At 45.3% G+C, this 63,969-nt stretch overlaps 2 protein-coding genes across 6 annotated transcripts; both read left to right on the top strand.

Annotated features, from left to right (window-relative positions):
* Positions 1 to 29,980: 29,980 nt before the first annotated feature.
* Zdhhc4 (zinc finger DHHC-type palmitoyltransferase 4) lies at positions 29,981 to 41,482 on the top strand. 5 transcript variants are annotated; one of them, XM_047532728.1, is made up of 8 exons: positions 29,981 to 30,052; positions 30,614 to 30,783; positions 31,427 to 31,551; positions 32,263 to 32,336; positions 32,925 to 33,103; positions 34,945 to 35,070; positions 37,079 to 37,323; positions 41,117 to 41,482. In XM_047532728.1, exons 3-8 carry the CDS (start codon positions 31,435 to 31,437, stop codon positions 41,405 to 41,407), a joined length of 1,032 nt encoding a protein of 343 aa, XP_047388684.1. In that variant the 5' UTR covers positions 29,981 to 30,052; positions 30,614 to 30,783; positions 31,427 to 31,434; the 3' UTR covers positions 41,408 to 41,482. The 5 variants fall into 5 exon arrangements, with proteins under 5 accessions (XP_047388684.1, XP_047388683.1, XP_047388686.1 ...); XM_047532727.1 differs by having other exon boundaries at positions 30,614 to 30,813; XM_047532730.1 differs by lacking the exons at positions 29,981 to 30,052; positions 30,614 to 30,783 and adding an exon at positions 30,824 to 30,910.
* A 1,147-nt stretch (positions 41,483 to 42,629) lies between these two features.
* On the top strand, positions 42,630 to 55,340 carry Ints15 (integrator complex subunit 15). The gene is made up of 6 exons (XM_047534291.1): positions 42,630 to 43,157; positions 43,598 to 43,819; positions 45,683 to 45,848; positions 49,574 to 50,101; positions 50,974 to 51,013; positions 54,544 to 55,340. Exons 1-6 carry the CDS (start codon positions 42,966 to 42,968, stop codon positions 54,743 to 54,745), a joined length of 1,350 nt encoding a protein of 449 aa, XP_047390247.1. The 5' UTR covers positions 42,630 to 42,965; the 3' UTR covers positions 54,746 to 55,340.
* Positions 55,341 to 63,969: the final 8,629 nt, after the last annotated feature.

The following is a 63,969-nucleotide window of genomic DNA, read 5'->3' as shown; positions in this document are numbered from 1 at the left end:
ATATTATAAAGGAAGCCTCCTTTCACTTACATTGCAGCTACAGACCTGTCTTGCACCTCTTCATACTGCTTTTCAAAGGAGCCTGGATGTGTTCTCTTGTCAGCACTGTCCCTGTAGTCACTAGCCATACGTGGCTATCAGGTGTCTGAAATGTGGCTAGTGAGACTAAGCTGAACTTTAAATTATATTGAATATTACTGAAAATTTAAATAACCCCATGTGGCTAGTAGCTACTGTGCCAGATGACCCAGGCTATGGTTTCAATGCTCCTTCCTCCTGCTCCCCAAACTTTGTTTTAGCTTTGATTTGAGTTCTAGCTTCCATGTGGAGCTTTGGCATGTACACACACATATTTCTTCACCCATCACCCTGTGGCAGCTCAACCTGTTATTTAAGCCTTGTCTCTCCTTGATGTGGGTTCTCTTGCCAGACCAGAGTCTCCCTGTGTCCCACCCCCCATTCTATGCTGGGTGGCTCATAGCTGGCACAGTTGATTTCCAAGAGCCACTGTGACACCTCCCTCATCCTGGTCCTTAAAAAAATCTCCTTGGGGACTCTCTTCCCATCTTCACAGGACACACCACCAGACCCCCCAAGTCACTGTCTGAGCCCAGCACTGACACCTGCTACCAATGGAAAGGAGCCTGCCCTGATTTCCCATGGCCGAGCTGGTACTCAGGTCTCAGAATCACAGCTAGTTGTGGCTGGACTCTCCTGCCTGCTCTGAGCTCTCCCAGGAAGGAAGTGCACTGCCATCTCCACCAAAAGCCCAGAACCCACCTTAGAGCCCAGTAAAAGGTGAGGCTGGTGGCAACTGGCCAGACCTGGGGATGGGGTGTTCGGAAGCCCTAGTGGAGAAGTGGAGTGGGGTGGGGTGGGGTGGGGTGGGGTGGCTGAAGCCCTAATGACAGGGTAACGCTCTCCCTACCGAGCCCAGCTGGGTGCCACCCGCTCCTCCAGCAGCCTCCCCAATTTTCCTGTCTCATTTGACACCCGGTGACAATACAGGCTGCTGTTTCATCCTCCCCAGGAGCCCCCAGGATGCTACCGGCACGGGGCATCCCCAGGAGTCCTGGGTTCCCGCTTCCCAGGATTTAAGTAGAGCCACTGTTCCCCACCCCCGCGCCGCCTTCCTGACCTGCTGCCTGGCCGCGGGTCACTGGGGGACGAAGAGCAACCCGGAAAGACAGGGGCGGGGGCTGTCCGGGGAGAGGCGGCAGGGACCTAAGCCGAGCAGCACCGAGGGAAATCGAGAGGGCCTCCCGCTGAGTCCTGCCACCGGCAGCCTGGGGACAAGCGTGCCAACTTCCCTAGGGACAGCGGCGCCGCCTGAGCCCTCCCGTGTCAGCCCAACTCTGGTGGGGCGGGGAGGGGGGCTGCCCACTGTCACCTCCCCAGGGAGCCCTCGGTGCCCGTGCATCATCTCCGTGGCAAATTCAGCTCTAGAAATAACTTTTTTTTTTTTTTTTTTTTGCCTCTCCGGATTTTCCCAGCAAGGGGCAGGACCCTTACTCACCCCAGGCAGCTCATGGTGGCCTCTTTCGGGTGGCCTCCTATGCTCTGCTGCAGAGCCGAGACGCTGCGCCCGGGCTGGTGGGGGCGGGGGGGTGGCCAGCCCGGTCCCTGACATTGGCCAGGCCCACAGGGAGGGGCAGGCTGCGGGGTGAATGGCAGCGAGGGGATGGGGCGGGCTGAGCCCTGGAACCCAAGGGCTGGGGCAGTCGCAGGCCCTGAGGCGAAGGGGGGGGTGGGTGGGCGATAAAAAGGAAGTTGAAGGGAAGGCCCCACAGGATCCGGATGGAGAAAGCCCCAGGGGAAGTCTGATCCAATCTGGGCAGGCAGTGAGTCCCTCAAGGAAAGAGATGGGATCCCTAGATTCCTAGGTCACTTGGGTCACTTCAGGTGAGGACCCATAAGAATTTTATTTTATTTTATTTTATTTTATTGACAAACTTAGAGGGTGAGTCCAAGCCTGAACAGAATAGCAGAAAATGCACAGCTGAGTAGCTTTAGGGTCCTTGGACTGCCACTATTTTGCTGCGTTGTTTTAGGCCAGTCTCTGAACCTCTCTGAGCCTCAGTTTGCCTCTGTGAAATGGGGTTAATAATAGCACCAGGGGAATTCAGCAAAAGGGTGTTCCTCAAAAGCCTGGTGAGGTCCTTGGAACACACCACCACCACCATCATCATCATTAAAAGGCATTGTCTGCAGTTGGGAGTGGGTGTCCAGGTCCACACCACACTGTCCAAAGCTTCCTGCCCTCCCACTGTGCTTCTGCTCAGGCTCAGTAAAGAACTGGGAGTATCTCGGTGTCTGCTGGAGACTTCCACCATCTAGGGTTGGTATGGAGCAACTGTGTCTTTATATCAGGAGGTGGGCCCTCAGAGAGGCCTGTAGCAGAATAGTAGCTGGCAGCCCCTGCATCTCACACAAGCCAACAGCAGCTTCTCTGTTTGCCTTTCAGGATAATTAGTCTATCCTTGTCTGGGCTGCAGGTGTGTTGGGGGCCAGTTCAAGAGCCACTTGTGCTGGTGGGGTGCTCAGGGTGGTGGTGGGAAAGAGGACAATTCTGAGTGAAATTCACCCTCCTTGCCCACCCCGCCCCTGACTGAGTCACCTGAGGTTCTCCAGGAGTGGCCCACGGGCTTCCCAGGGCAGCGCCAGGGTGAGCGCCCACACCAGGTCATCCACCAGTGGCTCAGCTGCAAATTGCTTCAGTGCAGTGAACACCTGCTCCTTGGCAGTCAGCTGGTCCCCCAAGATTTCATCCACCTGCAAGGAGGGATCCATGGTAGAGCCAGGGAGAATCACTCACCTCTGTCTTCTCTCTTTGCTTCCACAGACTAGCTGACATGGAGAGGGTTTTGCCTATATCACATCATTTCAAACCTCACAGCTTTCTCTAGATTTTCATTATATATCTAAACAAAAAAAAAAAAAAAAAAAAAGCAGATTGATAGAGGTGAAGTGACTTCAGGAAAGGAATTTGTGGGCAAAACAGGTCATAGAATCAACGTGGGTTGCAAGGTTATGGGATCAGGATTCAACCCCAGGGACAACTATTCTAATGAATATCCTAAGGATCAAAGGAATTAATACAAGAGCTGAAAAATGTGCCAGGCACTCACTAATTGCTAGTTACTATTATTATAATACTATGTTCTCTTCCACTGCGCTGTTTGCTGAGAGATCCCACAGAGAACATTCTGACTTCATAAAAACGTAGCGGAGTGTACTGCTAACCCTGAATTTTGACTCCCTCAGTTCTCCCTCCGGACTTTTGTTTTCTTCCCCTTGGTGTTCAAATCAGCTCACACCAACCAAGGCATGTCTATTCAGAGGAGCGTGCAGCCATGGAAAATGGCCCTGCAAATGCACACAATGTTTCTGGAAGGTAGCGTATTAAATGTGTCGAAGGTCCATTCTTTTATCCAATGACCTGATGTCTAGGAATTTATCCTAGTTATGTCCTGACAAATGCAGGATGATATATGAGGGAGGAGGTCTACCTCCTCATTGTTACAATACTTAGATGTTGGAAGCCATATAAATATCTGACAATATGGCCTAAATAACTGCAGCACATCCATGGGGGGGGGTATTTGTAGTTTTTTTTTTTTTTTTTTTTTGGTACCAGGATTGACCCCAGGGGTGCTTAACCACTGAGTCACATCCCCAGCCCTTTTTTATATTTTGTTTAGAGACGGGGTCTCACTGAATTGCTTAGGACTTCGCTAAGTTGCTGAGGCTGGCTTTGAACTCTTGATCCTCCTGCCTCAGCCTCCTGAGCTGCTGGGATTACAGGTATGTGCCACTGGCCTTCTTTGTAGTTTCTTGATTATCCCACCATGAAGAGAGGAAACCCCAACCTAAGTGGGAGACAATATCCTAGTTGTTATGTTGCAGCTTTGGCCATTCAGAGGCTCTTTGGCTTGTTGGTGGCCAGGACTTCGGCTCTTGAAGGAGTGATGTCAAAATGTAAAGATTGTTCAGGGAAGTAACGGAGCCCCAGAGTGCACCCTGAGCAGATTCTCCTGAAGGGTGCTTTAGGACAGCTGTGTTCCTGGTTGGAAATCCTTTCTTGATTCTAAGCTTGTCTCAGCGCTGATTCTGTGAACTACCACTCCCACAAATTTCTTTCCTGCTTATTAATAGAGTCAACTTCCATTATTTTGTAGTCAAGTACCCTCCATACTATCAACATGTGTATCACTGATTCTAGGGTGAGAATTTTTCATACTTGAACATCTCTGAAATCAGGATGTATCTTATTGCTAGTTATTATTCTTGTGCATGTGTGAATAAGTTGCAGGTGTTCCTATTTTTACTAGCACTAAGTTATGTGCTTGTTGGCACCAAATGTCTAAATAAATCTAACAGACCTCTTTCAGTAACTACTAAATTAAGTGATAAGGTCATAAGGAAGCGTGTGTCATATTAATTAGCAAGATTTTTGTTTCTTAGTATTAAATGAAATAATAACAGTGCATCACATTTTAGATTTGCCTCTTTTTTTTCAGTGCTAAGATTGAACCCAGGGTCTCATGCATACTAGGGAGCACTCTACCACTGAGCTACATCCCCAGCCCAAAATCTTAGATTGGATACAATGTGGTACTATCTGGCTAGTGATGATGATGAACTGATGTTATCAATCTTTGTTTAAAACTATGACAGGTGGAGTTATGGCTAAGAGATGCCAAGTTTTTTATGGGGGGGGGGCGGAGATCAAAAGTGTTCTAAATTTGATTGTTATGACGATTACATTGAATTGGACACATACCATAAAATTTACCCATTGAAAGTGCATGCTCCATGTAATGGTTAATTTGAATTGTCAACTTGACTGATGAAGAGATGCCAATGATTAAGAGGATTCTGGGTGTGTCCATGAGGGCAGATCTAGGAATGGTTGGAATGTGAAAGTAGTGAACTGAAGTGGGGCCCCTCCCTAAGCATGGCAGCACTGATGGAATATAAGCTGGAAGAACAAGGAAGCAGATGCAGATGGAAGCTTGGCTCTTCTTGAACAGGTTCCTGATTGTTGCTTGGATCATCTGAGGATATCGCACTCTGGCTTCTTCACTCCTCCAAAGTGGATTCTGCCCGTGATTCTCCAGGTAGTTTCCAGAAGCCTTGGTCTCCAACTAGGGTAACACTATTGGTCTTTCTTGTTCTGGGGCTTCTGTGTCTTAGACTGCGCGGCTCTCCAGCTGCAGTCGGCCATTTTGGACTATTCAGCTTCTGATCGTGTAAGCCAATCTAATAAATCCCTTTTTATAATCTTACTTCCTGTTGATTCTATTCCTCTAGAGAACCCTGACTAATACACTCCATGAGAACCCTCTCTTTTTAGTGGAAAGTCTGGTATGTCTCTGGGTCACTGACATCCTGAGCTGATCTTAAAGCAGGAAGGGAGGCTGGGTGGCTGAGCAAGCCATGCGTTTCTCTCTCAGGGGCTCATGGGTGCAATCTTAGCCTGAATGGGGGTTGTCAGGTACCACCTCCCTGTATCCACCTCCAAACTTCCCAACAGACCCAGCGTTTTTGCCTCGAATCCTCCAGAATGAGATTAAGAATTTCCTTCTTAGGCTGGGGTTGTGGCTCAATGGTAGAGTGTTTACTGAGCATGTGTGAGGCCCTGGGTTCAATCCTCAGCACCACATATTAATTAATTAATTAATTAATTAATTAATTAAAGAGCCATTGACGGTTAAAAAATATTTTTTTTTAAAAAAAGAATTTCCTTCTTGACAAAAGTCAACCCACCAGGTCATTGACACCCCACTGCCCCTATATTCCCACCCTCACTTTCTATGAGCTGCTTGTCATTCATCTTCTAACTCAAAGGTCATCCTCTCCATGAGCCTTTCCTGACCGCCCTATCAAAGTGACTTCAATCGCCCTCTTTCCTCACTTCATTTTCATTATCTGGAATCACTTGTTTATTTATTTGTTCAATTGCTTATTGTGTCTTCCTTGCAGAAATGTTAGTTTAGGAGACCAAGCTCCTTGTCTGTCTGGTTGATGGCTGCTTCCCCTGCCCTGCACAACTTTGAGTCAATCACTGCTCAATGCATTGTTCCAGAATCTCTACTGCCTCCTTCCCCACAGCTTATATAAATGTTCAAGTCTGTCCAAAACTATGAATGAATGAATGAATGAATGCCCCCTTGATCCCACAACTCAATCATTCTCTTCCTTTTTCTAGCCCAGAGCTGTCTATGTGTTCTATTTCCATACGACCACCTGTAACCACCATAGTCTGCCCTTGACTTGCAGCAATCCATGACTCTGCTCTGGTCAAGCACCCCAGATGGTGACTGAGATCTTGATCTTCCACGTAGAGCTTGCTCCTGAACTTGTACATCTGACTGCTTCCTAGGTGGTTCCACCAGGGGAGTAGGACAGGCTTTCCAAAGAGTGACACTAGAGAGAATGAGTAGGCATTGGCAATGGTCTTTGAGGGATCCAGGCAGAAGCTACTTTCTGTGTGTGTTTGAATCTAGCACATTCTCACCATGAATCTGTGCATATCACTGTCTGTCTCCCCACCAAATATGATAACCCTCTGTCTGACTTTTATGCAGCCCTGCAAGCACAGGGCCCGGCACAGAGAAGGCACTAGTGCATGTTCATGGAACTAAACCAGAGAGCAGCCTTGCATTGCAATTCCTGCAGCCCCTTAGCTGACCTGTGGGTAGGGCACCTGCAGCACCAGGCACCCCCTTCTCATGCACTGGGAGGTTGCTGGTTTAAAATCAAAGTCAGCAGCAGCTTCAATTCAAAGGAGAACATGGCTAGCTGCAAAGATATTTTATGTAAGAAAGAGGAAAAAATAACTCCCCCCTCCTGGGGCCTGTGCCACAGTGCGGTTTTGGTGTCAGTTATTACCCAGACGTTCTCAACCTACATCTAAGCATGAGACACCATCACGGGACACTAATGGATTTTCTATTAAATATCAGCTACTTCAAGGAGGAAAAACTGGGGCAGGCAGAGTGCTAAAGAGTACCCAGGGGGCTGGTTATGAGAACTGGCTGAGGCTCTGCAGAGGCCCTTCATCTTCAGGAAAGTCTTTTTTTTTGGGGGGGAGGGGGTTTCACTTGACTTTTGAGGGTTTTGGGAGAGCCCTAACTAGAATCTACCACTCTCCACTCTTTCTTGCCAGAAAACCCACCTCAGCTGGCCCAGCTGGCAGCATGGTAGATTCCACCCTAGCCAGCCCTACTTCCTGGCCAGATCTGCATATCCACTCTACCCAGCTGGGGCTCTGAGTGTGCCCACTTCCAACCCTGGAGGAATTAAGTGGTGTTTGGGACAGGCCTTTGGTTCTCTGACAGGTCATCTGGGATTGCAGCAGATATTACTAATTTTTATCAATTTTTATAGATCTTCCCCCTCTTCCTGAACACACAAAAGACTACATTTCCCAGCATTCTTGAGGAACAGCAGTGTGACCAATTCTGGCCAAAGAGTATTGATGGACTCTGCCATTCTAAGAGCCAAGGCACCCTTTTCCATGCATGTTTCCTCTTCCACAAAGAAACTTCAAACTTCACACTGACATGGTGGAGTCTGAAATGCTGAACCCTCATGTGGATATCAGCTACTCTGGAAAGTCGCCCGAACCCTTGGAGGACTTCGTTTGGGTAAACTGTAGTGCAAAGGTACCAAGATGTTAATTTTGTTTGTTATAGCCACAGAATTTATTCTGGGTATGGAAAGAAAATCACAACTTAAACAAAAATTTTTTGTGGTGCTTGGGATGAAACCCAGAGTCTCCGCATGCTAAGTTCATGCTTTATCATTGAACTACACCACCAGCCCAGAGAGTCACGATGGTTGAGGAGCTGGACACTGGAGATTCAGGGACCCCACAGCTGACTACTACACAGGAGTGTGTGTACCTTGTTACAGAGGCTGAAGGGCCCAGGCAGGGGGCATGCCAGGGTACACGATGGAGAAGAGATTCCTGGGGATGGGGGTCAATTTAGAAGTAGGGAAGATTGGACCAAGCTTGAAGGTTGGAGAAGGCTGCAGTGGCTGGGGATCTGATACATGGGGAGTGGGACTGGGAGCCATTTCTGCAATAGTCAAACTTCAACAGGGTTTCCAGGTTTCCTGAGACCACTAATTCCATAGCCAGGCCTTGCCAAGGACAGGACTGAGCAATTCCTCTTCTGTGGAGAATAAGTCCATGAACTCAGATGTTCCAGTAAGTAAGCAGATACCACTTAGTTCCTAGGCTTGGCGTCCAGGTGGGACCTAAGCTTCAGGCAGGGGTGGTAGTGGAATGTCCCAACTCCAGGTTATTTCCTGTCACACTTAGGTTCACTCTTTATTCTGCTGGAGCCTTAGTTAAATGAGGACCACTACTGAAAGTCCTGGAGAGCAGCCATGTGAGGGTGGATGACCTGAAGGTATTGCTGTACTGAGACCTTACCAATCTGTCTTCCAGTCTTCCTTCTCAGTCCTGGATCCCTGAGACATGCCTCCATCTCTCTTTTAGGCCACTTCCTTGCTTCTGCAAGTGATTCACAACTTGGGCTCCTCTTATGGCCTTGGTCATTCCAGGTTCCCAACTCAGTCTTCAGAGTCACTCAGACTTTCCACGTGTGACCTGTCAGAGCCTATTTTTGCCAAAGTCTGGCAGGAAATGCCTTTGGAAAGTTGGGATGGGGGAGTCCTGCAGCCAACCAGCCATCCTGCTTGCTGTGCAGGGTGAGGGGGCGCTATTTTTTAAAAATACCAACAATAAAAGGATCTGCTGCCACACACAAAGTGAACAAAAATCACAGATACAATGTTGAGCAACAGAAACCCCGCACTGAACAGTACATACTGAATAATTCTGTTATATGAAGTTCACAAACAGCCAAAATGGTAATGATGGACGTCAGAATAGCAGTAACTCCGAGGAGGAGGATAGCCTGGGAAAGGGACAGGTGGGAGCCTTCTGTGTTGAAGGAATTATTCTATAGCCTACATTCCATTATCTGTATTGAATTTTTGTACATTTTGATGATGGAGGTTACAAGGGTGTGTGTGTGTGTGTGTGTGTGTGTGTGTGTGTGTGTGTACTGTACTTTACGCCTATAGCACCTCAATTAAAAAAAAAAAAAAGAAAATTCCCATATCAAGTGAACAAAATTACAAAATTAGATACAGAGCCCTGCCTCTGGACGTTTACTCTGCAACAGCCCATGGGAGTTTAGCGCCCCGCCCCGCCCCCATTTATAGCCCCGCCCCCGCGCCCTACCTTGCGGCTGAACTCCTGGGCCTTGCGCCTGCGCTCTCTGTGCACTGCGTCTGGGCGCTTGCGGCCAGCCAGACGAAGCAGCTCGCGGCCCAGCGCAAGGCCGCGGCCACAACGTGGCGCCCGCAAGGCTGCGACTGGGGCTACCGGGCCACCTTCGGGGCCCGGGAGCACACCAAGGCTGGGTGGCACACGAGGGCAGCGCCGCGCCAGGCGCACCAGGCGTTCTCGGCTCAGACCGCCCACGGCCAGCCCCTCCACCTCCAGGATCTGGTCCCCAGGCCGCAGTCCCCCGGCGTGCGCACTACTTCCTTCAGCCACCTCCAGGACGAAGCATGGGCCAGAGCCACCTAGCCGGAATCCGAAGTCCTCGGGCCAGCCCTGGTTGGTGGCTGGCATGGCAGCCGTGATGGTGTAGCTGAAGAGGCGACAGACAGCATAGGGATTTTTTGTGGCCCTGTCCCTTGAGGCCCAGGGATACTCCAGTCTGGGCCTCCCCTTTTCTTTGTCTCCTCTCTGTCTCAGTTTTGCTTTCCATCTGTCTGCATGTTTGCCCTCCTCCATTCATTAGTCTTTCTGGGCCAGAGCCCTTCTACCTATCTGAGGCCAAGAAAATGGAGCCCAAGAGGAGCTTGACTAGAGGAGGGAGGTAAAAAGGGCAATGGGAATGTCTGATGGACACAGACCAGGTCTCCAACCCCACAGAGGCAGTGTGATGGGATGGCCGTTGGAGGGGCATTGACTGGGATGCATGGTCTTTAGGAAGAGGGGCAGAGAAGAGCTGTCCCAGGGTCCTCCGAGACACCAGGAGCCAAGGTGGAGGTCTTTGAAGACATCCACTCATTTCTTTACATTGTCCTTACCTCTGGACTTTATAAGTCAAAACCTTTCCCCCTCTGGATGTAAAAGACAAATGGCCCTTCCTTAATGCCTTCATTTGAGTTCCTTGATGTTTTGGCCAAGGCCACAACCTTTTCCAGGGGGCTGTCTAGCTTCCATGGTACATCCAGTTTCCATGCCCCCTTTTCTCAGCATTCCTTCCACCTCCATCCCTCTTATCCCTTCTCTACCTGCCAGATCCCCTTTCAGAGTCCTGTATGAATCATACCCTTTCAGAAGGTTGGAGCTAGAAGCCCCCCAGGGGCCATTCATATCCCTGCCCCCTGCCAGAGGGTGGTGCCTTATAAACCTCCCCAGACCCAGAAAGTGGAGGGACCATACCTTGAGACAGGATAGTCCTAACTCAAGGTCACCCCTCTGGGGAATGGCAGAACCAACTTGCCTCCCAGCCTCTCACTAGATCTTTCCTGTCTCTGTATGTGAGCTCCTGCCTATCTTGAGAATGTCCTCACGGGCCTCCCACCACTATTGCAGTAGGATGCCCAGTAATTTGACTACCAACAAGCCCTCCCTCTCTCCTCAGCCAGGGCTTCTGAGGGAAGGAGTAGTTATGTACTCGCCCTGGTAGCAGGGGCTGGCATTGACCAAGCCTGTTCAGTCATTGTATCCCAGCCATGGTCCCCCAAGGAGAGAGAGCTCTTTACAGCCCTTTCAGATGTGACATGTTGGCCTCGGGAGACAGATATTCTTTCTCTGGGACCATTAGCTGCAAGGCTTGGGCTTGTTGGCCACATATTGCCACCTTATGGAGGATTGGTTCTTAAAATATTTGTGAACTCCTGGGTCCATTTGTCTGAAATTTGCTCAACTTCCATTTGACAAAAGGACTTACTAGTGTCTTGGGCTCACAAATTTCTGCTTCCCCCCACCCCTTTCTTTTGACTGTTGGGTTTCTGTCACTTGCAACTGATAAGATAATGAGTAATAGAAATTTCTAAGAAAGAGAAATGAATAGGTTTTATATGGAAGTGCTGTCCCCTTCCCTCATAACTTTTGGTGGTGCTGGTGCGGATTTGTCTCTTGAGTTGTGAGACTCCTTTTTCTCCCCAGGGCTGGGGTTTGAATCCAGATAGCATGTGATTTGAATGCTAGGTGACATGTGTGGGAAGGCCACTTTATTTGCCATTTTTAGTTTTTATTTTGAGACAGGATCTTGCTAAGTTCTGAGGCTGGCCTGGAACTTGCTCTCCTCGTGCCTCAGTCTCCTGAGTAGCTGGGATTACAGGCATGTGCCATAGGAGCTGATTTGGGATCTCTGGGCTCTTGACTCTAGATAGGCTCAGGGGAGGAGGTATCCTCTAAAACATTGTGTGAGTTGGTAAGGTGTCCTGGGAACATAGACACAGCCTGAGGAGGCAAGGAAGGACTGTTCTGGATGCAGTAGTTTGTCTGTTGAAGTCAGGGATTCCTTACAGGATTCCATGGAGGGCCTCCATCATTTTAGGCAGTATGTGGGGTAAGGACTTATTATTCTGGTCATTGTCCAAGGGCTCCCTGATGCTGGCTTAGAGGGACCTCTGAGGGCTGTTTCAAAGGATCTGGAGATCTGGGGGAACTTCTGGGAAGCTGGGGCGGAGAGAATGGAAGCCCAGGTTTCCAAAAGCATGATTAACTGGGAGGAAACGTCCCTCAGTCACATACAGAGAGAGCCTGTGCCACCTAGCCATCAGTGGGCATGATGTAAGAACTCCTCACACTGGGGTGGCATCCTGAGGCTGGCAGGATGAGTCCTAAACTGCCAAGATTTGGTCCCGGCCACTAGACATGGAGCCTTGGGGAAACTTCCTCTATCAATGGTTGTCAAAGCACTAGACTCCTGGGGACCCCTAGGCACAGAAGGAATGGAGGCATCACCACATCTTGGAGGGGCCTGAGGTCAGTTATTTTACCATGAGAGAAGCAGAGTCCTGCAGGAATCATACCCTTCGAGAAACCAGAATGATGGAGTAGGAAGAGGACCCAAGACCACACCGATCCTGGGGGAGAGGGGTTTATAAGCCTCCCAGAAAGTGGAGTATCTGTACCTTGAGATAGGAGGGTCCTAACCCAAGGTCACCCCTCTGGGGAATGGCAGAGCTAGTCCCTTCCTCCAGGGTTCTTGCTACAATGCCCCCTCCCTTCTCAGGCAGTTTCAAACCTTTCCAGAGGGTTCAGTAAAGAGGGGCTGGCTGGAAACTGAATTTGGGGCCAGGGTCCACACTCCCCACCACTCTACATGCACACCTATTCTGACCAGCACAGCCATGCTGGGTGGCAGAGCTGCTTGACAGTCCAGAGCAGGAAACTCCTAACACCTCTGCACCCAATCCGAGGAGCCCACCAGGCCAAGGAGGCTGCCAGCACTCAGACCCCCAGGGCTTCTGAACCAGGTCAAGCCCTCCAATGCATTCACAGCCCTGCAGACTGACCTACGTCTTCTCTCCCACCTACCCACCCAGAGTCCCCAGTCTGGTTCACTGTCTCCTCCTGTATCCGCCCTGGATGCAGGAATCCAGGCTCCTTATCAGGCTGACTGGGCTGACTTGGGGCATGAGTGGGCAGCATCTTGGAGGACCCCATCCCAGATTACTGGGTGCCACACCCGCTTCCCACGTGTGCTCACCTTCCACGCTGATGACTGCAGCAGTCACGGAGGACAAAGCACAGTGCTCACAGAACACCCAGGGACACTCTTGCTGCCGGCCCTCTGCTGCTCAGGGCTTTGGCATCTGTTACTGATGCACCCGAGGGGACAGCTGGAGTTTCTAAGGCAAAGTGATCCTCTGAGTAACCTGAGAAGGCCCCTGTTACCAGGTAGACCAGCAGGACGGCTGGACAGCTTGGCCAGGACCCAGGTTGGCCAGCCCCTGCCACATGGTCCTGGGGGACGAGCAGCATTCCTCAGGCAGAAGGGGAGACTTGCTGGGGTAGTCGGGGGCTTTGTAGGCAGATCAGGAGGATTTGACTGGGTTGTTTTGAGGAGGGCGATATCATTTGGTTCAGAAGGACCAGTGATGGTAGAGGGGACTGGTGAGACCCTATAGGAAATGGAATCCAGTCCTCCATAGAGAATGTCACAGTGGGAGCTACACAGACTGGGTTTACTGGCAGGAGGAAAGACCCAGGTCAGAAAAAATAGTTTGGACTCGGGGGAAAAGTGTGGATTTAAGTAATTTTGGAAATGAGTGGAATCCATAAACCTAAAGGTGAAAAGAACTGCACATAGCACTCTAGTCGGTATGGTTCTTTTCCATGGCAGTACAGGTTCATGGTTCTGAAAACACACCACACATGCAGACTGGAACTGAACAATGCAGTAATGGTGGGTGCTGGGTTCCCCTGTCCAAGTGGAAGGTTACAGACCAGCAAAGTGGGGAAAGGTGAAATGATCCATGTGGGACTGGATGAGAGTTGGGGGCATTAGTGCTAACTCAGGTTTAATTCAAGGACAAAATAAATACCCTCAAGGCACATGCCTCAGTTGACCTTCCTTCTCCAGTCGACCCTACCTGCTTATAGTTACCACCCAGTTAATCCATATCATGGGATTAAGCCATTGATTAGGTTACACCTCCCATAACCAAATCATTTCACCTCTGAACTTTCTTGCATTGTCTCACACATGAGCTTTTTGGGGGATACCATATATCAAAATCATAACAGCAAGAAATTGTCATAGATTGAAGGAGAATAGGAGACGTTGTTACTATCTATGGGTATTAATTTATTGTCTCTGCTCAGCAAAGAATTGAAGAACAGAACACAGAGATAGCAAGCAGCAAGTTAATTGCAAAAGTGACAGTGACAGACTTCTCCAAAGAGAAAGGGCCCTGGAATCAGGAATCCAATGGGGACGTTTTGGCTTGTTCTTTTTATATCCCTGGAATTTCCTCCTTTCCTTATCTCCGTCCCTGTCCACACTCTCCTCACTATTATTCATTGGTGGCTCCTGTGTCCTTGCATCTGTTTTAGTTTTTTCACTGGTTCCCAGGCTCAGTAGTTCAGGAGTGTCTGATTGGGTCCCCGCCTGGGTCCACAAGCACTCACATCAATGGGGAGGTTGACCTCGTTGAAAGACCTTCTCCGTGCTCCTTTGGTCTGGTCCTACCCTGACTTCCTCACTCGCCATCTTACCCTGGGTGCCTGCACCCTTCTAGATCTCCCTCAACGGTCTCCTGGATGGGACCCTGGGACAGAGAAAGGGCATTAGGGAATAATTGAGGAACTCTGAGCTAGTTAATAGTAACAGCTCAATTTTGGTTCACTGGTCATGACAAATATAACATGAGATGACATCCACAAGGGAAGTGGAGGGCAGATACAGTGGAACTCCATCCCATCTGAACCATTTTTCTGTGAATCTAGAACTACTCTAAAATTAAAATTGGATTTTTATAAAGCCCTTTCAGAGGGGTGCTATGGCATGCACCTGTAATCCCAGCTATTCGGAAGGCTGAGGCAGGAGGATCACTTGAGCCCAGGTTCTAAGTCAGTCTCGGTGACAGAGGGAGACCCCACCTCAAAAAATATATATATGTAAAAAATGCTTTTCTTCAGGTGTGGGGGAGGAGTAACAGACAGTAATAGACCACAAACTACTGTAACAGGCTTCCTATTTTCCACACTTGTTTTAGCCAGCGGTGCTCTCCAAAGATTACACACCAAGGTTCTTCTTTCTGTGTGTGTGTTTGTGTGCACATGTGTGAGTGAGAAAGAGAAAGAAATGGAGAGAGAGATTTGTCCACAAGTGTTCTTACGTCTCACATACATTATAACCTCTTTGCTGGGGAGTGTACAGTATATCTTCATGGGAAAAAAGTGAAAGTAAACACAAGTGAACAAAAGTGATCTCTGAGCAGGATCGAAGTGTCTGATATTGTAATAGAATACATGGTCGAGCACATCTCCAAATCTTAACCGGCTGCATAATTGTTGTGCTGCACAGTAATTAGACTCAGGCAGTGGCCGTCACGTGGGTGACTCGGCAGGCTCTTTTGTCTTCATGCAATAACAGGATTCTTCTGCAGTAATGCAAAAAATAGTCACCTGACACCCTGGTGGCAATGTGAAATGGTGCAACCATTATGGAAAACTGGAAGTTTCTTAAAAAGTTAAATACATGCCCCCTCCACTCCTGTCTCAATCTCTTTGGTCTGCTGTAACAAACACACCACAGACTGAGTCGTCTATAAGTAATGGAAATTAACTGCTCACAGTTTTGGAAGCTGGGAAGTTCAAGATCAAGGTACCAGAAGTTCTGGCCCCTGGGGAGGGCCCATTCCTCACAAATGGCATCTTCTATGTGACCTCACATGGCAGAAGAGACAAGCCTATTTTATAATAGTACTAATCCCACTTATAAGGGTGGAACCCTCATGACCTGATCACCTCCCAAAGTCCCCCTGCCTTAAGAAAGTCACGCTGGGAATTAAGTTTCAATTTATGAATTTGGGGGGCGGGGCACAAACATGCAGAACAGAGCACCACTCATTCCATCTGTCTTTGCTTCGCCTGCCATAACAAAATACGACAGACTGGGTGGCTTGAATGTCAGATGTTTATCTGATTATGATTCTGGAGACTAGAAGATCATGATTAAAGAGCTAGCCAAAAAGTTCCTGGTGAGGGTTCTCTTCCTGGTCTGAAGACCACCACCTTCTCAGTCCTTTGACACAAAGAATGACTTCTTTGTGTACCTTCAGAGAATGGAAGATACCTTTGGTATCTCTTCTTTTTTTATTTTAATTTTTTTTAGTTGTCGATGGACTTTTATTTATTTTTATGCAGTGCTGAGGATCCAACCCAGTGCCTCACACATGCTAGGCAAGCACTCTAATGCTGAACCACAATCCCACCCCTGGTGTCTCTTCTTATAAGGGCACTAATTCTATCAGATTAAGGCCCCACCTTTATAACCTCAGTTAACTTGAATTACTTGCTTAGAGGTCCTATCTCCAAACACCAACACATTGGGGGTAAGGCTTTAGTAAACGAATTTGACTGGGACACATGCAGTCAGTCCAGAACACTCCTTCTAGTTGTTTACCCAAGAGAAATGAAGACCTATGTCTACACAGAGACTTGGACATGAGCGCTTAGAACAGCACTATTCACAGCTGCCAGAAAAATGGAAACAATCTAAATGTCTACCTGCTTGTGAATGGTTAAACAAATTATGGTACATCTATATAATGGACTTTTGTGTTACTCAGGTAACACAAAGGCATGAATGGGTACACACAACAACATGGTTGAGCCTCAAAAATATGAAGAGTGAGAGAAGCCAGAAACAAAAGGCTCTTGGATTCCACTTATATAAAATTCTACCACCCATTGGTTGTGGTACACTCCTGTAATCCCAGTGACTCTGGAGGCTGAGGCAGGAGGATCACCAAATTTGAGGCCAGCCCCAGCAACTTAATGAGAACCTGTCTCAAAATTAAAAAAAAAAAAAAAAAAAAGGACTGGGTATGTAGCTCAGTGGTAAAGTTCAATCCCCAATACCAAAATAAAATAAAATTCTACTGAATGCATACCTATTTATATTGTCAGAAGGCAGATCAGAAGACTGGGGGGATTGGCTTAATAGTAGAGCTCTTGATGCTTGAGGCCCTGAATTTATATTTGATCCCTAGCATTAAACTGAAGGAAGAAGAGGAGGAGGAGGAGAAGGAAAAGAAAAAAGAAGGTGGCTAGTCAGTGATCGCTGGGATTGGGATGGAGGGAGGGGTGATTGCCAAAGGATGTGAGGCAACTTGGGGATGATGAATAAAATATCCTGGGTTTTCACTAGTAATTCATTGATAACAGAAAACTTTGAGGGACCCTTTCTTTTCTGGAGGATGCTTATCCCAGAACTGGAACTGTCAGAACTGGAAGGCCTGGGTCTGTCAGATACACCCACCTACAAGATCAAGGACAGCAGCATTGGCAAAATGAGGGGGCAAGCAACAGGAGGGGTGCAAGAGAAAACCCCAGAAAATGGGCTAGGGCTGTGGCTCAGTGGTAACGTGCTCGCCTAACACATGTGAGGCACTGGGTTTGATCCTCAGCACCACATAAAAATAAATAAATAAAACAAAGGTATTGTGTCCATCTACAACTAAAAAAAAAAAAAAAAAAAAAAAAAACAGAAGGTGATAGCCTCCTAGAGTACAGCACCTTCAGCTTCTGGAAAGCTCCCACAGCCAGCAAGCACCCACTCTTTCAACCTGCTTTAAGGTCAAGACTTATCCCTCCCACCACCTTGCCTTTATTGACTTCTCTTTCAAGCCCCTTCCTTCTCATTCCTTTCCCAAATTAATATTGTTCTCTTCCCTCTATTATGTTGATGGTGCTGATGAATCTGCCAGTTGAGTTTATCTATCTACCTATCTACTCCATTTCTCTCAAAAGTCCTCAAACCAAAGTAAAGGGTTCAAGTGATGGAGTACTGTGTAATACAAAGCTGCTCTCCCCGCCCTTTCCGGTGCAGCCATTTTCCCCGCCTCCCAACCACTTGTCAATCTGTCAACATCCTAGCTAGCTATTGGTTCATCAGTCAGCTTGCAAGTATCCTTCTCCATTATTGGTCCCCTGTTAGCCTGGTAGAATTCAACTGCCTCAGGGTAGCTACACTGCCATCTTTTTTCTCTTGTTTTTCTCTCCCCCTGACTCACTTTCTTTCTCCTCCTCACTTTTCCACTCTCTCTAGCGTGGGCCCTTTCTCTTTTCCTTTCTTTTCCTCTCATTTTCTCTCTTACCCTGCAGGGAGGCACTCTGTTTGCTCAATAAACTCCTTTATGTGATTTCCTGTGTCCAGCGTGGTTTTCGTGAGATTACATACTGGACCACAGAAATCCCACCCCAACCCTCAGGATTATTAACCCCAGAAAATAGGCTTTGTGGAGGCCTCAGGGAGTAGCAGAGTCATGCAAAATGGAAGACAGTTTGGATTCCATTCTTAACCAGTTTCAAAGACTGCTCAAATCAGAGGGTAGTGCCCTTGCGTGGCAGGTGCAAGAACTTGGGTTTCATCCCTGGCACCACAAGACAGAAAAAGATTGCTCAAACCTTTGTAGTTTCCTGTAGTACCAGTAAACTTAAGTATTTTTTCCAGGGCTAGTGAAAACCTCCTAGTTTTTAATTCAAGATGACTTGCCACAACAGAATGATTTCCAAAATGCTAAGGTGATAATCTTTTTTAATCCTGGTCCTTCCTATAATACATTCTTATCCCCCAGAGAAATTGAAGGTTAAGGTATAAAACAAGAGGAAATAATATATATATTATGGAGAATGAAAATATGGAAAGCACTGAATCATTTCAGGATAACTGAAACTCTTTCCTTTCTTTCTTTGTTTTCTGCATTACTGGGGATCCAACCCAGGGGGGCTTCTACCCACTGAACTGCATCCCTAGCCCATTTTACTTTTTTTTATTTTGAGATGGGGTCTAAGTTGTATTGGCATCAGATCCGCCATTTTAGGTTGGAAGCCATTTTACCTATGGGCTCCTAAATTTCAATCCTGAGGCAATGCCCCTTAGCTTCTCTTAAAACATAGAGGTCAGCCCCACCCCAGCCCATGATGCAACCCCTAAGCATGCATAAAAATTCCTATTGAAGGCTATAAAACTGCTCTGTGAGAACGGACACACTGCTGCTGCTCTCCCTGGGGGTACATCCTTGTCAGTTGGCCGTTTGCTACTGACAATAAATCAATAAATGTGAGATTCCGGTGTGTGGCATGGTGCTTGGGCTCTGGACTTTGCGTGTGTCCTTTCAAGTTGCCCATGCTGGCCTTGAACTTACGATCCTTTCGTGAGTCTCCCTAGTTCAAAAGGGTGTTCTTCAGCCTGCTCACTTACAACTTTACTTCTGTGGGTTGAAAATTCTAGCTGGGGAAAACCAGATTTCAAATCTTAAGAAGAAACCTTGCTATTAGGATAATTCGTAAGGTTCTGATTCAGTCTTCTAAAAAGCACAGGGGTTTGGTCTTGAGTATTTAGTCTTGCCCCTTCCTCATTTGCAATATTTGATACTACTAATCAGTGGGCCTCAGGCACAGTTCTAAAGCTGTGTTTGTGCCTGGCTCCAGAGTTCATGGACTACCCAGAACTCCCTGCCACTGTGAAAAAATGAGAACTACATAAGGTGGTTCCTGGCTCCCAAAGACCTTTGTAATTACCTGAGCAATAGGAGCATCTGAGAAAGAGCCCCTAAATCCCTTGGAATTTCCTGTGTGATAGAAGCATCTTTTGTTCTAATGAGATGACTCCTGGTGGGCTCCTTGATAGCTTCAGAATGGGGGCTGGTTGCCAGGGGAACCAGCCAGTTGATTAGAGGGTTGGAACCTTTAGTCCCAACCCCCAACCTCCTGGCAGAGGAGAAGAGCTGACAAGTGACTTCATCACTGATGGCCAAAGATGCCGTCTAACCATGCCGACAGGATGGGGCCTCCATAAACAACCCAAAGGAAGGCTTCAGAGAGTTTATGGGTTGGTGGTGGACAAAAACACATCTTCATGCTGAGAGGGTGGTACACCCTGGTTCTGTGGGGACAGAAACCGTCCTGCTTGGAACACTTCCAAACCTCACTCTGCATCTCCTTGCTTGGCTGTTCACTTGTACCCCCCTCCTTTTTTTTCTAATACGTGTGTGTGTGTGTGTGTGTGTGTGTGTGTGTGTGTGAATTACAAAAAAATGTAATAGTTGTGGTGGATGACACATAATAATTGCACAAAATTATGGGTATTTGTCTCCTTCAAAATATGCTTTGTAATAAATTGGCAATGATAAATGTTCCCCCAAGTTCTGGGAGCTGCTCTTGTAAATTAATTGAACTCTGGGAAGGGGTTGTGGGCACCTCTAGTTCACAGTCAGTTGGTCAGAAGAATAGGTGCTGACCTGGCCCTTGCAATTGGACTCTGAGGTGGGGCTGTCATGTGGGACTGAGCTGTTGACCTGTGGGATCTGACTTTAACTCCAAGCAGTGTTCAAGTTGAACTGGATCAGGGGACACCCAGCGGGTGTCTGCCGGAGAACTACTTGGTGTGGGAAAACCCTGGCCAGCTTGGCGTCAGTGGTCTATGTTGAGTATTGAACTGAGTTGTCCCACCTCACAGCCCTTGGCGGACTCTGAGTCAGGTAGGTAGTCTTCTCTTGACCACAGAAGAAAGCACACGCTGCACTCCCGTCAGGCATTCTTCTCATCCTCCATGTTCTGCCATCTTGCCAGCAGGTGGAGGGAGGGAGGCCGAGCCAGTAGGGTTATCTGCAAGTGTGGAAGAAGGAACCCCTGGCTCTCCAGGGGGGTACTGTGGAGACAGGTTGGCGCCTCAGACTCAACATCAGCAAATCCTAGAGACTCAACCCCCTACTTTCAAATTATAACCAGAAAACACCCACCTCTCTGCTGTCACCACTGTGGTACCAACTGCCACCATCTCTGTCAAGGACTGGTTCCTTGACTTCCTCACTGGTCTTCCCTTGCCCCCTGCAGTCTATTGTCAACACAGCAGCCAGAATGAGCCTTTAAAGGAAAAATCAGAACCTGTCTGCTCAGTTTAAGACCCTCCCCATTCCTTCGGTCCTCATGTGACCCACCGGTCCCCACCCAGTCAGGCCCTTTTACGTCTCTGACTTTCCCTCATCACACCACCCTTTGTTTGCTTGCTCCTTGCACAGGCTGGCACATTTCCACCTCAGGACCTTTGCACTGGCTCTTCCCTCTGCCCAGATGTTTCTGCCCACATCCGCAAGCCTCTCCCTTCCCATCTCGCAGTCTTAGTTTAGAGGTCTCCTGTTCCTGCAGCCTCCCCTCAGCCTCCTGTCCTCCCTTTCTCTGCTTCTGTTTCTTCACAGCACTTCTTGCTGTGTGACCACACTTCCTACTGTCTTACATTAGAGCCCAGGTTCCCGGAGGGCAGGGATTGCTGCCTATTTGCTCATTGCTGTACCTGTAGGACCTAGAGCAGTGCTTGGTGCATCATGGGTACTTGATAAGTATTTGTTAAGTGGATCCATTAACAAACTCCCCATTGAGGGTCCACCCACCCCCAACAGAAGGGAGTGAATTCTCCCTTATGGGGGATGAATGAATCCAGGCCATCCTAAGTCATCCTAAGGAAATCTCAATAACAGTACCCCCACCCCCCGTGTGGCACAGGGTAAGCATTGTTTTGTGACTATTATTATAATCACTAAATGCATACTAGGCAAGTGCTCTACCACCAAACCACAACCCCAGCCTGCAAAATGTTTTTCAAAATGAACTTTTTGCTGGGCTTGGTGACCATGTGCCTACAGTTCCAGGTACTAGGGAGGCTGAGGCAGGAGGATCACTTGAGCCCAAGAGTTTGAAACCAGCCTGGGACACAAGGAGACCTCCATCACAACAAAACAAAACATAAACAACAGAAAAATTGAGAGTATTTTTAGTTTTTCACTCACTTGTTGAAGGACATCTTGGTTGTTTCCAGTTTAAGGCAATGTGGAATAAATCTGCTATATAAATATTCACATGCAGACTTGTGTTTTGACATGAATTTTAAAATCAATAAATCAAGCAAATACCTAGGAGAATGACTGCTGGATCATATAGTACGTCTATTTTGGCTTTGTAAGAAACTTTCAAACGCTCTCCAAAGTGGTCCTACCATTTTTTTGGTACCTTCCTATCAGCTGCTCTGCATTGTAGGCAATTGTCATTATTAGATTTTTTTTGAAGAGGGTGGTTAGGCATTCTAATAGGTATGTTAATGCTATCTCATTGATGCTCATTGATTAAAAAAAATTTTTTTTGGTACTAGGGACTGACATCACAGGCACTTTGTCCTGAGCCACATGCCCTGCCCTTTTTTATTTTGAGACAGGGTCTCACAAAGGTGTTTAGGGCCTTCCTAAGTTGTGAAGGCTGGCTTCCATCTTGCAATCCTCCCGCCTCAACCTGTCAAGTCACTGGGATTATAGGTGTGTGCCACTAGACATGGCAAGTTATTTATTTATTCATTTTTTTTTTTATTAAAGATGAGGTCTCACTATGTTGCCAAACTGACCGTGAACTTCTGGGCTCAAGCAATCCTCCTGCCTCAGCCTCCCTAGTAGTCGGGACTACAGGCATGCCACAATGCCTGGCTCATTCATGTTTCAATCTGCCTTTTCCTAAAGATGTTGAGCTCCTTTTTATGTATCTATTTGCCATCTGTCTGTCTTCTTTGATGAGGTGTCCATTTAAATTTTTTGAATTGTTGAGTTTTGGGGCTGGGGATATAGCTCAGTTGGTAAAGTGCTTGCCTCACATGCACAAGCCCCTGGGTTCGATCCCCAGCACCACAAAAAAAGAATTGTTGATTTTAAGTGTGTGTGTGAGAGAGAGAGAGAAAGAGAGAGAGAGAGAAAGTCCTTCATTCAGTATATGTTTTACAATTATTTTCTCCCGGTAGGTGACTTGTTTTTTCATTCTCTTAACAGTGTTAACCACAGAGCAACGGTTATCAATTTTAACAAACTCAAGGTCATGTAGATTCCCTCCTAATATTTTTTTTCTTACAAACTCTGGAAAATACCTAGCTAACCATGGTACCCTGTTAAGAATATCTTGAAGTTGGTCGGAGAAGGGTCTTTTTTTTTTTTTTTAATATACTGAGGTACATTCCCAGCCATTTTTATTTTTATATTTTGGGACAGGATCTATGTAAGTTGCCCAGGTTGACCTTGCACTTGGGATCCTCCTGCCTCAACTGTCAATGAGATTACTCGTGTGCACCACCATGCACGATTTGAGAAGGATTTTTCCCCACCTTAAATTATCCACAGAAATATGACCAAGAACATCACAAAATGGACCCTTCTTGGCTGAGGCATGTCCCCAATTTATGTGTTGAAACCCTGAGCCCCAATGCCTCAGCATGTGACTGTATTTATGGACAGGGTTTTTAAACAGACCATTAAGTTAAAATGGGGTCTTGTGGGTGACCCCTAATCTGATAGGATTGGTATTCTTATAAGAGGAGAAAATTTGGACACAGGCACACGCAGAGGGAAAAACCACAGGACGACACAGAGAAGATGACCAACACCAAGCAGAGGAGAAAGGCCTCAGAAGGAACCAGCATGCCCACACCTTGATCTCAAACTGTGGCCTCCAGAACGGGGAGGAAATAAGTCCTATAAGTGACTCGGTCTGTGGTATTTGGTTATAATGGCCCTAGTAGATAAATGACCTGCCATAGTGAAATTTTATCTGAATATGGCTAAAAGGCCCTCCATTCAGGATGTGTTGAGGGCGTGGTAAAGAGACTGGCTGATGAAAGCAGACAGGGATTGATTGGGGAAAACCCAGACGTTGGTATAAAACTGGCTGGCGTCTCGCTCTCTCCCTGCCAAGTCTCCCCCGACACATCCAGCCACTCACGCCTGAGGAGATGGAGTCCAAGCTGAGGATTTATGTATTGCAGTCATGCCCTCCTGCCCAGTCTCTGTGTGTCTGCTTTGTTCCCTCAAGACCTTGGATGACAAAGAAAGGGGGCTGGGTGACAGCCTTCAGAAGCGGGGCAGTGGGTTGGTCCAGACGACTGTCCATCCTCATGACTGAACCAAGTTGACCAATGACATAATAGCATTTTGAGGGCAGGTCTGATGGGTGGCACTGAGTCATGCTCTGGCTTTCACCAACAACTTGGTAGTGTATTAGTCAGCATCATTAATGCTAGCGGTTGTAACAAAAGCCTCCAATCTCAGTGACTTCACATAACCAAGTTTCCTTTATCACCTTCCTCACAGTCCAGTGCTGGTCCATGAACCTTGATGTTGGCCTCTCTGAATGCTGGTCCAAGAACCTTGATGTTGGCCTCTCTGAGCACTTAACTTTCACCACAGCGTGGGATCAGCCCCCTGGCACACCTGGCTTTACCTTGTGTTTCTTATGTGAATTCTCCCTTTGTCTTCTTCCCCTCCTCCACTCACTTTAAAGTTGTTTTATCTTATTTTCTACACTTGTGTAAGCCACCCCCAATCCTGCCTGGAATAAATAAGTGTAGCAAACAACATTGCTCCTCTTGCCTCCCGTGGTCAAGTTAGCTTTAGAACCTGGTGGGTGAGTCTACAGTCATCACTGGGGCAGGATGGTGGGGTACCTTGCATTTCCCTAGGGACATTTCATGGAGTCCATGGAAGGCTCATTCTAGGCCCCTTCCATTGGTCTCACCTGTTTGCACCTCCCTGGAGAGACCAGAGTGAACTTCTCTTTGGCTTCCACAGTGCCCCTCTTCCCTGGTTCTTCTGCTTTTTGACCATCTGAACTTGGTCTTTACCAGCTCCTCCTTTTTCTGCACTCTGTGAGCTTGGAGTATCTCCACCTCTTCTCTCTTTACACTCTCTTGCTCCTCCTAAGGAATCGCATCCTGCCGGGGTGACCTTGGACCACAGTGCGGCTGCGACTTCGTGGATAAAATTTCTTTCCCCAGTCTTTGAATGCACATTTCCTTGAACCTGCACCAGGAGGTGGCTGCCAGGAAGGGATTTTATTAATAGCTTTGCCTTTGAGTCTGGGAAGAGAAGGACACCTAACAAGTTACTGCCAGGCCCCAGAGCATTCCACATTTTCAGTGTTATACCTTCATCCATCCTGGGCTTAATCTTAACTTTTGGGGGACATTTTTGACATATTTCTCTCATCATTCCAGACATCACCACTTGTTTGATGCCCACTTTTGATGACCTACCCAGCATCCATGCTTCTTCCTAGTATCACCCAGGCCTCTCTGAAATTCTCTCATTCCCTGAGCAGCTCATGTGCTGTGGGAGAAACTATCTTCCCGGCAGCTTCAGCAGGGGACCTTGTTCAACTCAAGCTAAGTGGTACATTCCATTTTCTGAACCTATCATTGGTTCAAGAATAAACCTATGACCTAAGATAGTCCAGTCAAAGTTAATCTCAGCACTCCTACTTGGAATGCTAGGGTAGACATCCTCCGGTTCTCCCTTCATTGGATATGAATATGGAATCATGAAGCAACAGCAGTGACTGGCAATCATTTTACCAGCAGGAGGAAGGCTGGTTTGGGAATGGGGTTGATACTTCCCTGGCTGAGTGAGGAACAAAAAAAAAAAAAAAACAGCTCTGTCTTTGATGATGTCATTAAGTAGCTGATTCAGACCATTCTTGAAGTCAGCTTGTCTCTGGACATTCCAGTGGCAGAGGACAAGAAATCTTTGTTGTTTAATCCATTTTGAGTTGGGTTTACTATTATTTGCAACACAAAGTGTCATGATATGCAAAATCTCTTGCACCAGAATTACTTTCTGCTGTTTTTCTGTGTTGATCATATTTGTTAATGTTGAGGATTGCATCTACAATATTATGATCAATATTTATTCAATGTCCTTTAGGTGCATTATCTTATTTAACCCTTGTAACAATCTTGCATCTACAATATTATGATCAATATTTATTCAATGTCCTTTAGGTGCATTATCTTATTTAACCCTTGTAACAATCCTTTGAGGTAGATCCACTTATCCTTACTTTGTAGATGGAAGAAACTAAGGCTCAGAGAGGTAGAGGAACTGGTTTAAAGTCTCATGGGCAGAAGAGATAGGTCATTGACTGGAAGTCAGGAAGCCTGATTCCCAAATGCACAGGTTTTTTTTTTTTTTTTTTTTTTTGGGGGGGGGGTGCTGGGGATCGAACCCAGGGCCTTGTGCGTGCAAGGCAAGCACTCTACCGACTGAGCTATCTCCCCAGCCTCTCAAGTGCACAGTTTTAACCCTACCTGACTTCCCATGCAATATTTTCATTCTGCCTCCCTTCCTGGAATTACATTTCTGCTTGTCCTTAACAGAGCTCAGTGCCAGTCCTGATGCACTTAATGTAAACATGTTAATAAGTTACATGACTCTGTACACTACCTAGAAATTGCCATTCATTTCTTCCCCACAACTGAGTGCAGCATTTACAATGCTGTGCCTTGTCCTTCTTCAGCCTCATTCTGAAGAGAGACTGCAGCTGATGGGGACCAGAGTTACAGCATTCCAGACAAGGAACGCTGAGCCGTGCCAGTTCAGACCAGTTCAGAAATGAGTCAGGAAGTGGAGATTCTGCCCTGACTATTATTCCCTTCCCGTGGTGACAAAGCACATTGCTTTAAGGGACAAAATCACAGTAGCAAAGGCAAGTGGGAATTCTAAAGTGTGAGTTGGGCATCCATACATTGTGCTCCAAGTCAGTTAATGGCGACACACTGTGGCGCCACCTACTGGCCAGATCACTTTTCATTTTAGTGTTAGTATGATACAGATTGCCTTCCAGTGTGATTTATCCTTTTTCTTTCATTTAGCACATTTTTGAGCATCTACTCTGAGCTAGGCACTAAAATAGTTACTACTGGCATAACAGTAAGCCAACACACATCCATTTTTTGCCCTCCAACAAAACTACTTTTGTAAAATCCTTCTTTCTTTTTGTTTCTCTGTTGCAAAATTCTCACCACCAATAAATCACTGTAAAGGAGCATCTTGTATTATGTGACTATTGCCAAGAGTAGCTCTAAAGTCCTGTATCCCATTTCCAAAGTATTGGAAAAGTCATTCCCTCGGGGACAAGAGAGCATGGTGCAAAAGGTGATTGATCCTGTCAACTGATCTTGCAGCAGTAAAAAAATGATACCACAGGTTCAGTTTCAAGGCTGACAGGAAGGTTCAGGAATGCTCTTACGAGGGATTATTTGCCACGTGCATCAAAGGTGATACAATCCTTTCTATCACACTTGAATTAAGTTTTTCGGTTTAGGCTTAGTGTGTTTTCTTCTATGCTGCTTATAAAATAAAGGCATCATTATTTGTGATTGGAGGCTTTGAAGAACAGAAAGGAAAAATAAAATGCTAGAAGCTCCTGATTTTCAGGAACTAACCAACCATTGAGAGATTCATCTTGAGTTTTGTTTGTTTTAGTTTTCACAGTTCTAGGGATGGAACCCAAGGACTCACATACTGGGTGAGCATTAGCCCAAGAGGAGTTGGGAATCTATAGGGCTGGGGATGTAACTCAGTGGTAGAGTGCTTGCTTAGCATGTGTGAGGCCCTGGGTTTGGTCCCTAATACTGAAAAATAGATAAAAAATCAACAAATAAAGCTATACATATGCTAATTGCAAAACTACCCATAGCATTAAAAAGTATAAAATAATACAAATGTACAACAATAAGAGAATGTTAACTTCATTAACTGTAACTAAGTAATAAATAAAACTATCTTGTTAGATGAAAAATACTTGTGATAAACTAAAAAAGTTCAAAATTGTGCAGATGCTGATTACAATTATGTAAACCTTATAAGTGAATATAAAATTTATATTTTTGTATGTATATAGGAATACTCAGTAATAAAGTAGAAGCTAAGATATATAGTCTTTTTTCTTTGCTGTTATTTGTATATTTCTACACAATTTAAAATGAGTTTAAAAGGAAAAGCAAGTTGGGGGAAGACCTGGGTGGCTACATGTTTCTGTCAGGATTGGGATATTTTCCGTTCCGAGTTACAGAAAACATAGTTCAACATGGTTTGAAAAATGGCTAATCTAACTAAGAAAGTCAAGAAGTTGAGTAAGCTTCAGGCATGGTTCGTTCAGGTCTCTGGTTCCATTTCTCTGTGCCTCTGTAGATCTGCCCTCCCTACCATGATGGCTTCCTCCTCATGTTGGTCTCCCCTGTGGCCCCTCAATGAGGGATGTAAGGCTTCCGATTTCTTTCTTTTTTTTTTTTTTAACATCTTTATTCACCTGTTCAGGAGAGGAGGCACCACTGAAGGGGAATTCCAGCTTCATTTTAGTCTATTCACTCACATTCCAAAGACTTGCCATGCCTGACTGACTTTTGTTTTGAAAATTATTGTGATGAGACAGTGGGATTATCCTGATTGGTTAAAACCAATTAGGACCCACCCCTAGATCTGGGGGTCGCTTCAGCACTACCCAAAAACCATGGGAAGGATGTAGTAGACATGTTGGGTAGGAAACCTGTGTCCACTACTCTTCAGTGCAGAAGATTGTCATGAAAGGCAGGAATGCAAGTAAGAAGGCAGTGGAGAATTTAGTGGATAGTGTCTTGGATAAATACATTAACTGTCTTTCCCTTTTAGGTTATAAAAATTCAGATTTTTAAATGTGCTTGGAACACTGGAATTTGCAATTCTTTGATTTGTGCCAACAATCCTGTGGTACATATAAATAGCTAATTCCTCTTAAAATAAAACAGACTACTCCACTTTGTCACTTTACTCATTCGTTATCTGCATAGCACCTATGGGCACTCAAGTTTGGAACCCTGGCTGATGAGCTATGTCAACCAAGTAGCAATGCATGCAATGTGGTAAATACACTGCAGTGTTGGTGTGAAAAGATAAAAAAAAAAAATACTAAGTGAAAAAAAATTATGGAGAACATTTAAGATGTCATTTCTGCAAACGACAATAAATAATACATTCACACATTATACTAGAAAGTAAACTCTATGAAGGTTCAGAGATTTCTTCTTTTGTTTATTGCTATATTCCCAGGGCTTAGAACAGCACCTGGCACACATTTGGTACTCAATACCTGTGTTAAAACTGTACCTGTGTTAAAAATGAATACCTATGTATAAATTCATAGAAAAGGCTTTGGAGTAAAAGTAAGTCCATCAAGGGTCTGGAATTTGGGAAGAATGTTGGTTAAGGAAGGTTTTTGTTTTTGTTTTAGATAGTTTTGACTCTTTCACAGGGATTACATGTAGTATTACTTGCATATTTTTTAAAAAGAAAGACAACCCAGCACAAAATACAATAGGTGATCAGGTCAAGATTCAAAGTTAGTCTGAACTGGAGCCATCTAAAGAAAAGGAAAAGTCATTTAAAAAAATGAAGTTACGCATTTATGAGTAAAAAGAAAACAATTCAAAATATTTAACCACCAGCTACCAGCTCAGTGTTAACCAACGAGGTGAAATCAGCTGGAGACATGGATGAAATCTAGCCCCAACTCTGGATGTGAGATTGGGCTTTATCCATTACCAGTCTTCCCTGGTCAAGGCCTTGAATAAAATGTATTCAATAGGTGCTCAGCTCGGCAAGGAGTTTAAAAAACAAAAAAACAAAAAAAACATGGAGGTGGAGGGTGAGAAATCAATAAGCTGGGTCAGGCAGCAAAGACAAACAGGAAAAGAGCTTTGAGCCCAGTGTTTGGAGACCAGATATTTCTCCTCAAAGGAAGGACAAACCCGGCTCAGGTTTTCAAAGGCATCGAGAATAGACCGCTCTCAGCAGATCTGGAAGCGTTCAGAGCTAAGGAACACTCCACAGGGGCCTTCTCGGTGCTATGTTTGGAAGCAGCTCTGCTCGCCCCAAGACTATCTATCATCAAAGCGGCCTTCTCTTTCATCCTTAGGGCTTATGGTCCAGCACTTGTCACTGCCCCCAGGGGGAGGATGCTCAGAGCTATACAGAGACAGCAGGAGCAAGGATAGGCGAGGAGTGGAATATGACCCATATTATGCCTTCTGCGGTGGAAGATGCTGGAATGGTTCGGACAGATCCTAACGGTGCAGCTGGCTGCGAGCAGGCTGCCCGCCACGAAGGCACCGTAGTAACATATTGAGCCCCCAAGCGCGGCCGCCGGGGCCCCCTGCTCGACCGGGAGCCGGGCCACGGCTGCGGCGGTCCGGCCCGATTCACAGCCCGGCATCCTCCCGCATCAGGCCCACGACAGTCCTCTCGTAAACCTTCAATTTCTAAAATTCCACTACCCGGGGGGACCAGAGCCCGCCACTCCACAACCCACAGCCACCGCTCCTACTTCCGCCGGAAGTCGGCCTTGCTGCGGGCGCTGCGATGACGTCACGCGTCCGCCGGAAGTCTCCCGGGGGTGCCGGCTTGGTGCTGGTGCAGTTGGTGGAGCCTGGGGGTAAGGTTGCCTCCGCGGGGTTCTTTGTCATCCCTGTTGGCTCCGGGCAGTCGGTCCCCATTTTTAGCCTCCCGCTTCTCCCTGGCGTGTGGGAGTGCCGCAGTGCTACCTCCATCCCACTCCGGTGCCCCCGCGTCTCTTCCAAGGCCCGCTCCCTGTGTTCCTCCAAGTTGGCTGCCACCTGCCCCCACTCCCGGGCCCCACCTGTCCTCTCCCGGGCTGCTACAGATCCGCCCCTGTCTCCTCCGAGCCTGCTGCACCCTCCCTCCCCCTACGGGGGTTCGGGCATCCGGGAAGAGCCCCGGCCAGAGCCATAGAGCTCTTAGCCTCGCTCTGTCTGGTCTCCAGTGTGGGTGCCGCAGGGGTAGAATAGCGAGGGCTAGACCCAAGGCTCCTGGCCTATTTCTTCCTAATTAGCGGTTTCTTCATAAGTCATTATCACTCGTTCACTCCTCGGGGGTTCAACATCCCCTACTTGCAAATCCTTTTCCACAATGCATTCCGCTGCCAACTCCAACACTTATCTCATTATGCCAGTATTGAACCCATCTGTCTTTGCAGTCGGATCCGACCTCCTGAAGGAACCATGTGTCCTGCAGTTTTGATTGCTGCCTGTTGTACCAGGAGCACACCACTGCCGAAGCGGATCTGCTATCTTAATTATCTGTGAATTTTTGGAAAGAGGAATGCCAGAGCTGCCGACTGAAAGAGCATAAAATCAATAGAAATATGTAGGCGGGAGACGTTGAATTACTTCACGAGTGCGAATTGCTGCTTTTTGTTTCTTGTGATAAGAACGGTTTCTGGTTTGATTATCTCAGTTTGAATTCTGGACCAGAATCTCTGCTCAGAGCTAAAGTAGCCTTTTCCAGTTTCTTAATAGGTCCATGTATAGACTGTTTCTTGTGGGTTGATCCCTGACAATTGTGGCCACTGACCTGGAGGGATGCTTCATATAACACGATACCTGATGCTGGGTACAGGCCCCCTGACTTCTTCCAGGAGGTGCTTGTTTGGATGATGATGTCATCAGATTTTGGGGGTACTTTCTGTATCAGTATCTATGTGAATATTTAAGGAAGTAAAATAAGGATTTGTTGCTGTGGGAAAGGAAGGTGTACCCATATTTTTTTCACTGCATCTTGGAACTTGCAGGCAGGAAATGCCTCGGCAGGAAATGCCCAAAAGGCAGGCCACAGTGTTCATCTTGAAAGAGAGAGCTCAGGACTATCTAGGGGGCCCCTGTGAGAGCCTCTGTAGAGCTCTGTGGCATGTGCCTGTTTTGGGAGCCATTTAGGGAGTTGATGTCTGAGAATATGTGCCATGGAATAAATCCCCGTAGTAGCTAGTCATTCTCTTTCTGTTCCTTTACAGCCCCCAGGATGGACTTCCTGGTTCTCTTCTTGTTCTACCTGGTGTTCATGCTGATTAGTGTTGTTATGATCTGCATCTGCTCCAAAACCCATCGTTTGAAAGGTCTGGTTCAAGGAGGAGCACAGGTAACAATGATCTTTTGAGACCACTGAAGTTTGAACATGGCCCTAGTCTAAAGGACTCACTGGTTTCTCAACAGGACAAGAAAGAAACGCTATTTAAATTCATTGGTTTATTTAGTCTTTCGCTTATGGCAGTTTTAGTGTATTCCAAAGTGTTCTCTCTCCGTTTTTGTTACTGCTGAAAGTAATCTTGTGATGATGCTTTGAGATAAGATAGTATTCTCAAGGTCGGCTCTTAAATTCTGGATGTAATGCCTGTAATTGGGCATAGATGTGAGCAGAATCCTTCTGGAGGTATTTGATGGGTGAAACTGGGGGATGTATGACCCGAAAGCTGAACTTTGGGCTGCCTTCTCTTCTTTAGGGGTCAAAGTGAGCAAAATTGGGGCAAGCAGCCTATGGGAAGAGGTTGACTTGGGAGGGAACTGGGCTAATGCCTGGTGATCTGTGGGTGGAATGAACCCAGGACAGAAGAAGTAGCAGCCTTCACATCAGCATTCTCTGAACTTCTCTTCTGCTTCCTTTCCTTTCTATGAAACCCTGACAATTATCATCTTTGGGGTCTGGGTAGAAGTGGAAGAATTGGCATCAAAGGCAGGCCAGTAGAAGGAAACCTATAAAAACTGCCAGTTGTATGTGGAGCATCTAAATTGTTTGCGAATTCGGGGGGCGGGTGATAAATGAAATTGAACATTTTTTACTTTAAAATTTCAGATATGGTCCTGTATAATTCCAGAATGCATTCAGAGAGCTGTGAGAAAATTGCTTCATTACCTCTTCCATACACGGTATTAACAGTTCAGAGCTTAAATAGGATTTTTTGTCTTGATTAATTGTTGCTACTCTGTAGCTTCAGGAAGTTCCTTGTAGTTTACAGCATGGGAAGGATGCTGTAAGGATTGAGAGTTCTAGGTTCAGAGCCTCTACTCATGGATAATCTGCCTTCTGTTTCTGGGATTATTTTGGGGGGGTGGGGTGTACCAGGGATTGAACTCAGGGGTACTTGCCATATCCCACGCCTATTTTTTTGTATTTTATTTAGAGACAGGGTCTCACTGAGTTGCTGAGCCGCTCGCTTTTGCTGAGGCTGGCTTTGAACTCAAGATCTTCCTGCCTTAGTCTCCTGAGATGCTGGGATTACAGGCATGTGCCACCATGCCCGGCTTGACTCTGGGATATTAATGTCTACCTTAAAATAGATATTTAAAAAGTCGGAAGGTATTGACCTGTATTTCTGTAAAATACGTGTGAAATATTTTACCTGGTTTCTTGGTTAATTCTTAAAGGACATGGGTTGGCCTTTGGTTAGTTTCTTCCTTTTGCACAGTTTCTTTATGGAATATCTCTATGAATAAGCTATGCCTGTTTCCTTTCAGCAACTATGCCTTCATTATCCTGCACCTGGTCTTGCAAGGGACAGTTTATACTGAGTATACTTGGGAAATATTTGGCTACTGTCAAGAGCTGGAATTCTCTTTGTATTACCTTCTTCTGCCTTATCTGTTGCTGATTATATGCCTGATTTTCTTCACCCTAACTTGTTTGACCAATCCTGGTAAGTCGAGGCTCTTAGCATACAGACTGAGACGACTCAACTGTTTTACTGATAGTGCTGCAAAAAAGTAGTGGTTTCTCTGAGAAGTTTGCAAAGGGTTTTATATGTCATGGGTTTATTTCCAGTGGGGTTTTTTTTGGTTTTTTTGTTTGTTTCTTTGTTTCTGGTATGGAGATTGGACCCAGGGGTGCTTAACCACTGAGCCACATTCCCAGCTGTTTTTTTTTGTATTTTATTTAAAGACAGGGTCTTACTGAGTTGATAAGTGCCTTGCTAAGTTGCTGAGGCTGTCTTTGAACTTGTGATCCTCCTGCCTCAGCCTCCCAAGTCGCTGGGATTATAGGTGTGTGCTACTGTGCCTGGCACTTTTCCAGTGTTTTCTATTTTTATTTTTATTTTTTTATCTTGGACTCCAGGGTTATTTAGAACTGCTCAATATTTCAATATACTTTGTTTTAGTTTATCTTACTTTTACTTAACTGCATGTGTGCAGAATATGTGGTCAGTATGATAATGTTTCCTTTTAAAATTTTTTTGAGACTTGTATTATGCTTGGGTGTGTGGTTAGTTTTTGTAAATGATCCATGTGTGCTTGAAAGAGTTTGTATTTTCTAAGTTTTTGCCTTGTTTGTTTTGCACTGAGGATTGAACCCAGGGGTGCTTTACTACTGAACTCTATCCACAATCCTTTTTATTTTAGTTTTTAATTTTAAGACAGGGTCTCACTAAGTTTTTGAGGGCCTCACCAAGTTGATAAGGCTGACCTCCAACCTGTAATCCTCCTATCTCAGCCTCCCAAGCCACTGGAATTATAGGTATACACCACTGCATCCAGCAAGTTGTATTATATCTCTTGTTAAATTATGTTCAAATCTTTTATATCCATACTATTTTTTGGTTTATTAGTCAGTTTCTGAAAGTAGTGTTATCTCATTCTGATGGCTTTTCTTTGTAGTTTGTTAGTTTTTTCTTCACATATTTAAAAACTATTATGCACATACATATTCTTACTAAATACATTGTCAAGTTTAGAATTGGTATTATCCTTTCCTTGTGGATAATACTTCACAATCTTTTTCAACCTTTTTTTCACAATATAGCAAGCCTCTTTATCATAGCTAATGCTCTTTGCTCTCAAGTCTCTTTAGTCTGGTTTTAATTTTATTACATTATGTTTGGTAATTTTTTCTTTTTTGTCCTATACTTTTACTTTTATACTTTTAGGTCCTTGAAACACCAAATGTCCATCAACTGGTGAATGTGGTAAGATGTGATAAACCCATTCAATGGACTATTATTCAGCCATAAAAAAGAACTAGAAGCTGTGATTGTAGCTCAGTGGTAGAGCACTTGCCTACCATATGAGAGGCCCTGGGTTCATATGCAGCACTGCAAAACAGAACAAGAATGAAATATAGATTCATGCTACAACTGTATGAACCATAAAAGCATTATGCTGATGAAAAAACCCAGACACAAAAAAACCCATAAATCATATGATTTCATTTATATGAAGTATCCAGAAAAGGAAAACCATGGAGAAAGAAAATAGATTAGCAGTTTATAGGGCCTGGGGACATTAGAAGTAGGAAGTGACTACTTTTTTGAGGATGATTGTGTTCTAAAATTGACTGTGATAATTGTTGTATAACTCTGAATATACTAAAAACCATTGAGTTGTATACTTTGAGTTTGTGGATTATATCTCAAAGCAGTTATAAAAAATGAATTACTTAAAATATTAAATACAGCAGTTTTAGTTCCATTGTATTGGGACAGGCTTTGTGAATATCTAGTCTACCATATTGCGTGAAACTGGCATCTGTCCTTTTCTTTTTCAGGCACCATAACAAAAGCAAATGAATTACTGTTTCTTCAAGTTTATGAATTTGATGAAGTTATGTTTCCAAAGAATGCCAGGTGTTCTACTTGTGACTTAAAGAAACCAGCTCGATCCAAGCACTGCAGTGAGTATGGCTTTTGGGCTCCAGTGGACCCTTCCAAGTGCATGGCTGGGGTTTATCTGTAGAGTGATGTTTCATGAATCTGAAAAGAGAGCCATTTGATCCCCACATGTGGGTTGTCTGCTCCTGTTGGAGGCCAGATTGTGGTTTCTTTCAGATGACTGAGGGTAAGGTTGTGTGTTTTTGCACAGTGGCCACCTCAGCCCTAGGCATAATAGCCTCCTTTGCTATGGGAGAGATGCTTTTATGGGATGTTGTGTGCAGATTTTAGCTCTGGCAAAGCCTAGTCTTCTAGGGAATGCCCAGGTTCTAGGCTGTTTCCCATCTGACAAAAATGAATCACAAATGTGGTTTAAAATTTTCTAGTAACCATGTCAAAAAAAGAAGCAATTACTTAATTTTAATCATATATTTTATTTAAACCAATATCCTAAAATATCCTTTTTTTTTTTTTTTTTTTTTTTTTTTTAATTTTTGGTGGTACTAGGCATTGAACCCAGCCAGATCTCGTGCATGCTATGCAGGTGCTCTACCTCTGAGCTCTCCCACAGCCTCAGGCCTAAAATACCATTTTAATACATAATTAATGTAAAAATATTCATGAGACAGTTTTTGTTTTCTTTTTCTTTTTCTTTTTTGGTACTTGAGTTAAACCTAGGAGTGCTTTACCACTGAGCTATAGCCCCAGCACCTCACCCCCAACTTTTTTTGGTACTGGGAATTGAACTTAGGGGCACTTAACCACTGAGCCACATCTGCAGCCCTTTTTTAATATTTTATTTAGAGATAGGATTTTGCTAAGTTGTTTAAGGCTTTGAACTCATGATCCTCCAGTCTCCTTAGCCACTGGGCTTAAAGGCATGTGCCACCACATCCAGCCTCAGTTCCTCTTTAAATTTATTTTGTTTAAATGTTTTTTTAGTTGTTGATGGACCTTTACCTTCATTTATTTGTATGTGGTGCTGAAAATCAAATCCAGTGCCTCACACATGCTAGGTGAGTGCTCTACCACTGAGCCACAACCCCAGTCCCAAATTTATTTTTTATTTTTAATTTTTTCCAGTACCAGATTTTCAGTCCAGGGGTGCTTTGCCACTTGCACTAAATCTCCAGTCCTTTTTACTTTTTTTTGCGGGGGGCGGTGTGACAAGGTCTTGCTAAATTGATGAGGCTGTCCTCAAACCTGTAACCCTCCTGCCTCAGCTTTCCCAATTGCTGAGATTATAGGCATGTGGGACTACACCTAGCTGTGTTCTTTTTTTTTTTTTTTTTTTTTTTTCATACTAAGTCTTTGAAATCTGGGGTGTATTTTACTTTTATAGCACATTTCCATTCAGGTACTAAGTTCTCAGTGGAAATTCTTGACCTATATTTAGATTTCATAAAATTTACAGTTGAAAGAGTAGACTCAACCACTCAAGCTATATCCAGACATTCTTAAAAGTTTTTCAGTAAGTGAATTAAATACCAAAACACTTTCTTTTACCGTGAATATCCACACTGACAAAATGGTTGATTTTTTTTCAGAAGAATTGAGTTTAAAGTGAAGCCATCAGTTTTAAAACTGTTTCTGGGCTAAGGATGTGGCTTAGTAGTAGAATGCTTGCCTGTCAAGCACAAGGTCTTGGGTTTGATTCCCCAGCACTGCAAAAATAAATAAAACTATACCTGTTCATTTAAGAAAGTTCATCAACTCTTGTGTTACCTCAGTATTATTCACATTGAATTCAAAATAGTATTGTATAAATTGAAAAACAATTGTAAAATTGTCAATATTGACAAAGTAGTCTTTCAAATTTTTCTTGCAGCTTTATTTCAGTGCTCAATATCCACACATGGCTAGTGGCCACTATATTGGACTCCATAGGTCTAAAAGCTTGCTGATAGCAATTGCCACTGCCCCAACTTCCTCCACACACTCTTATTGCCATTGGTTACTTTGTAAAAGTATACATGGTGTCATGTCTCATCAAGGACAAACCCAGTGTGTGGCTCCCTCTTTTCTGTGCAGGTGTGTGTAACTGGTGTGTGCACCGTTTTGACCATCACTGTGTTTGGGTGAACAACTGTATAGGGGCCTGGAATACCAGGTACTTCCTCATCTACCTCTTGACATTGACTGCATCAGCTGCCACCATGGCCATTGTGAGCACCATGTTTCTGGTCCATCTGGTGATAGTGTCAGATCTATACCAGGAAACTTACATTGATGACCTTGGACATCCCCAGTCTATGGACATAGTCTTTCTTATTCAGGTAATTATGCAGTGGATTTCTGAATTCTGGTTTCAGAATTGGAAAAAAGATGTTTCTTTTCCCTGTAAAAACATGAAGATGTTCCTTTTCTTAAAAAATTGATATGACCAGGTTTGGTGGTACATGCCTGTAATCCCAGCAGCTCAGGAGGTTGAGACAGGAGGATGGAAAGTTCAAAGCCAGCCTCAGCAACTTAAGCAAGACCCTAAGCAACTTAGCCAGACTGTGTCTTAAAATAAAAAATAGAAAATAAAAACAGGCTGGGGGTGTGGCTCAGTGATTAAGTGCTCCTGGGTTCAATCCCTGGTACAAAAAAAATTTTGTATAAAATTTGCATACCATAAAATCCACTCTTTAAAGTATATTCAGTGGTTTTAGTGTATTTGCAGAGTTGTACACCCATTACCACTATATCATTTCAGAACATTTCATTATCCCCAAAAGAAACACCTTCTTCTCTCTTCCCCTAGGCCCTGGAACACTTTCTGTGTTCACAAATTTGTTTTCTGGACATTTCATATACATGGCCTTTTCAGCTGACTTCTTTCTAGTAGCATAATATTTTCAAGCTTCATTCATGTTGTAGCATGTAGTACTTCATTTCTTTTTATGGCTGAATAATATTCCATTGTATAGATATACCACATTTTAGGTAAGTTTATGGATATTTGGATATTTCCACTTTGAGGCTATTTTTTGAAAATGCTGTACAAGTTTTTATGTGTTTTTCTTTATATATACATATAAAGAGAGAGAGAGAGAGAGTGCACATGTGCGCATGCTCACTGGCTCATATAATAACTTTGGTTTTTTTCTACCTATAAAAATCTCCCAGGATGTATAATGTTAATGTGGGTTACGGTAAAGAAACAAAGTCAGAGGCAGCTCCAGATCCTTGCTCTAAATCATGACTTTTGTCCTCCACATCTGTCTCTCTGTGACCTTAGGCATAGGAGCATCCCTTCCAGCCTCAGTTTCCTTACCTGTAGAATGGGGATAATTGTAATACCTCTTAGGATTTCTATGAAAATTAAATGAGATAATGCCAGTACTCAAGAAATGGAAGTTTCTATTAACATGATCTTTTTTTTTTTTTTTTTTTTTTTTTTTTGGTACTGGGGATTGAACCCAGGGATGCTTTATCACCGAGCTACATTCCCAGCCCTTTTTATTTTTTATTTTGAGACAGGGTCTCACCAAGTTGCCTAGGGACTTGCTATATTACTATTTTTTTATCGTTATGAATGTCCTGACATAATGCCTTAGTCCTGAATAAACCCAAACAGATGTCACCCTAATACTGAATTAAATATATTATTATTATTACTGTTATTATTATGGTACCAGAGATGGAATTCAGGGTCACTTAACCACTGGGCCACATTCCCCTTTTTATTTTTTATTTTGAGGCAGGGTCTCACCAAATTGCTAAGGCTGGCTGTGAATTTGTAAGTTAATATAGTAACTTTGTAATCATTTAAAGAACTATTTTTCAAAGTGTCTGTACCATTTTACATCCCATAAGCTGAGTATGAAGGTTCACACTTAATAAAGACAGGTAATAAAGCCTGCCTTTAAAAAAAAAAAAAAAAAAAAAAAAAACTATTTTGTTTTGTTTTGTTTTTTAAGGAGTTCTGGCTGAGTAACAAAGGTTTACCTTGAACTCTAGAGCCTCCTGCCTAAGCCATCTGAGTGTCGGAATCACAGGTGCATGTAATCACACCTTTTTTTTTTTTTACTGTAGCCATCCTAATGGGCATTGAAGTGGTATCTCATTGCAGTTTAATTTGCCCTTCTGTAATGACTAATGATGTTGACTGTCTTATTATGTGCTTGTTGGCTATTTGTGTATCTTCTTTGAAGAAATGTCTACTCAAAACCTTTACCCATTTAAAAATTTTGGTTGCCTTTTTATTATTATAAGTGTTCTTTATTCTAGACTATTATGAGATAGATAGATGTATGAATAGATTTCAAATATTACCTCCTGTTCGTGAGTTATCCTTTCATTTTCTGATTGTTTTTGTTTTGAAAAAAAAATTTTATTTTAATGAAGCTCGGTTTTTTTTTTTTTTTTGCTTTGGGGGCTGGTGCTGGGTCTTGAACCCAGGGACACTCAACCACTGAGCCACATCCTCAGCCATTTTAATATTTTATTTAGAGACAGGGTCTTGCCGAGTTGTTTAGGGCCTTGCTCAGTTGCTGAAGCTGACTTTGAATTCACAATCTTCCTGCCTCAGCCGCCCAAGTCCCTAGGATTACAGGTATGCGACCATGCTTGATCCCAGCCCTTTTTAAAAGAATTTTTATTTTGAGACAGGGTCTTACTAAGTTGCCCAAGCTGGCCTTGAACTTGGATCCTCCTGCCTCAATCTCCTGAGTCACTGAATTTACACAGTTCCACTGGATTTGCGCCCAGTTCCAACTTCATTCTTTAGTATGTGAATATTCTGTTGTCCCAGCAGCATTTGTTGAAAAGACAATATTTTTTAAATTATTTCAGTGCTTCAGTCAAAATTCATTTACCTTAATGTGAGGTTGAAATCATTCCTTTATAAAGCTCATCCTTCCTCATCAGATCTGTGTCTTCTCTTTTAGCTTCAGTTAGGAAGTCTCCCTCATCAAGAGTTTTGCTGAATGTTTACTTCTCTTTTCTTCTGACTTTCAAAAATATTGAACTTTTTTGAAGCTCTTCATCCTGCTTATTAGAAAAATAACTTATACAAATTTGGGTAGTCCAAATGCTATTTTTAAAATGAAAAATGAGTCATCCATTCTCCCAGCCCCAGTTCCACTTCCCAGAGGCTAACACTTTGATAATTTGTGTATATATTTCCAGGCTTTTTTCTGTTTATTCATTTGGGCATACACCTTCACAGAGTCAGTTGCTTTACACAAATAAGATTATATTTTGGCCAGGTGGGGGTGGCACATGCCTGTAATCCCAGCAACTCAAGAGGTGGAGGCAGGAGGATGAAAAGTTAGAGACCAGCCTGGGCAACTCAATGAGACCCTGTCTCAAAATAAATGAAAAGGGTTGGGGATGAGCACAACAGGGTTCAATCCCCAGTACTAGGGGGAAAAACGATTACAATGCAGTCCTTGCACTTCACCTTTCTCATTGGGCATATATCATACACTTCTCAAAATCAGTACACAGAAATTACCTTGGTTTTTAATGACTTTATCATTCCATAGTGGTAACTATTCTAGAGTTTATTTTACTCCTCTTTTTTTTTTTTTTTTTTTTTTTTGCAGTACTGGGGATCAAACTCAGGGTGTTGTGCTTGCAAGGCAAGCACTCTACCAGCTGAGCTATCTCCCCAGCCCTATTTTACTCTTCTTTATAGAGTAATATTAATGTTTCTTTTGAGAAGAGAGGCTCTTAGAGTCAGTACCACAGTGAATATTCTTGTGCATGTACTTTTGTGGTCAGATTATTTTCAGACAGATGTTGATTTCTCTTGTTCATCTGGGTTTTATTTTGGTGCATAAAATCAGGTCTATGTATGTTTGTTTTGTAAAGTTTTAATTGGAATAGCTCTGTTTCCTGAATAGCCTTTCCCTTAGTATGAATACTTCATTCATTCCACAGTAAACACATGCACACCAGGGTGATTCCTGACGTATTTGCGGGTGCTGATTATGGTTCATTGGGTTAGATTTGGATGCACGTAGATGAGCTGAGGTGGTGGCTCTGTTGTATCCATGGACTGGATCAGGGCTAAGGGGTGCTGACCTTCATGGATGTCACCATTTACTTCCTAACATTCTGCATCTTCTTTGCCCTTAGTACCTGTTCCTGACATTTCCAAGGATTGTCTTCTTGCTGGGCTTTGTCATGGTGCTGAGCCTCCTTCTAGGGGGCTACCTATGCTTTGTTCTGTACCTGGCAGCCACCAACCAGACTACAAATGAGTGGTACAAAGGTGACTGGGCCTGGTGCCAACTCTGTCCTGTTGTGGTCAGGCCCCCATCGGCAGAGCCCCAAGTCTACGAGAACATTCATTCCCATGGGCTTTGGAGGAACCTTCGAGAGATCTTTCTACCAACTATTCCATATTCTGAGAGAAAGAAGAAATAAGAATGGAAAGAGTGTTACTGCCTTTTAAATGTAGTATACATTTATTTATACATATGGATACTTATTTTCTCAGCATTATTTTGTTTTCGCTGTGTTTATTAATCAGCTGTTGTGGTTTGTGCTGTGTATATAAATGGGCTTTCAGTGGGGAAGAGAAAACTAGTGTTTACTGAGTGCCTGATATTTGCCAGCTGCTGTGGCAGACATCCTGTTTGCTCATCTTCTGCTGGAGCTGAGCACCTCTGAGGTCCTGGTGTCAGGGACAAGAGATAACTTGTCTGAGTTCCAGGTGACAATGTGACTGTGCTGTGTGTGTGTGTGTCTCTCTCTCTTTCTCTCCCCAGTCTAGGCATATGGACAAGGAGGGGCTGTACAGCCTTGCACCCTGATGTGCAGGGGTCTCAGTGACTCAGTGTCTTGGGATTGTGCCTGGCTGTGCCCTCTCTTATGCCCTCCCCTAGTCTCTCCCTCCCCACCGGGGCATTTTCTTTGCTTTACCCACATCCTCACCCAGGCCTGCTTCTCATCCAGCATATAGGTCTTTTACTCACGTTCCTGTACTTGTGGCCTCCTGCCTTGCCCTCCACTGGCTTCTTCTGGCCATATTCAAGTCTTCTGCCTTGTTTTAAAATTCTAAAAGTGAACTGTCAGCTAGTTCAGTGCAGAAAGATGAATGCCAGAAAAGAGGTTCATATAAAATGCTGATGGGTTTTAGGGTGGGAGGTTTTTCAGAAGCAGGAGGCAATTGGGTTGGACCTTGCTCGCTACCCAAATGCCAGGCTAGACCAAGAGGCCAGCAACCTCTGAAAGAGGACTGGGGAATCTTGACCCTAGGGCCAGAAGGGGTGGTGGGAGACTAAGCGGGGGATTCGGGGGGTGGGGAGGGGGGCGGGATGTCCTTTCCAGCCATCACCTGTCCTGGCAGCCAGTGGGTTCAGAAAAGATGAAACTCTAAGACGAATGGTTGGGCACAGGGGAACCCAAATCCACTGGCCTCAACCCAAAGCCCTGTACTACCGTCCTCTCCTTGCTGGTGGAAAGCACTTTTCCGCGAAGAACAGCCAGGACTCCTAGGGAAATATAGAGAGGCGCACTCACGGGTGGGTGTGGCAGCTCTCACCAAGCGCTTGTGGCCGGAGGCGGTCTCAAGGTCCGGGGGCGGGGTTTGCCTCCGCTGCGCGACGCCCCTCCCGCCTGCTGTCCGGGCTGCGCCGCCAGGGGGCGCCCTCTCGAGCGTGCGCCGCCTTGGCCTTCGCGTGGCCCCTGCGGGCCGCCGTCGTCGCCCGGCATTCCGCCGCCGTTCGACTGCGCGGCGTCGGCTCCCGCTGCTCTGGGTGGCCCAGCAGTCGGACCCCGGGCACCCGCTGACCACTGGTGGCGGCGGCGATGGCCCCCTGAGCGGACCGGCAGAAGGTAGTGGTGGGCGGGCGGACGCCGCTGCCCGGCCCTGGTCGGGGCGGAGACCGGGCCGCGCCTCTTTGTCTCCACAGGCGGCAGCGCGTCCCCGGCTCCCGGGCGGAAGTGGGACGCGCGGGCGCTGGGCCGCAGCGACCGCACCATGAGCGACATCCGCCACTCGCTGCTGCGCCGCGACGCACTGAGCGCGGCTAAGGAGGTGCTGTACCACCTGGACATCTACTTCAGCAGTCAGCTGCAGAGCGCGCCGCTGCCCATCGTGGACAAGGGCCCGGTGGAGCTGCTGGAGGAGTTCGTGTTCCAGGTCCCCAAGGAGCGCGGCGCGCAGCCCAAGGTGCCTGCCCAACCGAGCCTTTCTCCTCGGTGACAAGCACTTAGCAGACCGCCGGGTTCTCACCCTTGGCCTTGCTCCTACAGCGGCCCCCCAACTCCAGTCCCCAGCCCTGCAGCCCTGCAGCATTGCTCAACCGCGTGCCTGTTTTGCAGGCGTGTGACAGTTCTTCTCCGAGGTGTTCTGGGATGAGACTTTGGGGGCTGTCCACTTACCTCACTAAAGGCCTGTTATCTAAAGTCTAAAACTGTGGCTCCGAGATGATAATGAGATATATGACTTTTCCCGGAGCTTGGCAGTAGAGTTCTGCTCCCTAGACCTGGGCTTCACAGGGGTGAAAAATATCCTGGGGTAACTAACGTAGTTCCTGGTTTCTCACTGTGTGAACTAACGGGTATGTGAAAGCCACATTTCTTATAGCTTGTCCCGGGTTTGTTTTACAGAGACTGAATTCACTTCAGGAGCTTCAGCTTCTTGAAATCATGTGCAATTATTTCCAGGAGCAAACCAAGGACTCTGTGCGGCAGATTATTTTCTCATCACTTTTCAGTCCTCAAGGGAACAAAGCCGATGACAGCCGGATGAGCCTGTTGGGAAAACTGGTGTCCATGGCGGTGGCTGTGTGTCGAGTCCCAGTGTTGGAGTGTGCAGCCTCCTGGCTCCAGGTACTGCTCCCCAGAGTTCCTAAAGATCAGGGATCAGTCTACTATCAGGGTCATTCATTTAACTGGATCTCAGGAGAGGTCTTTTCACATGTGCCATGTCCTTTATCATAACAGCCCTGCATACTGATATTTTCCAGTCCCATTTTTATTTACAGAGCATGACAATTCTTGGGGACATAATAGTTTTTAATGACAAGTTAATTTTTTTTAATGGAGAAAAAAGGTCCCATCTTCAGAACAAGTGAAAAATCATTCTTAGGGGAAAATGACAAATGAACACAATAGCATGCAGTCTCAAAGATCATTATGTGTTAAGGTGTAGAAATGTTTACCCATCATTAGAAGATAGTTTTCTGTACAGTCAATAAGCAGGTGATTGTTTTGCATAGTTCTAAGGTGACATCACATAGTTGCTAGCCTTGCTAATGGATATATCAAGATAAAAAGTATATATTACAATGGGTTTAGTATTGGATGATATTTTGGAAAATTCATTTCACTTTGCTCTTTTGCTTCTCAAGGTCTGAAAAATTAATAATCTATTTAGTTAGTGACCAAAGTTATTTACTAATCTGTTCCTTAGCAAAGCTAACAATTTACTACAGTTTCATCAACCTGCTTTATTCCCAATACTTGAAAATAAAGAAAATATTTGAGGTGCTGGGGATTGAATCCAGGTCCTTGCACATGCTAGGCAAGTGCTTTACCACTGAGGCACATCTAAGTCCAAAAATCTGTTCTTTCCCAATTTAATTAATAGTTTTTCTTATAATCTTGTTTAGCCATAAAATTTAGCTAACAAAATCATGTTATTTGTAGTACACAGGAGAATCTTAGTGAAATTTATACCTTAATTCTCACCAATCCAGTTTCTGGGCATCCAAATTGATCATTAGTATTATATTTAATCTCAGAATTCCCTTTATCCCTGACAAATCTACTCTAACCAAGTTTAGCATCTTCTAGTGTTTCACTGATCTCTTTTCATGATGTTGTGTTGACATTTTGACAAAATCAAAACAGATATCAACAAAAAGATCTTGGTGGTTTTTGAGTCAGGGTTTGCAACCTGGAGTCAGGGGCTTCAGCTTTCTCTTGAGGACAAGTGGAGATATCAGTGTTCTCAGGGGCAGATGACAGGCCAAATGAACAATCTGACCTTACTGTCTCCTTGGAGTTTCTCTAGTAGGCCCAGTTGTGCCCTGGAGCTACTGCATCCTCAGCAGTTGCTGAATGTGACCAGAGCTACTGATTGACATATACCTGGGAGGGAGAATGCAGGGGAGGGTGGTGATGTAGGATTCAACAGAATTGTAGAAACATGTCAAAGATTAGAGGATTATAAGAGGAATATTTAAAGTGCTGCTCTAAACAAATATTTTGATCATGTGAGTTCTCAAACTGTCACAAATCTCTTCACAGTGGTAGCAGCTGTGAATTTTTACCTGCAGAGTATCACCTAGAATCATTTAGGGTTATAAGAGTTGTCCCTTCCTCACCTGAAGTCAAGTAATCTTTCCTTAGTAAACTTTGAAGCAAGGGTCAGCAAATGTTTTGGGTAAACATTTTCATCTTTGTAGACCATATTTTCTCTATTGCAGTTGTTCAGTTCTGCTCTTATAGTGTAATAGCAGCCTTAAACAGTGGGCAAACAAATGAGTGTGGCCTCGTCTTGGTGAACTTTATTCACAAAGATGGGCAGAGGGGCAGGTTTGGTCTGTGGACTTTAGATTACTAAAAGAAACTGTTAACATTTCTCCTGGAAGTGGTTTTTCCAGTTCTGATGGTCTTCAGCATTTGTACATGGTTGCTGTCTGCTGGGTCACCACACTTGTAGTTACATGACCTGTGTCTTCTTTCCAGCGGACACCTGTGGTCTACTGTGTAAGACTTGCCAGGGCTCTCGTGGATGACTACTGCTGTTTGGTGCCAGGCTCCGTGCAGACGCTGAAGCAGATATTCAGTGCTAGTCCTCGATTCTGCTGTCAGTTCATAACATCTGTCACTGCACTCTATGACTTGTCATCAGGTAAAAAAGTTATACAGGTTGTTGCCATCAGAGAAGCCTCAACTGATTGCCAATTTTATTTTCCAGTGAATGCTTTGGCATTTTTTTTTCCTCCAGAAATATACTTCTTTATTTTGGGCCTAAAACTAAAACTGTGGACAGCTGGACCTATGAGTTTCCTCAGTATCCCCTTGCCTGAGTTGGAATGGGTAGAAGTGGCGAACAGCCCAAAAAGCCAGGATTTGGAGTCTGGTGAAATGTGACCTTCTCCCTGGACATATGGCCAGCCTCTTTACCCCCTACTTTTTATTTTGAAAAATTCAGAAAGTTGCAGGAATAATACAATAAACACTCACATACTTCTCACCTGGATTCAACTATTAACATTTTGCCATGTATCGTCTTTGTCCCAATGTACACACACAGATAATTTTTTCTGAACTATTGAGAATTTATCGCTGATATCATGTACCAAATATGTAAACACATATCTCCTAAAAATAAGAACGTTATCTTATGTAATCAAATTAACATTATCGCACCTGAGCAATTTTGTTTGTACTTTTTCCTTTTGTTCTTGTTTGGGTTTTGTTTTGTTTTTAAATTAAACTACACCTGAGAAATTTAATGCCGGTGGAATTCTCCTGTGATATAGCCTACATGCAAATATCCCTACTTGTCTCAGTGGTTTTTCATAGTTCTTTTTTTTTTTTCCCCCCACTTTGAGGGATCAGGAAAATTCAGGAGCCAGTCAGGGGTCACACATTGTACATAGTTGGCACATCTCCTTGGTTTCTTTAATTCTAGACCAGCTTCCCAGCATTTAAAAGTAATCTCTTATGACATTGACATTGTTGAAGGGTTCAGGCCTTTTGTTTTGCTGAATACCCCTTAATTTGGATTTATATGATTATTTCCTTTTGAAAAGTTTGGGGCTATACCTATTTGAAATAGTTCCACCTGGGTGATGGTATGTCTTCAGTGTCTTGCACTGGGAGGTACACATGGCAGTTTTACTAGAGATCCTTATGTTAGTCACAGAATAGTATTTGGTTTTGACTGGGAGAAGCCCTTGTCCAGCATCCCTCTCCAGCAGCAGAACTCTCTGGTCAGATATCCAGTTAAAACAACAACAACAAAACAACCAATAGAAGTTAACTAGCTGTGGTCAGTTTGGGACAGGAGACTCAGATCCCCACCTACTTGGCTCTGCTGCCCACTTCCTTTCCCAGGGGTGAGTTCCAAGAAACAAGGCTTTCTCATGCACCAAATTCTTCTGCAGCTGTGTCCTTGCACAACCCCTGCAGTACCATGTAGTTCCCAGGCAGGGGCTATGCCCATTGTTTTTTCATGTGGGAAAGTTGTGGTCCCTGATGAGTGGCTCTCTGTGTAGAGCCAGGCTCAAAGCCTGCTTTTTTTTTTTTTTTTTCTGGAGTCGGGGGGCATACTGCGGATTGAACACAGAGCACTCGGCCTGCTTTTCTGCTGTGTTTCAAGTTCTTCCTTCTCTGCCCTTTACTCTTGCTGTCCAGAGAGCTGACAAGTAATTTCTTATCCTGGTCTGATAACTAAAACAGCAAAATGAGAGCTTTTGACGACACTGTCTCTATTCTTTTTAGCCCAGTATTAGTCTCCACCAATTCCCTGACTATATTTAAGCCTCCTTTTATTTGTAACTTTTTTTCTTGTTTTTAAACTTTTTAGTTGTCTAGAATGTTCATGTGGAAATAGTATAGACATGCAAGTGCATACCATATTCCCATGCTAATTCCATACTCTTTCTTTAAGAGCAGTTAGTTAGCAGGGATTTGCAGTGGTGCATACCTGTAATCCCAGCAGTTGGGGAGGCTAAGGCAGGAAGATTTCAAGTTCAAAGCCAGCCTCAGCAACTTAGCAAGACCCTGTCTCTAAATAAAATATTTTAAAAGGGCTGAGGATGTGGCTCAGTGGTTAATGCCCTTGGGTTCAATCCCCAGTACCAAGAAGGAAGAATAAAGCACTTTTCCCATAGTGCTGTGCTCCTAGGGTGGAATTTTCTCTGACTTTGTCCTGCAGAGGTTTCCTAAGAGCTGTTATTAGCTGGGAACTGTGTTCAGGCCTTCCATCTTCCAATGGGAAAAACTTATTCAAACCTAGTTCAAAGTATTGTAGTTGATGTTTCAGGTGATCAGTTATTTCAGACCAACAGGACAGAAGTTGTTCTTAACAGTGGGAATGAATGAATTAGCATGTGGAATAGGATATAATGACAGATTGTATCTAAGACATGGTGTTTTTCTTGTAAACTGGAATAGAAGTCTGATGTATCAGTGATTCCTCAAGCCACTCAGCACAATCGTGATCCTGGAGGGCCAGACTTGAAGACTGCTATTCAAATGGTGATGGATGCTGTTCTTTGGTGCTCCTGCTAACGAGAATATTCTGGGGGCATGTGTGTCTTCCAACCACACACAAAAAAAAGAAGTTCACCTAACCATGCAGAGCCTCCTCTTGCCTGAGTGGGTGCTGAGAGCACCAGTCTCTGAGGAGGAAAGTGTGGAGTTTTAGGATTCAGTCACTAAGTATGCATGTTCACATGTGTGCCCATGGCACATGTGCATGCATGTACACACTGACTTCAGGCCACTGGACACCTCGCTTTGACCTGGGGCATACAGCAGAGAAGCAGGCATGAACCTGGAGTTGTCCAGACAGAAACATCTCAGGGAATCAAGGGATACAAGAATGCCAAGTGAGGGTTGGAGACAAGAGTACTACTTGCTGCTGCTGTCACTTCACAACAGGAGGGGCAATCCCTTTATTCCAAATAGTTGTAGGAACAATCTCAGGAATAAAACCAGAGAAAGAATAGCTGGAAACCTAATCTTTAAAGTTGACTTGCTTCCCACCATCACCTCTTTCATGCTTGGCCTGAAAGGGACTCTGTCATCCTTAGTTTTCCCTTGAGTTGTGGGGTGTGCAACTCCAGAGAGGAGCTGGGGACACAGCCAGTATGACATGCCAGTCCCAGGATGGGCAGTGTAGCTTGTAGTCTAAGAGTCAGGCTGCCTGAGATCGGATCTGAGCCCACCACATCCTTGAGTCCTAGGAAATTATTTAACATCACTGTCTCAGTTTCCTCATCCTTTTTTGGGGTGACAGAGTTGTGTGAGGCTTAAATGGGTTAATCTGTCCTTGCTATTATTGTTCTTTGTCTCAGCACTGGAATGTGCTAGGTCTCAGGGATCACAGGAGGACACAGTGTTGCTTAAACTAGCTTTGGGGCTGGGATGGTTGTTGGCAATGGACAGATGACTGACAGGACTCTGAGTTGCTCTCTGAGGGCCACCATAGCTATCACTGTACCGTGAGGAGACAGTGGTTGCAGGGAAGAACCCTGCTCACAAGGGAAGGAGTGAAGTATAGTGGTAATTTTGAACATAAAAAGTGTGGGATTTTATTTAAATTGACACCCAGGAGGATATTTCTTCAAACCATAAGTTGTATGCCTTAACAAGTGTTTCTTTAGCCTCTATGTTGGCTAGAGGGTCCTGGGCACTGGGGATGTAACATTGACTAAGATAGGAGTCCCAGCCCTCTTTGGCAGTTGTTCTAGAAAAAGAGACAGAAAATAGATTACTAGGCAGTAATGATCTGAATGCCAGGCAGGAAGACTATGAACTTTAGGGATCCATCTTCCCTTGCCCACTTGCCACTCCTGTTTCCAACGTCAAGAACACTTCTGACTCAGCGGTCTTTGTTTGCAGATGATCTCATTCCACCTTTGGACTTGCTTGAAATGATTGTCAACTGGATTTTTGAGGACCCAAGATTGATTCTCATCACTTTTTTAAATACTCCAATTGCAGCCAATCTACCAATAGGATTTTTAGAGCTCACCCCACTCATTGGATTGATTCGCTGGTGCGTAAAGGCCCCTCTGGCTTATAAAAGGAAGAAGAAACCTTGCTTATCCAATGGCCATGTCAATAACAAGGTTGCAAAGGACTCGGGTGTGGGGATGGACAGAGACTCCCACCTCTTGTACTCAAAACTCCACCTCAGCGTCCTACAGGTTCTCATGACGCTCCATATGCACTTGAAGGAGAAAAATCTCTATGGGCGCCTGGGACTGATCCTGTTTGACCACATGGTCCCGCTGGTAGAGGAAATCAACAGACTGGCAGATGAACTGAACCCCCTCAACGCTTCTCAGGAGATTGAGCTCTCACTGGACAGGCTGGCACAGGCTTTGCAGGTGGCCATGACCTCAGGAGCCCTGCTATGCACGAGAGGTGGGTGCCTCCCCTGCCCGGGCCTCCTGGGAGTGGCAACAACATCACCCAGGGAGAAAGAAGATAGGGGCTCCTGTTTTTGACTGGTTTAGGACTTCCTTTTCTCCTGGTAGATGCAGGGGAGGAGGGTAAAAGTCTCAGAACATCTCTTAGTGGCACTGTGCCACCCTGCTCTCTGCATACCCCCATCAGAGTGTTAATGTGCCAGGCATAACATCTGGGCATCACCTGGCTCTTTTGACCTAGAACTAAGGACTTCTTGAGAGCACTGATTATTTTTCCTCTTAAGGAATCTTTTTTCTTCTGCAGTCTTTTTTTCTTGAGGCACAATTTACATAAAGTAAAATGCGTAGGTACATGTGCAAAGTTAGAGGTGTACCTGACAAATGTATATGCTTACATAATTGCTGCCCTGTCAAGGTGTACATTCCCATTGCCTGTTTTGAGGATTACTTAATTCTTCTGCATTTCAGTGCTTGAACTCTCCCTGGAGAAGGACCTGGTGCCAGTGACCCACTTGAGCATGCTTCTTAGCTATTGATACACTCACAAGAGTTGCCTGTGTCCCCAGCTGATGGTTGCTGGTGTTGAGTTTACCATCTTACTACTGCTCCTGTGCCTTGGGTGTCTGCCTGCCTTTGGGCTCTTCCCCAGACACCTGACAAATTGCTAACAAGGCTGCCCCCTCTCCTAAGTGGCTTCTTGTATTTTGGGCCTATTTGTTAAAGCAAAAACAGAGAGGAGAAGCCAGTTTCTACGGGATGCTGGAAACGTGGAGTATTGCTGCCTTGTAAGCATCCTTGAAAAGTACCTCAGCCAACATTCACCTTCTCTCCAGTCTGCTTCTTAATAATGTGTCTCCTTAATTTCAGATGACCTGAGAACCCTGTGCTCCAGGCTGCCTCATAACAAGTAGGTGTCCTTCAAGACTTCTAGCTGGGCCAGCTTTGCTGGGGCAGAGAGGGAGGGTGGCAGATGGCAAAGCAGGGTGACCCTTTTGTCCTGTGTTCCTTAGGGAGAGGTGGTCTCAGGGTCCTGAGCATGTCTCTATAAGGACCCCCTGCAGGACCTGGTGGTAAGTGGGGAACATAAATGTTAGCATAACCCTCATGAGAGGAGTCCTAAGTAGAAATGTGTCCCTGTTTTTAATTTTGTGGTACTGTAGATTGAACCCCGGGCCTGGCACATGTTAGAAAAGTGTTCTAAGATACACCCCCAACCCCTTTTAAAATGTATATTTTGAGACAGGATCTCACTAAGTTGGCACCACCCTTGCCATCCTTCTGCCTATGTCCCAAGTAGCCGGGATTACACACAGGCACCACCATGCCTGGCCAAAAGTGACCTTGCTGGGAGTCAAGAGAAGGGCACTCTAGGCGTCACTCAAGCTTACTAAGTCACTGAGCTTCTGTTTGGTGGTGAGGATGGTATACTGGCACTTTCTTGGTGACATTTTGAATTACACCATCCTTCAGAGGACCATAGAGCCATGGCCCTTGAGTACAATGTGTTGGAAATGTCAGGACTTGGGCTTCTAGCAGCAGGGACCTGGTTTCTGAGTGATGCTGCTAGATTTGCTGTGACATTTGGGTGCTCTTCATCTGTCTCTGAGCTTTGGTTTTTCCTTTGTCATACAGGGGCAGGACTGTTCCCTGCCTTGCCAGGGTGGTGCCAAGGGTGAAATGAGGTGGCGTTTGTAAATTTTGCCTTGTCCCTACCCATGGGGCCCTCTCCATAACCACAGTCAGAGTGAAAAGTTGTATCAGTGTCACACAGGTTCTGTCAGAATCCTGGCCCTGCTACTTCCTGTCTTTATGACCTTGTGAAGTTCCCCGCCTACTGCTGCCTCACTTTTCTCATTTGAAAAACCATGATAATTATAGTTCCTGCCTCAAGTCCTTCTCACCTTGCCCCACCCCAGGCCATAGGGTTTCATGAGAATTGAATGAGCAAAAACAGTGCTTAGAGCAGTATTTGATGCACCACATCTGGCATTAGCTGCCATCACTATCACTGTTCCTCTAGTAACTTAAGAGTTTCACTTCTGTGAATCTATCCTTAGAAAAGAAACTAAAAGGCATGTGTACAAAAATGTTTCATATAAAATTAAGTATTAGTAGAAGAAAACTGGCAGCAGTTTAACTGTCCACAGGAGACTTGGTAAGTTAGTTGTGATGTGTCAGAAGGGCAGAACATTGTGTGTATCCACTAAAAATAGTAATTGTGAGGACTGTGCAGGGAAATGTTTACAGTTGAAGATAGAACTGCTGGGCACAAGGACAGGTTTATAGCGGTGAAAACAACTGAGTTAAGTTGGTAGGATTATTAATGCCTTTCTTTCTTCAGATCATCACATTGGCCCTTAAAGGGAATTGCTGGGCTCTGGGACTGGCTTTGGCAGGCAGTGTGAACAGGGGAAATGAGCAGTGCTGCTCCCCTGTGGATATCACAGCCTCCTAGGCCTGGCCCACCGGCTCTTCAGAGACATGCATAACTGGAGGCCAAGGGTCAGCTGCATGCCGAGGAAGTATAGTCTGGGACCATGGTTGGGGGACCCTGTTGTCCAGCCTCAGTGAGGCATTCATGCAAGTGGTGAAGTGAAGAGATTCTGGCAGGACACAGCAGCTCACTTGGGGTGTTCCAACAACAGGACAACAGGCTCTCTCAGGCCAGTTTCCCTCAGGAGCTCCACTGCTCTTTTTCTCTTTTATGAGTTCCAAGAAAATCCCTTGGAATTTCACATGAAATACTTTGAATTCTGATGGTCTCTTTTGTGTTAATTGACTTTCCAACTAGACCAGAAACTTCTGGAAACACTTTCATTGTCTAGCAGGGAGTGCATATTCAAACATACAACCCCCATTTTGCCTGTGGTACTCATTGGGTTTATATATTTTGGATCATGTTTCTTACCCAGAGTAATAAAAAAGTAGTAGCATAAATGAAAAGGCAATCAGAAGAGCATTGGACCACCAAACTACACCAGCTCTTTTCATAACCAAGACCCTCCTGTGGTCTAGCAGGTTGGATTTGGTGGTGAGAAAGACTGGCATAGACCTTCTAGACATAGGACCCAGCTAAGCCAAGGTCCTAGGGCTAAATTAGGAGAAGCACAAGTAGAGCTGAGTGTCTGTAGCAAAACTGGAGGCCCTGGAGGCGGGGGAAAGGCTGGATAGGATGCCTGTGTCCTAGGTGTGGAGAGCCCTGGCAATTTCTGATGGGGAGAAGTCCTGGGGAGTTGTTTACTTGAAGCTGTCTAAGATGGAGTAGACTGAGGTGGGAAAAGCTAGAGGCAGTGAGTCAAGCTGTAGGTTCTGCTGATTGTCCTGTGGGTCATGGGCTAGAAAGGATAAGCCAAGGAGAAACTGAGTCTCAGAAGGACCCAGAGTTGGGAACTGATGCTGAATTCAGGGAGGAGGCTCTCTAGAAGGTGGAGGTTATGGAAAGGGAAAGGTCTTTCCTGAAGAGGGACAGGTCCAAGTACCTCAGTGGGTTGGTTCTGAGTGGAGGGGAGCTGGGGGTGCTGGTGAGGCTTGTGATTGTTCACAGAGACCCAGAGTCAGGTTGAGTAGGTAGGCTATGACCTTGGCACGAAGGAGCTTCTGAGAACTGTCTGTAGCTCCACAGGTGGGAGAAATGGGTTCCTCAGGTTAGTAGGCCTAGTCTGCATCCTAGGGCACACTGTGCTGAACTCTTGATTTCAGGGTCATTTGAATGGCTGGCTTTTGTGGAGCTTAGGCTTGGACTTCAATTAGGACTGAGTCATTAAGAAAGACTTTGAGGGGCTGGGGTCATAGTTCAGGGGTAGAGCACTTGCATGCTGTGGGGCACTAAGTTTGATCCTCAGCACTACATAAATAAATAAATAAAGGTATTGTGTCTATCTACCACAAAAAATTAAAAAAAAAAAAAAAAAAAGAATGACTTGGAGAAAACTATGGCCTCCTGTCCTGATTGCCATCGTGCCTCAGTTATAGCCACTGTAAGTGGAGGGCCAGCTGAGGCTGAAATGGAAGCTGACCTGTGGTCAGCCCCAAGCTCCAAGGGCAGAGAGGGTGCAGATGCCATGTCAGGAGCCTTCATGTAAGCCACGGGCTGGGGCATAGACTGCTCTCTCCATACCGTTGTTGCTGGGGGGGGCCTAACCCTCCCTCTTTTGGTCTCTCTCAGGCTCTGCCTGGATCTCAGGCTGAATCTGGCCACCCCTAGTTACTTTCCCAGTTCTTCCCTAGCTACCAGCCTCTTCTCTGCTGTGCTTATTGTTCACCTACTCAGAAGCCCACATGACTGTGCCTTCATTGGTGCCTCTCCTGGCCTGTGGACATGTGAAGTGCCACTATACCTGGGCACTGGGTGCATGGGATTAGACCGGGCCCCAGAGCACAAGTGTTGCAGAACCTTGTCCTGGAACCGGCAGTCCTAACCCTTTTTTTTGTTTGCAGCCTACTCCAGCTGGTGATCTCGGGCCCAGTACAGCAGTCGCCACATGCAGCACTCCCCCCTGGGTTCTACCCTCACATCCACACGCCCCCGCTGGGCTACGGGGCCGTGCCAGCCCACCCTGCTGCCCACCCTGCCTTGCCCACGCACCCTGGACATACCTTCATCTCAGGTGTGACATTTCCATTCAGGCCCATGCGTTAGGCCGGCCCCTCCTGAGCCACCAAGCTGCAGTGTGCCTTCTGCACCTGGATTGAGGAAGCCCTCAAAAGGGGGTACTGGCCCCACACAAGAGGACCCTGGGGAGGCAACAAGTGGCCCCTCCTGGCTGTCAGACTGTCTTGGTGCGGAAGTTCCAAGTGGTAGCAGTCCAGGTGCCTACCTGGTCATGTTCTTAAAAATCCAGATTGGATGGATGAAAGGAAAAACGTACAGACCTCTGCAAAGAGAGTGCTGGGAGTGTTTTTAAATATGCCAATTTCATGAGCTTTGGTTTACTTACGTGTCATTCAGACATGGAGCCTGTGCCAGGAGGAGCACCAGTGGGGAGGCTGCACCTGCAAGTCCACTTGCCTGGTCTCTTCCTGAAAATGTGACATCTCTGCCATAAACACAGGCTCCTGCTGCAGCTCCATGAGCTCAGAGCTGAAATGGTGTGACCCAAGCTTGTATGCGGCACTGGGCATTGCTCAGGGACACCTGTCGGGATTTCCTGCCCTCTTGGAAAGGAACTTCTCTGGTTTATTGGGCGTCTCTAAATTTTCCTTTCATATGTTCAAATAAATTTTTTCTAAACAGTTTTGTAGACTTCATGGAATTTTTTGTTTCATTTTTGTGTTTTTTGGACTTGAGTCTGTGTCTGTCTGTGTGTGTTGCTTTGGACTGAACCCCAGGCCTTGCACATGCTAGGCAAGCATTTACCACTGAGCTACATCCCAGCCCTTATTAAGCAGTGGGGAATTTTTACCCCAAGCTGCAGTAATTGTGGTAAAAAAAATTGAGCCCAAGTTTTTAGCCACTTTGACAGAAACACTACATATACTGTCTCTACCCTGAGCTGGGCCTCTGGGCTCAGCAGACACTTGAAGTACTCCAGTTTGTTTGCTTCAGGTTTGCGTTCTCTTCCCTCAGGTACAAAATAACAGCCCACAGGAATTTTTTTCCTAGCATACTATTGGAAAGTTATCTGCTTTGAGTTTCCATTCATTTGGGGAGGAAGAAAAACTCAGTGACCATGTCACTATTTCTCCTCTAGCCTGAAAGCAAGAAGTGACAAATTATAACAGCAAACAGTGGACCATGAGGGGACAGATTAACTTGTAGGGAAGAAAAGAAATCTTATTTACTCTTCCATTCTTGGTTGAAAGCCATGGCCTGGAAGACAAAACAAAACCAGGTGGCCTAACTGTGTGTGTGTGTTTAAAATCTAGAGTTCAAGGCATCCACCAAGGTCAGGAAAATGTGCTGAGGCAAATTGCATGTAAGAGCCATCCTTGGTTGATGAGGCCACATGTTCCTTCTCAGGGACAAGAGCCCACAGCTTTCCCTGGGCCCCTGGGATATCAGCCACAGCCAGGGCATAGGAACCAGCCTGCAAGGTGAAACACATCAGGAATTTGTTTTCCCATTGCTTTAAAGAGCCATGAACTATGAAGGACCTTTCCTTTGAGTTTGATTTCATTATCTGTGATTGAACATGTTTCATGTTTTTGTGTAAATCTGATGTCAGACCAGGAACTGGAGGAAAATGTCTGCCTCTCTCGGGAAACATCCCTGAGACAAGAAATCAGCACTGGCCCCATTCTTGGTATTTTGCTGCTACCAAGTGTTTCAGAAAAAAATTAAAAATCAGCCCTCAGTCATTTCCTTGTTCCAGACACTCTAAGTAATGCAACCTCCACCAAATATTTCAAGGGGCTAGATGCATCTGTTCCTCTTGAACACAAGATGGTTCTTGCCAAAATAAAAAGGGAAAAAAAAAATTAGGAAAGCCAAACTTCCTTTGTAGGTATTCCTGGCAGGGAGTACTTAACCTACTGGAAATGGTGATAGAAGCTGACTGTTCGTGTTTTCCAATTCTTGTTTTCTTTGTTATTAAAAATGAAAAGGATTCCTCCTGTGGAATATTATGTGCCAGGCACTTGCCAAGTGTTTTGCATATATTAAAAATTCATATACTAAACAAAAAATTAATATATGAGAAAATATCTGCAATGTATCAGCGTATCTCCAGAATGTACACAGAAGTACAAATTAATCAAAAGATGTTCAGAAAGAAGGGATGAAAGACATGAACAGAAAATTAGATGAGGAAATCAAAATGACCAATAAATATGAACAGATCGTCCATCTAAATGGTAATCAGGAAAATGTAATTACATCAGGATGTCATTTTTTCACTTACCCATCAGATTGGCAAAGCAGAAAGTAGCTAGAGGTGTGGGGAAACAATTATCACATGGTGGTAGAGTAAATTGGTTTTTGCCATTCTTGAGAAATTAAAAAGTGATCCTGTGATTCAGCAATCCCAGAAGCAAAGAGGAATGTTCAAGGATGTTTTTCCACAGCGTGTTTTTTTAAGTAGCAGTTCAATTGAGACATAATTCACATACCCAGCTGACCCATTTAAAACGTACAGTTCAGTATTTAGTATATTCACGCACTCATGCAGCCATTACCACTACGTATTTCAGAACATCTTGTCATCCCCAGAGGAAACGCCATTCCCTCTAGCAGTCACTGCCCTTTCCCCCCAGGTCTCGGTAGTCACCTATCTGCTTTCTGTCTATAGGTTTGCCTTCTCTGGATATTTCTCATATCAGAATCACAATGTGTGGCCTTGTGTCTGGCTTCTTTCACTTACCACAATGTTTTCAAGGTTCATCCACGTTGTAGCATGTGTCAGCGCTTCATTCCTCTTTATGACTGAACAAAAATCCATTGTATGTAGGTAATATTTCATTTATCCATCATTGATTTCTAACTTTTGTTTTTTATGAATATTGCTGTTCTGAATATTTGGGTATAAGTTTTTGTGTGGAGATGTTTTCAATTCCCTTGGGAAAAATGCGTGCGCACACACACACACACACACACACACACACACACACTTTGGTGCAACCTTTTTATTTCCCCCCCCCAGTACTGGGGATTGAATCCAGGAGCTTGTGCATGCTGGGCAAGCACTTTACCACTGAGCTACATCCTCAGCCCTTTTTCAAATTTTGAGAGAGGACCCCATCAGGTGGCCCAGACTGGCCTCAAATTTGCCATCCTCCTGCCTCAGCATCCCAAGTCACTGGAATAACATGCATGCACCAACACACCCAGCACGGGTGGTGCCATGCCACCACCAACAGGGCAGGATGGTTCCATAATGGGCACTAGCTCATGGTGAGACTGGGAGAGAAAAAAGAAAAATGCAGATATTCTTTTCCCATTCATCTGCTCCAGGGACCACTTTCCCCAGAAGACTGATTCAACTGTAGTTTTGCCATTTTTGCCTGCTATGTTCTTGGCTTCAGCCACCCAGACCAAGGCCAATAGATGAAGAAAAAGACCAACAGCCAGTCAGAAGATGGGTCTGCTGTCAGGCTTTATCTTTTGGCTCTTCCTCCCAACCTGTCTGCTATTACTTTTTTTTTTTTTTTCCAGTACTGCCCAAGGGCTACACCACCAGCCCTTTTTATTTTTTTTATTTTCAGACAGGGTCTCACTAAGCTGCTGAGCTGACCTTGAACTTAGGATCCTCCTGCCTTAGCCTCCCAGGCATGACCCATTCTTCCCAGCACTTCAGGCATTTACTTTTTGCATTTTTGAAGTTTTCAGTTATAATTAACTGGAGAGGAAAGTGAGTTCCCTCTTACCTCCTCTGAAAGCCTCCCCATAGATGTAATTTGCTTTTTCCTTGGATCTGGGGATTGTCTGAGAGCACAGAGTTAGTTACAGATCCTTGTGCACCAGGCTTGGGATTTTTCTGGTGATTCAAACTCATAAAACCAAAGGTGATTGCTAATTAATTTCATTTCTGGCATCACAGTGATAAACTCAAGATAGCCTGATTTCTGTAACTCAGGCCCCCCTTGAGCCTGACTCTCCCTCAACAGCATGTGTGTTGACTGCTCAGCTTAGTGTGGCTAACTGGCTGCCTCCCATCTCCCAAGTTCTGGTGGCCTGATGGGGAATCCCTGACTGGGGAAGGGTCTATAAAGGACACTGAGATTCCTTTAATATCGCAGGACTTGTTTCCAAGCTGCAGACAGTGCTGTGGCAGACAGAACTCAGCTCTTAGCCCTCTTATGTATTGCCTTAGTCAGAGAGTGACGGCTTGCCCTCCCAGGGTACCAACACTAATGATAGATGCAGGCATATAAAGTCCCTCCCTGCCCCTTGTCCCAGCTCATGACAACTCTGAAGAGCCATCCTGGCTTCTGAGGTCCTCATAGGTTCACTCAGGCCCTTTACTATGGCTGCATCACTGTCCAAAGCCCCCCTCTCTCTAGGGTTCCTTCTATCTTTCCCTTCCAGTTCATAAATTCTGGTTTCAAGAACCCTCCATCATAAGGCTCCTACATGCCAACCTCCATCCTAGCATCAGCTTCCCAGGGAAAAACCTGCAACAGTCATTCTTCACCAACAGGCCTAGGCGTGTCCCCAGGCTGTGGGGAAGTGTTTTCTTTCTGAGATGCCCCTGGCGTTATGAACCACAGTCAGTAAGCACCATGGAGAACCATCCTTGAGAACTAATTTCCTTCCCACCCATATGATGCCTGACACAAAAGTTACCATCCCCTGTCTCCAACCTTCCCCCTGGAGGTTTAGTGCACATCCTGGATTCAGCCAGCAGAGCATCCTTCCATCCTACCTTACACTAAGAAGTGCATTTCAATGACCTGCACACCACCACACCTGTCCAATAAGATCCTCTCTCTGACCCTGGTGCTTCCATCCCTAATCTGTTTCCAAAATCAGGGGGGAAGTTCCCATCCCTTATGGGGTAAATAGTTGAAGAGGGACATGGGGAGTGGCAGATGCCTGTGATTCATCCAGCCCAGCATTCCTGTCCCAAGTCTTTGGATTCTTCCTCAACCCCAGACCAACAGTGTGTTCTAGGCACAGGCCCATATTTGGTTCAGGTTGGCATTGGCTCTCTGAAAAATGCTGGCACCATGCCCTGCGGGCAAGTTGGAACAAAATACAGACTCCCATTAGCACATGGTCCTTGCTGTCAGTTTGACCCTATGTACACTCTGCTCCTGGGCTGTTTCTCCACACTTCTTCTACCAGTATCAGCTTTTTAGAGCTGCAAGTTGGTATGTTATTGCCATTTCTTCTGAGTTCTAAATGTTCCTCTTCTCCCTACCTTGATTCTGAGTTGGCCTTTGGGGTTATGCTGAGGATAAATTCTGACACTTTAGAGAACATTACAGTGGCAAGAGGGGAACAGTAGGGGTGTAGTTTTTGGGGGGGGGCTTTGGGGTGTTTCAGAAGGATTGGAAGAGGTCTAGTACCTGGTTCTTATATTTCTTCCAAAATCACTGTGCGTGGTCAGCATCCTCAACTTTCCAATTAACACCCCAACACGAGTGTGAAGCATATGTCAGGGCGATGAGTCTAATATGAATCATGCTCCCCCAGCCCAAAACTCATATTACCGAAGTCCTAACCTCTTAGTATCTTATTTGGAAATAGAGTCACTGCACATTGGGTTTAGATGAGGCCATTATGACTGGGCCTAATCCAGTATAGACTGGAGGAAATGAGGACACATGCACATACAATGTGTGAAGATGAAGGCAGAGATTGGAGTGATGCCTGTGTAATCAAGGGATGACAAAAATCACCAGAAACTAGGGGGAGACATGGAACTCTCTCCCAGCCCTCAGAAGGAACCAGCCCCGATCAATCTTGATTTTACACTTCTAGCCTCAGAACTGCAAGATGATACATTCTATTGTTTAGGCCACCCAGTTTGTGGTACCATCTTATGGGAGTGTTTGCAGACAGAGTCCTTGTGGAGCTCCCTTCCAGTGGCCCAGGATTTACTTCAGACCCAGCTTTTCACAAGTGTTAACCTGAGGTTGCAAGCACTTCGAAATGCTCTCAGAGCAGCCAAACTGGATGGCGCATACCTCTGATTCCAGCCACTACAGGAGGCTGAGGGAAATTTGAGGCCAACTGGGCAGCTTAGTGAGACCCTGTTTCAAAAATAAAACCTTTTTAAAAAGGGTTGGAGATGTAGCTCAGTGGCAGAGCACTTGCACCTCTGTGAGACCCAGGGTACCATGAAGAAAAAAAAAAAAAACTGCCAAGAGCCACCAAGGGAAGGCCCAGCTCAATGTGGACAAACGAACACTAAGAACACGGAGATCTTTTGTGAAGGAACTAACACAATCATATGGAACCACCCAACACTGTGGCCCTGTATCCCTTGTGACCTTTGAATTGATCCAGAGCTTCAACAGAGTACATATGGCGCCAGGTGATCCTAATTGATACCTTAATCAATTGTTTAATGGAACACCTTTCCCCATTCCAGAATGTGCATGGGGATCTCCTTGTCTCTCCCCCAAGTTGACCCGATAACCAGTACCAGATATCCCACAGTTTCCAGGGAGGACTATGCCTAGATGCCCCTCTAGTACCAGTTTCTGCATGTGTTAGAATTCTCTGCAAGCAACAGAAACAAATAGACACGGAAAGTAAGTTTCCTGGAAAAGTGCAAGGGCAGTTCACAGAAAGGGTGGGAACCAGCAGAACACTGAACTTTCCAGCACTGGGACCCAAGGGACTGTCTCCCTAAGATGTCTCCACCAGATTGTTCAACCCAGCGACTTTTGGTCTGACATGTCTCTGCTCCAGACTTGTCGCAGTGGGAGAGGGTGGCCTGCTTCATGTGGGCCATGCCACACCTCTGTGGACTAGGGGTAGGAGATGGCTCTTATGCTAAGTAGTTTTTGCTGTATTAGTAGATGTAACATGACATCCCCAATTTGACTTCACCTATTAATTCATTCAGCAAACACTCATTGGGTGCATTTTATACTAAGTGCTAGGGAGACAATGCAACCAACCCAAACTCCTTGGCTCGTGTAACTGGCAGCTTTGTGAGGGAGACAGACCCTAATCAGATTGCAAAATTAGTCATGCAAATGTTTCTTAGTTCATTCTGGCTACTACCAAACACAAAAAAATGCCAGAAACTGGACAGCTTATATAAACGACAGAAATTTATTTCTCATGGTTCTGGAGGCTGGGGAGTCCAAGATCAAGGTGTGCAGATTCAGAGTCTGGTGAAGGCCTGCTTCCTAATACATAGACCACCATCCTCTTGCTGTGTCCTCACAAAGTGGAAAGAGACTGAGGGCCCTTCTAGGCCTCTGTTACAAGGGCACTAATCCCATTCAAGAGGGTTCTGACCCCATGAACTAATCACCTCTCAAAGGATCCAACTTTTGGGGCTGGGAAGATAGCTCAGTTGGTAGAGTGCTTGCCTTGCAAGCACAAGGTCCTGGGTTCGATCCCTGCACCACAAAAAAAAAAAAAAAATCAAAGGATCCAACTTTTAATGCCATTGCTGCGGAAGTTAGAATTTCAACACATGAATTTGGAGGAATACAAAATTCAATCTGTAGCAACTGGTGCATGGTGCTCCAAGAGCAGAAACTGGGGAGTTTCCCTGATGAATCATATCCAACATTTGTGCCCTGGGTCACCACCAGCACATGCTTTGATATGCATACTAGACAGAAGAGTCAGTGCTACTCTCCTATCCGCCACTCTCCCTCAGAGCATATTCCAAAACTCTGTCACCTTCAGCAAGAGATGAAGCTTCCTACAGCCCCACAGCCATAGTTCAGGTGCAGATCTCAGTCCATTGCATTCCACTTGCCCTCTGGGCCTTCCTCTTGGCCCCACTGGCTTTCCTTCTCACATGTAAAGGACCAGGAGTCAAATGGCACACAACATCCCCCCTGGCAATGCTGGAAGCTAAAAGACAAGCAAGCCATGCAAGTGCCAATCTGTAATCAGTGCCCAGTCAGGTGGGAGAGTACAGACTTTTCAAACAGAGTTCTCCAGAGAATTGGCTTACATAATTGTGGAGACTGAGAAGTACCAAGACCTGCAGTTGGTAAGTGGAAAGTCAGAAGAGCCAGTGTCTAGTGATAGTTCAAATGTGGGGGCTGAGAACCTGGAGAGGCCATGGTATAAACTCTAGTGTGAAAGATGGCAAATTCAAGGCTCAAGAAAAACCAGTGTTTCAATTCATGAAAGACTGTCTCAGCTTGGTCAGTAGGAGGGGTTCCCTCTTACTTGTTCCATTCAGGTCTTCAGTTGATTGGTGTAGTCCACTTACATTGGGGTAAACAATCCATCTTATGCAATCTCCTGATTAAATTGTCAGTCTAATCCAGAAACCCCCTCAAAGTCATTCCTAGATATCTGGGTACCCCATGGCCCAATCCAGTTGATACATACAATTAACATGGTTCCCAAAGAGGTACTCTCCAGATACCTTTTCTCAAGTAGACGACTAAAGAAGTCAGGTGTGGTGACACACACCTTGTTTGGTTTTTTTGGGGGGTGCTGGGGATCGAACCCAGGGTCTTGTGCTTACAAGGCAAGCACTCTACCGACTGAGTTATCTCCCCAGTCCCAACACACACCTTGTAATTCCAACTACTTAGGAAGGTAAGGCAAGAAGATCATGGGTTCGACCTCAGCCTGGGCAACATAGCAAGACCTGATCAGAAGCAGAAGTAGGAGGAAAAGGAGGATGAAGGAGGAGAAGAAGGAGGAGGAGAATCTACTCCACCATAGATAACCAGTGCTAGCTACAGCATTATTCTCAGCAACTTAGCCCCCAATGTCCACACTTCCAACATAGTTGCCAGTGGTCCTACTCTACAAATTCATTAAAGGTGCCAGTTAGTTGTTCATTGCCTCTTGATTTGGTCCCCACGCTTCTCAATATTGCAGGAGGCTGGAAGACTGCAAACTACATTTCCAAGACCCCCTGGCCAGCTGACTTCTGACTAGATTCTGAGAGAACAGAAGTCTGGTTGGGATATAAAACAATTCCTGCTTCTGGTACCTTCATTGGTGGCTGGTGAGTTTGGACTTCTATTTCCTTGCTTCATTATCACTTTTCCAGCCATGGCTGCAGCCACTCCCAGCATACAGCAATTACCTGACTAGCATGGTGACTCTCTACAGCATCACGTTCCTTTTTGCTCCTCTTGCCCTAGGGATACTAATCTCTGGTATTCTCTTCATCCCCTTGGTGGTACCCCAGCCCTTTTAACATATTTGTAGCCATTTTCCTTTGTTCAATGTTCTGTGTAATTGCTTAAGAGTGCTTCTGTTTTCCTGGATGGACTTTTCTAGGCTCAGTCAGACTGAGGTTCCACTACCCTGTGGCTCCATGT

Source organism: Sciurus carolinensis, chromosome 18 (genome assembly GCF_902686445.1).
Source record: "Sciurus carolinensis chromosome 18, mSciCar1.2, whole genome shotgun sequence".
NCBI lineage: Eukaryota > Metazoa > Chordata > Mammalia > Rodentia > Sciuridae > Sciurus > Sciurus carolinensis.
Note: the sequence above shows the minus strand (reverse complement) of the source record. Positions and strands in the feature narration are given on the sequence as shown.

Bases quoted from the DNA above. Each gene is read 5' to 3' on its own strand.
- Ints15 (XM_047534291.1), top strand. From the start codon at position 42,966: ATGAGCGACATCCGCCACTCGCTGCTGCGCCGCGACGCACTGAGCGCG. The intron at 43,820-45,682 runs GTACTGCTCCCC...TCTTCTTTCCAG, and splicing joins GTGCAGCCTCCTGGCTCCAG to CGGACACCTGTGGTCTACTG. The intron at 50,102-50,973 runs GTGGGTGCCTCC...CCTTAATTTCAG, and splicing joins AGCCCTGCTATGCACGAGAG to ATGACCTGAGAACCCTGTGC.
- Zdhhc4 (XM_047532726.1), top strand. From the start codon at position 31,070: ATGATGATGTCATCAGATTTTGGGG. The intron at 31,552-32,262 runs GTAACAATGATC...TTAAAATTTCAG, and splicing joins TGGTTCAAGGAGGAGCACAG to ATATGGTCCTGTATAATTCC. The intron at 37,324-41,116 runs GTAATTATGCAG...CTTTGCCCTTAG, and splicing joins ACATAGTCTTTCTTATTCAG to TACCTGTTCCTGACATTTCC.